The 72,089-nt window shown below is 37.3% G+C and overlaps 2 long non-coding RNA genes across 2 annotated transcripts; one reads left to right on the forward strand and one right to left on the reverse strand.

The window, feature by feature from the left end:
* Positions 1-2,737: 2,737 nt before the first annotated feature.
* On the forward strand, positions 2,738-28,666 carry LOC135778532 (uncharacterized). Its single transcript, XR_010544578.1, has 3 exons — positions 2,738-3,601; positions 6,582-6,652; positions 28,412-28,666. It is a non-coding gene; the product is annotated as an uncharacterized lncRNA (long non-coding RNA).
* Positions 28,667-45,110: 16,444 nt separating this feature from the next.
* Positions 45,111-47,689, reverse strand: LOC135778511 (uncharacterized). Its single transcript, XR_010544574.2, has 6 exons — positions 47,432-47,689; positions 46,585-46,730; positions 46,147-46,244; positions 45,921-46,006; positions 45,726-45,840; positions 45,111-45,588 (listed from the first exon to the last, which is right to left on the reverse strand). It is a non-coding gene; the product is annotated as an uncharacterized lncRNA (long non-coding RNA).
* Positions 47,690-72,089: the final 24,400 nt, after the last annotated feature.

The raw sequence follows: 72,089 nt of genomic DNA on the forward strand, positions 1-72,089 counted from the left end.
ACATGGAATATAAGCAGTTGCAATTTTTAAGTAAGTTTTTCATGGAATTTTAAGCAATTGCAATTTTTAAGTAAGTTTTTCATGGAATTTTAAGCAATTTAAGCAATTGCAATTTTTAAATACGTTTTTTTTTTAATTTTAAGCAGTTTAAGCAATTGCATTTTTTAAGTACGTTTTTCATGGAATTTTAAGGAATTTAAGCAATTGCAATTTTTTAAGTAAGTTTTACATGGAATATAAGCAGTTGCAATTTTTAAGTAAGTTTTTCATGGAATTTTAAGCAATTGCAATTTTTAAGTAAGTTTTTCATGGAATTTTAAGCAATTTAAGCAATTGCAATTTTTTAAGTAAGTTTTACATGGAATTTTAAGCAATTGCAATTTTTAAGTACGTTTTTCATGGAATTTTAAGCAATTAAATTGCATAAATTCCATGAGAAACTTTCTTAAAAAATTGCAAATGGTTAAAATTCCATGTAAAACTTATTTCAAAATTGCAATTGCTTCAAATTCTAAGTAAAACTAACTTAAAAATTGCAATTGCTTAAATTGCTTAAAATTCCATGAAAAAGTTACTTAAAAATTGCAATTGCTTAAATTTCCAAGTAAAACTACTTAAAAATGTTTAATTGCTTAAATTGCTTACAATTCCAGGTAAAACTACTTAAAAATTTTCAATTGCTTATATTGCTTAAAATTCCATGAAAAAATTACTTTAAAAAGTGGATGCAAAAATGATGCACTGTATTTAACTTTTTTTAGTAAATCCACAAAAATATTTTTTCAATGTATGCTTTATGATTTTTAACATGCTGCATTTGTATTTATTTGAATATTGTGGGGAGGATGTGAAATTTCCGTCAGTTTTCAGACAAAGCTTTTGAATGGCTTTGGAAAACTTGGAAGGTAGTGGATTAGTGATATGGGCTGTGTTTTTATATGCATCTGTCCCTAATTTTGTTTTCCACAAAAGAAGAAAGTCACTGTTCAGATCGGTATAATGTGGCTTGAATTTGTGGATGAACTTTGATTCCTTTGATTAATTGAAATCGTTTGGTACACTGTAAAAAATTTGCAATAATTATGCAGCTGGTTGCTAGTAACTTACTGTAAAGACTTAATGTTTCATGTTCAACTTTGAACAAACTGTTGCCAGTAAATAACATAAATGTAAAATCTATAGTAAGTTACTGGCAGCTAGTTGCCAGTAATACCCAGTAATACCGTAATTTCTACAGAATTTTTTTATAGTGTACAGCTAAAACAAACCTCCCCAAACCATTTCATTACGTCTTTGAACTAATACAGTCCACCGACCTGTGTGTGTTCTGCTGAGATATGACAACGCTTTTTTCTAGCAAACTCGCAGGTGTAAGCCACATTCAGAGGTATAGTATTTTATCTTTCTGTCTGTGTGGAGGTCAGTGTGTATTTGAGTAAGCACGCTTTGACTGAGTTGCACGTTGACATTTTCTCTCCCGCAGAACTGTTACAGCAGAGCTACAGTAGTCACTACATATAATCACCTGGAAAAAGAGAAAAGCATTGAGGATTTGAGACAACTGCAACAGCCCGCGGTGTATACTGTATATGTTTGTGTGTGTGTGTGTGTGTAAGAGAAACAGAGTTTAATTGTCCCGTGCTTGTCCTAATTTGACACATGCTGGCATGTGTGGGTGAGTTGTGCTTGCGATCGTGTGAGCGTGCGCTACAAGTTACCGTTCATTCTTGACTTCCCCGCAGTCTTCCCATAAGCCCCTGTGTATGTGAGTTGACTGACACACCTTACAGGCCTAATGGAGGGCTGGCAGAAGTAGATGGCAGTTCTCAGAGACTGCCAGGGGGATCTGCCGGAGGCAAACACAGCTTCATACGCCACCCTCTGAGAAAGCCAGAAAGATGGAAATAAATATATCAGCTACTACCGCTCCACGTAAACAGTCAAACAGCCAGTCACACTCCTTCACTGTTTTCTTCGCATACACACAAGTGCTGCTGTAGTGGCAATGTCTATGGAGAGAGAGAGAGAGAGAGAGAGAGAGAGAGAGAGAGAGAGAGAGAGAGGTACCACCCCATTGACAACTTTTGTACCTTTTTTCTGAGATTGTATTCAACGATTCCTAATTTTTAATTGGCTACTCGTATCTTAACGGTGTCAATCAATTAACTTTGTATGAACTTAAATGTTTTTTTACAATGTACAATAAAAGTAAAAAGAGGTTTGGTCATCATGTGCACGTTCAAATTTACTGCCACTGTGTGTTTGTCCCCGCGAGGGCTTTGTTTAATTGTAGCAGAGTCAGGTATATTAAAGAATAATAGGATGAGAGAATCGGCGTGTTTTTAGATTTGCCGACACCTCAGGACAGTCATGCACTAACTACACATCTCCTTTCTCTCTTGTTTCCCCTGCTCTGTATTGATTGGTCTGTCTGTTGTTAATGGTCCTGTTAAACACAGTCACCGGCCACTTTAGTGTGCTGTGGTCCACTTAGCAATAAAGCTCTCTTAGCTCTCTTTAAAACAGCCACCGAGACAGGAAAGTGGCTCAGGGTCACTCGAAAAGAGATGAACAGATTTTATTTCACACCTGTTTTCCAGGAGATGTGGACAGGTGTGGCAGGTTTGCTGATACTGACCCACTATGGCCACATCCATATGAATTCCCCTGTCTGATCTTTTTTCAAAAGTCTGTAAATACAGCGTCATCTCAAGAAATATCTCCGTATGTACGGAATCACTGAAACGGACTAAAATCAATGTAGTATACATGCCAGACCAGTATGTGGCACTGTAATTCTGCCACAGAGATACACTATAAATGGAGATGAAGATTTGGTGCATGCTTGTTGTGTTCTGGCTAGAGGGGATACAGCTACAGCCAAATCTCATGAGATGTTGGATTTAGGGTTAGGTTTGGAGGTAAGATTAGGATGTAAAACAGCGGTTCTGGCTAGGTATGATACAGCTAAGGCCTAAATCACGTGAGATTTTGGGTTTAGGGTTAGAGGGTAGGATTAGGAAAAACACCGCTCATTTTTGCCGTAGCTGTATCCCTTCTTCTAGAAGATTTTGCTTTAGTAAAGCTCATAGTCTCACCACCTTTTGCAGCACGAATGTAGTCCGCTCTTGATGTTGTTGTTGGGAGATGTGGGGTGATGACATAATCGTTTCACAAAGTATACAGATTGGCTGTACAGACGAAACCGCAAGAGTGTTGTTTCCGAAAAATTTCGGTTTCAGGCTCCCAAAACGCGGGTTTATCCGGACAAAATGCTGATATGATACAAAATTTGGATGGATATTACTAAACATATCCCCTTTGTGGACGGACTCTGAGAGTCTTGTAAGATTTTCTCAGTTTTCTGTTTAGCCTCTACAGAATGTCACTGTATGTGGATTTGGAGGATACATGAGGTTCTGTGAATGCCCCCTTGTTTTTATTCTATTGTGCGTTTTCTTACATTTTAGTGGAAAATCAATCAAAGCTGCTTTGGACTGACGTATTGATTGGTTTGCATCTCAGCTTTCGGTCTGTTTTGCTGTGTCCTTAGGTAAATTCTCTTGAATATTGAGGAGGGAGGTCAGGACCACCAGTTCAGGTAAATCCATGCTGAATCACTGAGACAGAACTGATCCATAGACTTACACAAAAAGCACCCTACTGCATTTCTACTGTAGGTGAAAATAAGCCAATATGAATCAGAAATGAGGCCTATCTCAATTGTTTCTTTCACAAAAGTTATAATATTAAATACATAGCAAATATAGACCTGATTTATTTGAATAGTCTCTTTGAGAGTTTCGTGTCTTTTAACAAAGGAAATTAAAAAGAGATTTACTGTAAATTTAATTTTAAATATTTCTCATAAAAATAGATAAAAAAAACAGTTGACTTTGCATGAATTTTTATCTCTTAAGGATTTCTTTTGAGGAAAAGATGATATGTAAAGGCCTAATACCGTGAACACATCAATAGCAGAGCACCGCGTTCCTCGCTCTAGATTACTTGCAGTTTTTAACATCATGTCACACAAATTTTCCACTTGAGTCGAATATTTTTAGCTTGTGCAAGATGCGTTTGAGGCAAAAAGCCCATGTTCGCGCCTATCATGCTGCCCAATTCATGTCATTCACATCACCCCATGCAAATTCATGTCTATTCTCATCTTTGCATTGACTTTGTATGTCATCTACTTGCGCAAATAGTTAAATTCGCTTTTGGTGTGTACGCAGCAGGCCTGAGCTAGAGCCAACGTTTGCTTGACGTCAAAATCAGACGTTGATCTGATGTCAAGACCCAACGTTGATCCAACGTCAAAATCCAACGTTGATTTGACCTCAGGATTCAACGTTGATCTAACGTCAAAATGTTGAATCCAACGTTAAACCGATGCCAGGATCCAACGTTGATCCGATGTCAAAATCCAACCTTGATTTGACGTCAGGATCCAATGTCAATCTGATGTCAAAATCCAACAAAAATGAATACAGCAGGCCTGAGCTAGAGCCAACGTTTGCTGGACGTCAAAATCAGACGTTGATCTGATGTCAAGACCCAATGTTGATCCAACGTCAAAATCCAACGTTGTTTTGACGTAAGGATTCAACGTTGATCTAAGGTCAAAATGTTGAATACAACATTAAACCGACACCAGGATCCAACGTTGATCCGATGTCAAAATCCAACCTTGATTTGACGTCAGGATCCAATGTCGATCTAATGTCAAAATCCAACAAAAATGAATACAGCAGGCCTGAGCTAGAGCCAACGTTTGCTGGACGTCAAAATCAGACGTTGATCTGAGGTCAAGACCCAACATTGATCCAACGTCAAAATCCAACGTTGATTTGACGTTAGGATTCAACGTTGATCTAACATCAAAATGTTGAATCCAACGTTGATCCGATGTCAAAATCCAACCTTGATTTGACATCAGGATCCTGCGTTGATTTAACGTCAGGATCCAACGTTGATCCGACGTCAAAATCCAACGTTTGCTGGACGTCCAACGTTGATCCGAGTTCATGATCCATATGATCAGGCTTCAACATCCAATGTTGATCGGACGTCAAAATCCAACGTTGATCGGACGTCAAAATCCAACAAAAGTGGATACAGCAATCTGACAACCTAAATGTTTTTGCAGTATAAATCTGTGGAAATTTATGATGAAATATTAGTTTACAACCTAAAGGGTTTCTGCAGATATTAAATAGTCTTAATTCATCTTGACATCTGCTCAAAACTGGGTATTGACGTCAAAATCAGACGTTGATCCGATGTCAAGACCCAACGTTGATTTGACGTCAGGATCCAACGTCAATCTGACGTCAAAATGTTGAATCCAACGTTGATCTGACGTCAAAATCCAATACAAAAGAATACAGCAAAACTGACAACATAAATGTTTTTGCAGTATAAGTCTGTGGACAATTATTATGAAATATTAGCTTACAACCTAAAGGGTTTCTGCAGGTCTTACGCAACATAAGACAGCGAATGTCTATTTAGCTATAAAAGACCAACCTTCACTTTTTAAGACTCTGCAAATCTCAGACTTTGCAAATCTGAACACAGTTTTTGACGTTGAGATTTTGTCTGAATCTCTAATAGAAAAATATGGGAGATTTCTGGGTCTTTTCTCAAGAGAAATGTCTAAGATACATGTAGGACAACTAGCAATAGTTTCTGTTTGCTCTCCTTTTCAATCACGCTGTTAATTGTAGAAACAACTGAAAAATTAAAAAGATCTTTGGGATATCCTGCCAAAATAGCAACCAGTACAAAACTCAGTTACAATACAACAGTTGCACGAGGTAATTCCACCATTATAAATACAGCGTTTCAAATGATCTCTTTCTCCAGAGCCAAATCTCCTCATCTACTGTAGGTCCAGTGCTCTTCAATTACATTTTATCTCAGCACCTCACTTTAAAGAGCGAACGAGTAAATCAGAAAGCGAGACTAAGACCGTGACTGCAACTTGCGCAAATAAGGGGAAATCGGGGAGAGAATCATGTTCTGAAGGCAAACAACTGTGTTTGCAGTACACTCAGAACGACGTTCTTATGGGACCCCGAGTCTTTAGTAAACCGAGTTGCCTTTTAATAGTTGAATGATATAAAACATGACAAAACAGCTACTAAGAGAGGATCTGCGATTCATACACTCCCACTGGGATTTCTATATAGGCCATGAGCTCTCCTCTCTCCCATTTAGTGAGAGAAATCCAACAAGAAAAGGGTTTGCAAAAAGAATAAAAGGGGAGAAGAATGCAAATAGAGAGAAAGCAAATGAACAAAAGGACGGATGAAAAATAAACAGAGGGAGAGAGAGAGATTGAAACAGATTTGATGGTACAAAGAATCAACAAGAGAGTCTGTGGGAGTCTTTAGGGGTGTCATGCGCTTACTTAGTTTAAGGGGGCGCTATTGGCAGTCCTGACTTGTGTGGTGAAGTGCGAGCCATGAAAATGCGCATGAGGTCTGTTAGTGCCATGTTGGTTTGGTGACAACTAGGCTTTAGCATGCATTTGTGTTATAGGAAACCACAATAATAACTCATTTTGTGTTTCATAGACAAAAAGTCAAGCAAGTTTGCGACGTACTCAAGTGGAAATCGCTAAAGCCGAATAGGATTCAATGCAGATGTGAGTGGAATACGTGTGCATGTTCACGTCTGTTTTTATATTTCATTTTGATTGGTACATTGCAAATGAAATGGCTTCGAATAAAAAAAGGAAGCTCACCTTCAGTAAATACTACTAATATTTACCTGTTTATAGACAAACAATGTCGATGGCTGAAGGTTTGCTGATATTGACTGATCTGGCAATATCTGTAAAAGTCATTGCAAAATACATCACATTGTGTCCTCTCACTTCGACTGTCTGTAACGATTGTGTTAACGCTGATGATAATAAAATCATGAGCAAGATGTTTGCTGACAATTTCTGAAATGAACAGTGTCGCTTTAATTATTAATTAAAGCAAGGCAGTGACTGTGTGTGTGTGCTATTGTTCCCAGCAGTATGACAGGATCAATAAGCTCTAGATAATGATGTTGTCAGTAAATGATCAGACCGTCTCCAGGGCACACACGGCAAACACTATTAGTCTGGCAACTACATCCTTTTCTATGTGTATGTATATATGTGTCTAATATTTCTTTGATTGAAGTCTTCCTGTAGCTCAGATGGTAAAGCAGTGTTAGCAGGGGAAAGGGTCATGGGTTTCATTCCCAGGGAAAACGCATACTGATAAAACGTATACGTTGGATGCACATAAATGCACAGACATTGACTGCTGTGTTTTAACACAGTTTATAATTAAACATTTGTTTGACAGTCAACTATTTCATTTACTGCCATACATTGTGTATAAGATATGTATCTCCATTCCGGAATGCTGATTGGTCAATACAAAGTCTTGTAGAGGCCAAATATTAGCTTTAATTTACTGTCAGGGACAACAGAGGAATAACACTTTGAAAATGATTCATTATTTATATGTGCAGCAACTTTTTCAAAGCATAAACTGGTTTTTAAAGGAAAACACCACAGTTTTTCAATATTTTACTATGTTTTTACCTCAACTTACAAAAAAGCATCAGCTAAATGAATAAGTAACTTAGACGAATTAATACATACTGTACCTCATTTTTCAATATGTGCACTTATTGTCCCTTTAATACAGTCACGGCAAAAGGATGTGACACACATCAAAATCATATTACTTTATTAAAGGAAAACACCACCTTTTTCAATATTTTACTATGTTCTTACCTCAACTTAGATGACTTAATGCATACCTATCTTTATTTAATGCTTGCACTTAATCTTTGTACAGCGTGTTGTGACTGTGTTAGCATTTAGCCTAGCCCCATTCATTCCTTAGGATCCAAACAGGAATGAATTTAGAAGCCACCAAACACTTTCATGTTTTCCCTATTTAAAGACTGTTTCATGAGTAGTTACACGGGTAAGTATGCTGGCAAAAATAACACGTGGTGATATTTTAAGCTGATAAAAATGAGGTCGTAGTGCTGCAAACTAAGTGCTCTTCCGCCATACAATATAGTTCTCATTTTTTTATCTGTTTAAAAATCGCCTCGTTTTATTTTGTGCAACCATACTTACTCGTGTAAATACTCATGTAACAGTCTTTAAATAGGGAAAACATGGAAGTGTTTGGTGGCTTCTAAATTCATCCTTGTTTGGATCCTAATGAATGAATGGGGCTAGGCTAAATGCTAACACATTCACGACGCGCTGTACAAAGATTAAGTGCAAGCATTAAATAAAGATAGGTATGTATTAATTCATCTAAGTTAAGGTAAGAACAAAGTAAAATATTGAAAAAGGTGGTGTTTTCCTTTAATAAAGTAATATGATTTTGATGTGTGTCACATCCTTTTGCCGTGACTGTATTAAAGGGACAATAAGTAGGATTTACCCCCATCTAGTGGTGAAATTGTATTTTGCATTCAAACGAGCTGTGCTCTCTAACGCCTCCCCTTTCCAGATGCGTGTTGCAACTACGGTAGCCGTTATGTACTCACTGATCTCCTTGTCCGTTTCATCTGGTTCACGTGTTCTGAATGAAAACACGTTGTGGAAACGCATTGGTAGGCTAGTGCTTTTTGTCCCTCTCTGCTATTATATTTTACGACATGGAAGCCTCCTTTGACTTACCCGTTAAATTTAATTAAAGAGAAGAAATTCTAAGCTTACAAAGAAAAGTCAGATCATTGGCAGAGGTCATTTGACACCAACGAGGACATATTTATGAATAAAGACATTTGATTATGATTAATAAAACACTTAAAACCCTACTTACTGTCCATTTAACAATATAGCATGGCCTAATATCTTATTGCTTATTGTGGAATAAGGAGCTTGGGATAAGACAAATAAAGTATTTAAAGATTCTCTTCAGGTATGCAATAATTCCAGTGGTTTGACTAATATAGCAATAAATAAATAAATAAACAAATGTAATATAATACAAAGTGGTGCAAGTGTGCATATGTATGCGTGTCTTCTCTCCATGCGCGCCGGCCCATGCCGAAATGTAGATATACACGTATGTCTCCCGCGCAGTGATGTATGTGTGTCTGCTGACAGTAGATTTCTGGGGTAGTAATAAAGGTAGCCTGATTCGCAGAATAATTACCGTATGCAAATGCCGCTGATTTCAGTGCCAGTCTTTTATAGATGGTTCAGTGGAGCCGTTCATCAGAGAGAGAGAGAGGAGGGAGGAGGTGGGTTTATTTAGTTTTTAAACCAGTTAGCAGTATAGTTTATTTTATACAAAAAAATGCAGTATTAAAAAGATTTATATTAGGTTTACAACCTGGTTTGGGTTATACCATTCAAACCCTATTACCCTATGTCAAACATTACAAAAAGTTAAAACAAAAAATGTGTCAAAATAAAGTATGAAAGTATACTACACACATATAAAGTATGTAGTTTGTTTTATGCAATTGAAAACATTTACTGTAGGCTTCAAACCTCTTTTTTTAATAAATTTTTACATTAAATGTTTTATTAAATTAATTAATTTTAGTTATTTATATTATTATTTATATTATTATTAAACATTATATATATATATATATATATAATGTTTAAATGTTAATTCAATTCAGCAATTTTAGTTATTTGTATTATTATTAAACAATATATATTAAAAAAATATTAAATATTATTAAAAAAAATGTTTTACAACACCCAACACTTTTACAAAATGTTTTAAAGCACTCAAATAAAAAGATAAAATAAAGTACTGTACATAATGGCACATTCCTAACACTCACCAACCTGATCACCCCCGCCAGTGAGTTTGGTTTTGTCCAGTCCTGTAGAGTGGTAAATGGTACGAGGGCTGTTTCAGTCCTCATCACTGAGCTGTTAATTAAAACTCCCTGATATACTGACCGACGCTCCACGTCTCCCTCCTGACAGCAGCACACCTCCCCCTCTCACAGTCATGATTTAGGAAAGATCATTTTTATTCATCTGTCCTATACGGGAACTACATGGAAGAGTAAATACATGGAATGGAAAGAAGGTGACAAGCTGTAAATGTATCCCAACACCAGTGGATGTTCTGATCTTTATTTTATTTTGAAGTGCCAATGCTCTTGGGCACACATAAATATTTACACTACATTACAATAAAAAATTATATCGAATGCAATTTGCAGATGCCATTTTTTAAAGCCACTTAGTTTTTGTGTTTTGTAGATTGTTTATTTCATTACCCAATTCTTTTTATAGTATAGAACAAAAGTAATTATTGGATAAAAAAAGGAAAAATTGATTTGGGACACCACTTGAACCTGCGTCCATATTATGTAGCCCTTTCACATCACGACAGTACCACACCTGTGAACTCCCTCCCTCGCTCTCAGAGTCTCTTTTTGTCTCGTACTCTCTGGAATGTGCGCGGTTATTGCAAACGTTGCCAGAGGTTGCGTGACAGATGCCAGTGTCGCCCGTCGTGACAAACATGTCACACTCCGAACGCCTTTTCCTGTCCCCTGATAGAGGAGCTTTCACCTCTCGCCGAGCCAGAATGCACGAACTCAATCACGCATCACGTTCTTCCTGTTCCCCTCATCATTCTCTCCTCCTTTCTGTCTATATCTCGTCCTCTTTTTATTTCTGTTACCTCTTCTATTTCTCTTCTTTAACTGCCCTCTAGACATGCTCCTGCTCAGATGAGGAAGATTTCTCATGAGGGACCTTATTAAAAAAGGCCTGGGTCTCTTTTGCTGAGAGGTTCAAGCGCAGCTAGCCAAGCATGCAAAGCCAATAGAGAAAAGCAGAAATGCCAGACAACATTTTGCAAATGATAGTCTGCAGTAATATAACAGCGAGCGCAAACAAAGAAACAATGAAAACAGGGAGATGTCAAAGACAGTCTATTGAGTCTTTCTTGTTTCGCTGCCATGTTCATCATAGAACTGTTTGTATCTTTTTGCACTTTATTTATCAAAGTATAGTTTTATTATTTATATATATATAGGCTGACTGACATTAGTAAACTTTGCATCACTTTAAATTTCTGTGGAAATTAAAGTATTACTGGGTATTACTGGCAACTAGCTGCCAGTAACTTACTGTAGATTTTACACTCATGTTATTTACTGGCAACAGTTTGTTCAAAGTTAAATAAACATGAAATTTTTCTCGGTCTTTATTTTCTACAGTAAGTTACTGGCAACCAGCTGCATAATTCCAGCTAATTTTTTTCAGTGCACTGTAATTCCGTAGAAATTACAGTGTTACTTGAAGCTGGTTGCAGGTAACTTACCGTAGATTTAAATTTATGTTTTTTACTGGCAAGAGTTTGTTCAAAGTTAAATACATTTTAAATATTAACAAGTCTTTATCTTTACAGAATAAAACTACGATAAAAGCCTCATGAAAAGCATTCTGGGAACCAAAAATCATCATCAAACTTTTTCTGTTTTTTGCTTCAGATTTTGTTTCCCAGAATGCTTTGCTGGATGCTGTTATTTTAGTTTTACTCTGTAAAGACAAAGACTTGTAAATGTTTAATGTTCATTTAACTTTGAACAAAATGTTGCCAGTAAATAACATCAATTAAAATTTACGGTAAGTTACCAGCAAACAGCTGCCAGTAACACTGTAATTTCTAGGGATTTTTTACAGTGTATGTTCACGGAAAACACAGAAAAACCTGTCAGTGTCGCGGAAAAGAATCACAAATTTATTTATTTATAAAAATTATTTGTTTATGTTTTTGGGACCCCCTTGAAAATGAGATGCTACATCTCAAGGGGCTATCCTTTCAATAAATTCAAATTTACGTGACTATAGGTTCGTAATTTCGTGATACTGGGTTGAAGAGGTAGCCTACCGTTTTTTGGTATAGGTTACAAATTTACTAGACTAAATCACTAATATAAACAAATGATGAATTCCTATTTTTTTCCATACGCTATGACGCACAAGCCTGCTAAAGTTAACCACCCTAGACTGTGAGTAGGAGTGAAGAGAAGAACAAAAGAGAGAGATTGAGATGGAGACAAAGATAGAAAAGTATGTGAAGTTTGCTCTTGAAGAGGACATGTCGCGTTTGACAGGCTGCCGCAGAGTACGCGAGCTCATCTCTCCTGACAGCCAGGCGTTCCCGTCCTCTTCCTCAGGTGCTACAGATGGAAAGCCTGAAAGAACGAAGACGACTTACAAGACAGTTTGGATGGGAGCATCAATTTTTCATCACAACTGCGTTTACACTCGCAAACAAACAAAAAAGATTTCGTCTGCAACTTTCCTGCGGCGCTCCCTCCTTTAGTCTTTTGTGAGCGTCTCTTTCTTGTCTGAGCATTTGCTTTCAGACAGGTATGGGATTGTGAAAAACTGATAACGGGTCATGTTTGTTGTTCTTTTGTTTCGTGTGAAGTTCGATCGAGAGTTGTAAAAGTGTGTCGTGAAGTAAAATAAATATACAATAGAGCTATAAAAATGTGGGATTTATAATCTTTATAAAGTGAGAGGATGTAATTCATGTTGCCAACAAATTTTGGAAATCTTGCAAACATTATTTTATTTTTCCATTTACAAAAGATAAAAACAGGCCCACAGAAATCCTTACAGTCTACCATGGTAACCATCAAATCTGCCAAAATACTTCTGATACTGCAATAAACTGTGTTAACTTAGTGTTAGCTGGCACACCAGTCTTTCAAAAATAAACCATGTAATAAAAATGTTTATTCAAAACACAATTTTAGTAGTGCAAAGGTCATGGATTCGATTCCAAAGAACACACAGATTAAATACACTTTAAATGCACTGTAAATCACTTTAAATAAAGTATCTGCCAAATACATAAATATAAACAAACAAATAAGCGAGAGAGTGTACATAAGACAACAAACGCAAGCAGTAGAGTCCCAGATGCATCTGAATTTCGGCTCAAAGCCTATTTTTGCTGCGCCAAATGCTTGAACTCAACAGAAACATGTTGAAGTCCCAGTGAACTGGAAGTTGCAATCGACTTTTCTAAGTAAACTGCAAAAAATGACTTTGTATTTTTGTCTTGTTTTCAGTAGAAATATCTAAACATTCTTAACTCTTTCCCCGCCAGCATTTTAAAAAAAAAGTTGCCAGCCAGCGCCAGCATTTTTCAGGATTTTCACAAAGTTTAATGCCTTCCAGAAAATGTTCTTCTTTAAATATATATAAACAAACAATATATCAGATGAAAGAACAGACCCTCTGCTTTCAAAAAAAAAAAAAAAAACGTTTCATCCTACCTTCATTAGTTCTCTTGTAATCACCTCTCAAACATGGGTAGGTTTCTTCAAAAACACCCAATTTTGAGCAAAAAGCTGAGATAATTCCATTTTTGCGAAGGACTTTTGATAGAGATTAGATGCAGAGCGATCTTTAAAACATACACAGAGTTCTTTCTCTTTCACGTGAGGCGCTACTTTTCGGGTTGTATAAGTTGCGGTGAAAGAGTTAAAACAAGATGCATTTTCTTGATGACCAAAATGACCTGTTTTATAGCACGATATTCACTACAGGAATAAAGTAAAACAGTAAATAAGTTAATACATCTTATCAATCAGTGCTTTAGTTATTCACTTTTTATGAGATCATAACCTAAATACAGAGGCCCAGAACCTTGACGCTTTTCTATTAGAAAAGACACGTCATCCAACAGCGAGTTAAATTAATATCCCCACTAACTTCTGAAGATATCATCCTTTTTTATGATAATCAAGCAAATACACATCTCTGCTCAAAAAGAGCAGCCAGGGTCTATCTGAGCCAGCACCGACTGAACAAACTCCCCGGCGACATATTGTCACGAACGTACGCTTTCCTTAAGTTGCACGAAATTTTTTATTGAATCCGTGTTTGTTTTGCTTTGAATTTGCTCTGCCGTTTATCAGAGCGATAGTTAAGGAGCGACGAGAAGAGACGGTGGAGTCTTTAAACCGTAACGTTGAAGCCATGATCCCCAACAGTCTGTTGCTGAAGAAAGACATTGAGGCCCGTCGGTGAGGAATTAGGAGAATGTATAAGCGAGTTGTTTGTTTTCTGTGTTTTGGAGTGCTCGGCTTCGCTTTGGTCGGAAAGCTTTGAAGGTGGTGAACATCTTTTTGAAGAGTGAAATCGAGAGTGTTTTACATTTAGTTGAGGTGTCTGAATCGCGTGGGCTTCAGATCGTTCTTGGTGTGTGTGTGAAGCAACAAAAATGTGCGCAGTCACACATTTCTCTTGCTTCAGTATAAATAAACCCTGTCTACATAAACCCTAATAAGATGCATACATAAACCCTAATAAAAGTGCATACCAGAATAAGGCCATGACTGCTCCGAGAGATTACATGAATTCATACGAATTAGCCACCTTGTTAGATAGTTCTGTATTTTGCCATTAAATTGTGATGGCATGACAGTTTCTTTTTTCAACAATAAGAATGGATAGTGATTTCTGGCAAGGATAAATGAAGAAAAAAAACTTTCCTTATCCTTGTATATCAAGCAGGACCACACATCACTCTGTAACACATGCATACAGTACATACACCTGCAGTACTGTGCCTGAATGCCAGGATCACAATCTTGCTGAGGTTGCAGATGCAAATGCAAAAACCATCAAGCGGCACGAAACTCACATGTACATCAACTCCATCTTTCAATCTTTAATTATCTTTCGTTCACACAGGCAGGCTCGCCTATCCTCTTACACAGTGCGTCCGATCATTATGTTGTGTCAGGGAGAAGACCAACATTTAAACTTCTGACCCTTGAAAGTCCTTCACCTATCAATCTGCACTCCACGTTATGCCTGTAGCTGTAGATATGTTTCCCACGGCCACACCTGACTTCCTGCTTCCTCTTGAGTGAAATCATGACAGGAAGTCAGGTGGGAATTTCCATCTCCGATACCTCAACACTCCGCTGGCGCTTTTCCAAAAATGCAAAATGATCGTTTTTGTCTTCGGACTCTCAAGCACACCTGATCAACAACGGTGGTGAAGAAAAAATTCTGCTTTCGATTTTATGAAGATCTGCGCTGATGACAAAAAAAAAGAGATCATATTAAGTGTTGGGATGGAGCCAAATAGCTACATCAAGCCGTTTAACAGCCATTCAGACTAAAGCCAAAGATGATCAAGAACATTAATCTGAACCGTGAAGGAGAAATAAAGGACCATTGCGTGCCGAAAAACGGCAGGCTATATATTTGTCATTTATCTTCTCGTTCCTTTCATCTCTGGCTTTAACACTTCATCGATGGCCACTTTGAAGGTTCTCCAACTCAGTGTCTCATCCAGAGAGTTCTCATCATCCCCACGTACAGTTAGTCTGTTCTCGCCATTCCCTTTCGTCTCATGTTTTTTTTTTATATAGTTTTTATCTGCTTTCTTTCTTGCAGTCACATCATTTCCCCATTTAGTGCGACTGCATGCTGGCCATCACTGACAACAGTGTGTGCGTTTGTGTGTGTGTGTATATGTGTGTGTATCTGTGTGTTGGCCAGGCAGCTGCAAAAGGCCTCAGCTCAGAGAGCTGACAAGATGTGACAGCTCTGGATATCTCTCACTGGCACTGACAGCTGACAGATGGATACCACTCACACACTGTAAGGAATAAAGAAGAGAGAGACAGACACAGAAAGAGAGAGAGAGAGAGAAGCCCTGAGGTTGATTCGCTAGCATTACTCTCTGTTCATAGGGCCAATGTTTGATTGAGTGCTGCAGAAAATAATAAACCTTCTCCAGCTAATACTGCGCCTGAGCTTCTGTTTTCTTCTGTATGCCCGCTCGCTCGCTCTTTCTCTCTTTTCTTTTTTTATTGCCAGAATAACGCATACATACTACAGAATATAAGAAACATTGCATTGAAGCATAAATCCATACAAAATGTATAGAGGTTTCAAAAATATATCAGTCAAGCCGCTTATACTGTATATACAAATATTAGCTTTTTATTTATTTTTTATTACTTAAAAAATTGAAGATTGAAAATGTTTTTAAACCATAAAAGGAAATTCTCAGGTAACGTCATGTCAAACATTGAAATCATAGGAGAGTAATGGCTAAAATCAAATTTCATACAAGACTATAGCCTGGATTTCCAACCCAGTATCACGAAATTACGTACCTATAGTCACGTAACTTTGTGAGTCTTTTTCGTGACACTGACACGTTTTTCCTCCTTTTTGCGTGAACATGACGCTTCGGTTTAGGGTTAGATTTACATAAAATGACATCCTTACCCAAACCCAACTCTAACCCTAATGCCAGGCGACAATGGTTTAAAAACAGCCCAGTCTCACGAAATTTGGTCATATAGTCAAAAAAAATTTTAATTCTTTTTTCGTGATATTATCACGAATTTCCGCGTTTTTTCGTGATCGTATAATGAATTCCTGTTTTCGTGTGATTATCACGTATTGGTTACTCAACTGTTTTATCCACTTTTCTTACCATTGTCGCTTCGGTTTAGGGTTAGATTTAAATAAAATGACATCCCTACCCAAACCCAACTCTAACCCTAACGCCAGGCGACATTAAAAAAATAAATCAGAAAAAATAGTATAAACCAATGTATAAAGTGACATTCTAATGCAAGCACCAAATCAAACCCTAAACCGAAGCGACAATGGTTTAAAAATAGAAAAAAGCAGTTGAGTAACCAATACGTGATAATCGGAAACAGGAATTCGTTATACGATCACGAAAAAATTCGGACATTTGTGATAATATCACGAAAAAAGAATAAAAAAAATACGTGACTATATCACGAAACCTTGTGAGACTGGGTAGTTTAAAAATCATAAAATATAAAAAATTTAATCATAAAAAAAAGGAATAAACTAATACTTAAAGTGACATCCTAATGTAAACACCAAGTCTAAACCGAAGCGTCAATGGTTTGAAAATAGGAGTAACAAATACGTGACAATGACACGTAAACAGAAATGTGTGACACGTAACAGGCGGAAAAACGTGTCAGTGTCACGTAAAAGACTCACAAATTTATGTCACTATTCATAGGCATGGTTACAAATAATGTATATTGTATAGTGTAATGTAAAAAATATATATTTGTTTTAATTGTTGTTCCTGAAGGTCTATTGTGACCATTTTTAAAGTATGGCCACAAAAATCTGTGATTTAATGTAAGATGAAAGGCAATATTCTGATTGGTTATTTCCTTTATAACAGCATATTTCATTGGCACACAACAGATGTCCTTATGGCAACATGATTGTATTCTCACATATGACATGAGTGACAAATTTTGGCTATGTGTGTGGTACGTTTGGCTCATCTGCTTGCACACATACTCACCCTCTCTCTCTCTCTCTCTCTCTCTCTCTCTCTCCCTCTCTCTCTCTCTCTCTCTCTCTGATTTAAATGAGGCACTGTTTCAATGTTAGCTTGAAGCCATTGAGCCAAAGACATATTGCCATCAAACGCTGCCATCACTGGCCTGTCACCCCCTGTCTGTCAACTGTTACTTAGCAACAGACGAGAGAGAGGCTAATTTCAGCCATCCTGAATCCATCTGCTTATGATTTCAGAAAAAAAAGATAAAAATACATTACTTCCACCCCAGTCAGTGGTCATGCTTAATGCAGAGAAGAGAGTTAACAGAGATGGGTTTGTAAGGCTGCGATGAAGACTAACAGCTTAACAAAGCATTAAAAGAGAAAGAGACAAATCGGAGACAGAGATGAGCGGATAAAGAGAACAAATGAGCGCAGGAAAGATGTTAGGCAAGATTAAAGAAGAAAACAAAAAAGGAACGGATGATAATTAGAGACAATTGATTTTGGAAATTGCTCCAATGAGGGAGATCCATCCATCTTATTACTTTGCAAAATAATGGCGCAAGCGTTTAAGGGAAAACGAGATAAGAACAAAACAACAAGAAAAAAAGGGGCTTTTCTGTTTTACCAAAGAGCTTGATATTCTTTCCTCCAGCATGCTCACAGTGTGGATGCCTGCCAGAGAATCTGCCCCATGGGCCTGGCAGTCTGTCGCTGTGCTCCAGATAGTGAGAGAAAGAAACCATGCTAAACTACACTGATCTACACCGCCCTACTCTGCTCTAAACAACTCCGCAACACCCTTCACTGCTTTACATCTTTCTGCGCTGCCGAACACCAATCACAAAGCCCCTTTATATCGCAGCGCTCGACATTTCTCCACACAGCTCTGTATTTCTCTCCTCACCTATATGCAACTCTAAATCACTCTACACAACTCTGTTATGCTACACTGTTTAAAAAAAGTTAAAAACTAGAGTTTAATTGCTGCTTTACAGTAAAATCAAAGTGCTGCCAGACTTGCAGCGATCACTTTTTAAAGTATTTTGTTGAAACAATTGAATAGAAATTATTGTGACATGTTAAATTACATGTTTTTGTTGTAACTCCAGTTTGTGTGGCTCTTCTGGTTGGACAGGACATTATTAAGATGTTGCTTTTACACTGTCAGAAAAAAATGGTCAAAATCTGTCACTAAACCCAACAAAATCTCATGGCAATTCGTACGTATTTTTTGATAATTTGTATGAATTAAACCAAATTCATATGTTTTTATTAGTGCTGGGCAAAGATTAATCGTGATTAATCGCATACAAAATAAAAATGATTTTTTGCATAATATATGTGCGTGTACTGTGTCTAATGTATATTTAACCACACACACATTCATATATTCATTTCAGAATTGTTTTATTTATATAGATTTTTATTTATTTATATTTAATATAGAATATATAAAAATATAAATAAATATATATAAACATGTAAATGTTTCTTAAATACATACATGAATGTGTGTGTGTGTGTGTGTGTGTGTGTGTGTGTGTGTGTGTGTGTGTGTGTGTGTGTGTGTGTGTGTATTTATTTATACATAATAATTACACGCAGCACAAACTCATATATTATGCCAAAAATCACTTTTATTTTGTATGCGATTAATCACGATTAATCTTTGCCCAGCACTAGTTTTTATATGATTTGCTTTCACCCTTTTAAATTTTTGGTTTAGGTGTGTAGTTGGGGTGGGATATCATGATTTTTTAATTATGCCCTTTTGTATGAATTCATACTAGCCATTCAAATTGTGAGATCGGGTTGATGATACACTGTTTCTGACAGATGTTAATGTGCGTTAGCAACTGCAATCGTTTATGTTAATGTTTGCTGTATTATAACTGTCTTTGTAAAGCGTCCTTAAGCATAGGAAAGGCGTTATAGAAATTAAACATATTATTATTATTATTAAAGGAACAGTATGTAAGAAATTTATATCAATTAATCATAAAATGTCCCTGATATGTCACTAGACAATCATTTTCATTTCAAATACTTATATCACTGACAACAGTAGTCTGGCCAGGATATTGTCATTTAAAAACTGATGTTTATATTGTCATGTTGTGTAGTGGCCACCAGTTGGGTGATTGCAGTACCAATTTTAGCCACAAGTTTTGTTATTGCAATACCAGTTTTGGCCACAATCCTACATACATTTGTTGGTTTAACTTAAAAAAGTAAGTGTTTGTGCTGCCTTAAAATATTGAATTAATTCAACTTAACAATATTAGTTGACTCAACATTTTTATGAATATTTTTAAGTTAAATTACCATGTTGGTTCAGCATAAAAAGTGTTTGCGCTGCTTTAAAAATTTTGTTAATTTAACTTAAAAATATTCATAAAAATGTTGAGTCAACTAATATTGTTAAGTTGAATTAATTCAATATTTTAAGGCAGCACAAACACTTACTTTTTTAAGTTAAACCAACAAATCCTTTTTTTTAAAACATAAGGTGCCTAAGGTGCTGATCACAAAGAGCGCATTTTTATTGCATTTATTTAATTGACCTTAGAAAAGAGCAGTGCGGTTTTTTATTGCTAGGCAAACACTGATGCAGCTGTCAATCAAATATTGAACATGAGCGCTTTTTTGCAGTTAATTTTCCATATTAGCAGAAACTTTAAAAAGAGGATGCTTGCTTTGACCTTGATCAAGCGTGAGAGGTTCACAAAAACGAAGGAGAACAGTAACTGTGTCCTAATTCAGGGCTGCACGTGATCTCAAAAGGCGAGCACTCTGTCTTTAAAGGTGGCAGCCTCCGAAGTCCACGAAGAGAACTGAAATGAAAGGGTCTAACCTTCGCGACATGTTTTCGGTTCAAGTCGCGTTGCTCTACCACATACGTCATCGAAGTTCTCACATTTCAGTTAAAATACATTTAAAAAATTAAGATTTATTTTTTAAGACATACAATCATTGTAGTTTCATTCTTACCTTGAAATGTAACGGTTGCTTTTCTGAAATTGAACCCGAATATTAAACCTTAATGTATGTGGTCGACCAGCGTGACTTCCGGAAAACGCACTCGAAAACATGCACGGGATGTGTCCGGTGGAACTGGCACGAATGGCCACCCTTACAGACACGCAATGAATCTTGGGATTGCCTAGGCTGTGAAGGATCTATTCTTTTATCCTCAACAGCATGGAAAAATAAGGATGCATTTTGGGGCTTAATTTTAAGCAACCTTCGAATTGGAACAGCCTTTTTTTTATTGGGACAGCCTTGCTAGCCTTAAGTCACTCAACTGTGATGCAATCGGTCTTACAATACGTCCTTAGAAGGTCGCAGCCTTAGAATTGGGACACAGCTATCGAGTATGTGCAGTCTCCGGTTGTTCCAAGCAACTATAAACTTCTGTTACCACACCGGAAGTACTCATTCGATTGGACAAATGACGTTGCCCACTTTTTTGATCACAGTTGGCTTTTTTTACTTCAGTCCCGCAGAGCGCTCCTGCAAAAATGCATGGCGCGACAGGTGGCAAAAACGTGTGCCATTCAGAGCGCATAAACAGCGCACATATCGCTCTCTCCCCATACACTCTTATAAAGGATTTACACATCTTTGTTAAGCTTTTAACACATAACAAAATAGTTCTGTTCATGGCGAATAACCTTTTCATCTTTATTTTTAAGAATAGTTTTTAAATTTGAGCCACACAGGACCAACTAAAGATAGTTTGCGTTGCTAAGCGATCAGGGAGTTTTGATGGGGGCGGGGTCCTCAGGAGGTGGCAGCACTGTTTGATAACTTCAGTCATTCTACTCAGCCTAAGGGCGACAAACAGTCGGAGATACAAATCGCTGAGCGCTGGGTTAATATCATGTCTGCTTTAGATTATAAAGACATCCAGAGGCAACAGAAGAAGAGGAAGGAAATTAGAGATTGACACATGACAATGACCTTACAGTCCCATTCTGAGATACCATCACTTCTTCAGTGGTTATGGTAGCGCATGGATTATGATTACGTCTGACAGAGTTTTCGATAAACTGTCTCTCAATATATATTCCTGTCCTCCTCTTCATTTCTGTCTCTCTTACTAATCACGCAGGTGACATGCTGATAAAATTCAGCTCACAGTGCTGTAGGCAACATTTCAACACATGTTCTCTCTCTAACACACGCACACGCCCGGGACTTTGTTTGTTCCGGGGGTAGATCTCACTGTTAAATACATTTCTTTGTTACCTCGTAAGTCAGCTCTCTTGTGATGTGCTGTAAGTTAATTAACATGGATGAACACATCAAGTATGCATATTCATAAACTCAATTATACAGCTAATACCCGTTTAAAAACAAAACCACAAATCAACTTAAGAAATGTTGTAGTACTGATTATAAAATGTTACTGAGGTTCAGTCTCACATGTTAAAGAGAAGAATCCGTAGCACTTTATTATATAGTCCACACGTCCATACTATGTACTCACTGTGTAACTGTAATTACTACCTGCCCTGAACCTAACCCACTTTAAGTACATATACCAGTATTTTGTAAGGAGGGTAAAATGCACTTCTTATGCTGCGTTCAGACCAGCCGCGGTAGAGGCGTCAAGCGTGAGTGATTTCAATGTTAAAGGGACTGTAAGTAGTATTTACCCCCATCTAGAGGTGAAATTGTATTTTGCATTCAAACGAACAGTGCTCTCTAGCGCCTCGCCTTTCCAATTGCGTGTTGCAACTATAGTAGCAGTTATGTAATCACTGATCTCCTTTGTCCATTGTAGCTGGTTCACGTGTTCTGAATGAAAACGCGTTGTGGAAACGCGTTGGTAGGCTAGTGCTTTTTGTCCCTCTCTGTTATTATAGTTTATCAATACGGCGAAACGACATGGAAGCCTCCTTGGACTTACCCGTTCAATGTAAGTAAAGAGGAGAAATTCTAAGCTTACAAAGAAAAGTCAGATCATTGGCAGAGGTCATTTGACACAAACGAGGACATATTTATGAATAAAGCCATTGATTTTGATTAATAAAACATTTAAAACCCTACTTACTATCCCTTTAAGTCAATGTGAAGACGGGTTTGATGGCGTTTAGCGCAGTGTGGTAGACGCAATTCCGACTCATTTGCACATCTAGTTCGCACGAATGCCGCAAATTGAGCGTTGCCGCAGGAAAATGTGAACTTTGGCGGAAAAATGGGCGCTTTAACCAATCAGGAGCTTGCTCTAGTAGTGTTGTGATTACAGAAAGTGAGCAGAGTCGCAGAAGCCCCTCCCATGACGCGAATTTCCGCGTGAATGTCTCAATGACAAGAATTTCACGTATGGTTTTCACTCGCGAATGAAGCGAGTTAACTCAAAGAGCCCTATCTTGCACCCAGCGCAATTGACTTTGTCAGTGACGCATGTATCATTCGTATTTTGCGCCGGCGCACAGCGGGGTTTTTCCCTCCACAGATGCACGTCAGCAAACTAGGGAATGAACTTGCGCTCCCTGGGCGGTTCAGCGCAAAAAGGAGGCGTGTTGCGGCGCAAACCATCTCTTATGCTATTTTGCAGTTTCAAAAAACAATTGCGCTACTAACCAAAAAAAACTAGTCTAAAGTCAGTGGCGCGTTGCGCGTGGTTCATTATGCTATTTTAAGGGCGCATGCTTGACCATAATGTATAGCGTGCACAACGCGCACACACTTTGCTTATCTAATCTACACAGATGCAACAGTTATTTTTGCAAATCATAAATTGTTACACTTAAAAATATTAATACAAGAGATAAGGGGAATCATTGTGGTGAGCATTGTGGTGATAGTTTTTATTTATTCTCATGCAAATAACGATTAAAATATTTTCATAACTTTGTTGTGTGGCTGTATTACGTTTATTTTATGTAAATAATAGTTAAAATGTTTTCATAAGAAACCTTAATGTATATGAACTTGATTTGTAAGAGTACTTTGGGGTTGGACCTTGCTTGCGTTTCTTGGGTCCGATTTCAAAGCCCCCAAACCCTTTCAGCGGTGAGGGTGGACGCAGCGATGTCCTCTGCTGGCGTCAAGTCCTGAGGCAGATCCACCTCCCGTTACACGGCGTGCCCGATTTATGCTGGCAAGCGTGGGATTCCCCCGTACAAGGACGTCGGTCTCCTCGGCTGTGAACCGCTCCTGGCGTGCGCCTGGTAAATCCGTCATAATAATAGCAACCCGCCATGGAACTTGCGCCCTTGCGTTTAAAGGGAATGTTGGCTAGCGTTCTGATTGGTTTATTTGACGTTACGCCCAAACCACACCTATGAATAATGAACCTACTTCAGACCAACCCCTTATTGATTTGCGCCCGGCGCAAGAGTTATTTCTCACGCCGGGAAAATAGCAACAGCGCCCAAGATCCGCCCACAAACTCACTTGCGCGTTGCGCTTCGCACTTGCGTTTCAGATCGTTAAAATAGAGCCCAAAATGTTCAAGCGGCAAACTAGATGCGGTAGACGGTAACTTGACACCTCAAACGCAGTTATGCAGGGTTCACAACCAGACAGGGTAGAGGCGGCAACTGCAAGTGATTTACATGTTAAGTTAATGCAAAGACGTGAATTGGCATCCTGCAGCGCAGTACACGCGGAAGGTGCAGCATGAATGACTCGGAACACGTGGAACACACGGAGCGGATGGCGTGTTTTGCGTTGCTGCGGGAAATGCACGAGTTGAAAAATCTGAACTTTGGCAGATTTCTATGCAGCGTTAACCAAATCAGGACCTTGCTGTAGTAGTGACGTAATTACAGGAAGCGAGCGGAGTCTCAGCGGAGTCGCAGATGCGCCTTTCCATGACGCGAATTTCTGCGTGAATGTCTCGAATTACTAAATTTTCATGCACGAATGCAGTGAGTAAACTCAAATTTTCAAGCATAGAAAAAAATAACAATGAGAAAACAATATATAAAATGAAACGAAAAAGAAAGTCGTGCCATGGACACGAGAAACTATTAATAGAAATTTGTGCGAGTGTCACGAAAAAGACATTCGTGCTCAAGATACGAAAAAAGCTGAATTTTGTGCCATGGACACAAATTAAGTAATTAAATGTTGTGTGACTATAACACGACTTTCCGTGAGATCAGTCTGCACTAATAATATTGTAAATAACGTTCCATTTCTTGCAAAAACTAATTGATTGGCTTCACGAGATGTCAATATGTTGTGGTGATTATTTTGTATCAGATATATCTGCTTTTGAAACTCTCAAAGTTGGGGAAACTTATATGAATCACAGAGCACTGTGGTTTCTGCTAAATATCTTCTTTATTGTTCTACTGAAAAAATGTCACCAAAAAATCGGATGGCCTGAGGGTGGATAAATAAACAACAAATTTAAATTTTTGGGTGAACTATCCCTTTAACATCTCAATACTTCTTCTAGACATCAATAGATTAAAATGAGACATTTCTCCAGAGAAAAAGACCCAAAAATGTCACAAACATCTCCATCAGAGATTTAGAAGATATTTCAACAATATCTCAAATCTGCCAACAAAAGTCAATAAATTTTCAATAACATTTCTCATCAGATTTATCCAAATTTTACCTATACATTCTACGTCAATTTGAACTTCGACATATAACAATTTTAAAACTTTAATACAGTGAAGCTTATACTTCACTGAAACACAACTGAGAACTTTATCAAATCTCCTGAGCTAAGAAACATCTGAGAAATCACATTTACCTTCAGGCATCTATATTTTTGGACAATGCAAAGCTCTGGGAAATTTTAGTATGCAATTAATACTTGCAAAACTAAAATCTTTTATTTGTTTTGTTTCTAACATCAAGATTTTGGTTTATGTAAAACGACCCTAGAACAAAATCTTATTTAAAAGTTATCTCTGTGCATCTACATGATAAACCAATGCACACTTGTATGAGGAACTTTATAGCTCACATAAATAAAAACTTGTGTCCGTAATTCGTAGTAAAAGCAACCCATTCAGTTTTTAATCTTTCCTTTAAATTCACGGTCTCATGATTATATGAGATAATAAAAAGTTGTGTGTTTGATCAAACGGTGAAAAAAATGACTAGTTGTCCGATAGAGCAATTTTTGATTCTGCACTATTGTGCTGATTTCAGATTGCAGGATTTAATTGTGTCTGTGGATCCATTTGATATCAAAGCTGCACCCTCAGGCATCCCATAGAGTCCAAATGTTTTCCTTTTATCCCACCCTATTTCCTATCACCTGAAATGGCTTCTTTCATGTGTGAAAACAGAGCGAGAGAGCAGGGTCTCCCGGGAGACCGAGCCATTGTGACATCACTGTCTCCAGGTATTGGCAACTGATGCGGTATCCATGTACAGCTGTCAATCAAAGAGAACGGGTGCATGTGGGTTGCACTAATGCAGAAACTCCATTCATACGGAAAAAGATCAGAGAGAAAGAGAGCGAGAGAGGTTTTTTACATATTTACTTACGAAAAGTAAAATTGGCAGAGCAGAGCGGTTGAGAAAAATAATCTTTGAAAACATAGCCAAGGGATGTTTATGTGGACAGTGATGTTTCGTAGACTCGATTAGCAAGGACGAACATAATTAAATCAAGACAAAAATAATGCATCTAACGTTTTAAGTGTGCGACAGAAGACATTGGCGATTTACCCTCTTGTCAGAACAGGGCACGTATATCCGCACATTGTCAGTTCTGCGTCTCATTTACTCAGTACAAATGACCGGAAGAGACGTTCAGGCGTTCCCAGAGGGATGCCAACATTATAAGTGGCATCTCTGGACGACCACACCTCACCGAGGAACTTCCTTTGTGCTGTCTGATAGGAGTTAAGGTGAAGCGTCACAGGGTCTGAGCGCACCTGGGGGCACGGACGCAGTGGCGGTGTGGGGGAAAAGCAGCCCTCATTATGCGGTGGCAAACGCGCTGTCACTCATCTGCTGTTCTCCACACGCTCAGCTGTTGCGCTTTACTTCTCCTTCACTACTTCTCGCTCGTCACTTGACCTTTAGAGTGCACACGAGGGAGAGAGAGAGCGCAGAAAAAGAGCGAAAGTGTTATACATAGAGGTTAAAGAGGGTTGACTTGTGTTAGCACCACTGCTTATTTAGTTGTGTTTTTTTACGGAGTTATCTGGTTTTGGAGCCAAACTCCAAATAGTACTTAATATAATCAAATGAATCTGACTAGATTAGAAGGAATTGTTTAGCTAAAATAATTTACTCGCCTTAATGTCATTCCAAACCAGTGAGAGTTTTATTCTGCAGACCACAAGAAGATATTTAAACATTTTTTAACATCATCAGCCCCCACTGACTCATTGTATGGACACAAAACCAGACATTACTGTTTTCCACAGAATAAAAAAATCATATTCAGATTTTGAAAAACAAAAGGGTGAATAAATGCTGATAGATTTTATATCTTTAGGTGAACTCTCTATTTTCCATTATTAGGGTCTTTGTAATTTTTTAATGGTGCAAAGGGCTCAGGACCACTGATCCTTACATTTCCATTGCACAAACTGGCACTCCTGATGAGATGAATGATGCCTCAAAGCATGTGACTTGTTGTGGAGAGGTGCACTATTACTTTTTTAAGCCATCAGACTTGCAATTTTTAGCTAGTGGGAAGTGAAAATGGCAAAGCATTTTCATAACCATATTTAAAAATTTGATTACTACAGAGATTTGGGGATGGGCCAGCCAACGAAAACCTGCTACTTCCAGTAAGCACCTGCTAAAAACAACCAAAAGAGCTTAGCAACCGAATCACCCTGACAACATGACGAGTCACATTTTCTTTAGAAATTGTTAAAGGGGACATTTCGCAAGATTTTATTAAGATTTATTTAGGTCTGTTGAATGCTTGAATCTGATTGGCTGATGAACGTTCTGAGGTGTGCAATTATTTTCTGGGAAACGCACAGCGAAGATAGTTTCAGGCAGCTCTCTTGACCGCATTACAGTTCCATATCACTTCGCATAGTTAACTAATAACAGACTAACATAAATGGTAATATTGTTGCTTTATCAGTATAACTCATTTAGTCTTTAATCTTTTTAAATAAATTATAAACGTAATTTGATGAAAACGCTATACAGAGGAAACAGACTTTGACTGAACACCGGACATCTTCTCTAATTATTTTCTATTCTAATTATTACAAAAATTTCAGATGATTTTATTACTACGGTCTGTCCGTTTAAGGGCTTATTGCAACCATAAACATTTACGTTTATCTTCAAATGGTGTCTTCAACGGTGGTATTCTATAAAAATGAAAAAAAAAAATTTGGTATTCCTATTTTGACACTCAACAGCATAACAAGGCATTTTCTAGTGAGTTATCTTGTTCGTTTCACTTCATTTCCACTGTTTTTCTGCCACCACATAACGCGCTCAGCTTGCAGTGACGTAACTGTGACGTCTACTCGCAAAAGGTCTATTAAGGACCACAAATAACAGTAGAATTACAATAAATAACTGTAACAGGGCATCTGAAAAAAACTATTAAGTGCTTACTATTTTTTCTGCCTACAACAATACTTATATTTTAGGCATTAGAATCACTACTTTGACTAAATAGCTTACACACTGTACTGATGGATTAAACATTACAGAAACACAAAAAAAATGATTTTGGTTGTCACCAATACTGTTAATTTAGTGCAGCTGTGGCACAAATCTTACAGTAGGTGGTGGTCTAATAATAAGCACTGTATGTATATAATTTAAATCTATTATAATCTATAATATTTCAAATCTATACTTTGAAAATAGTAAATGACCAAGACATGCAAACATTTGTTTTTTAACTACAGACCATTTTTGTATTACTGTACATTGTTCCCACTTGTTTTGTTTTCAGTTTGCATTTTTTATGCATGATGGCCATCATAGCTCAGTAGCTCCACCTTTGGTGTCCAGCAGAATTAACCTGTGGTTGATGCTCACTGCAAGTATTCATTTAAAGGCGAGCAAAAGCAAAAACACCCCTCCTTTCTCTTCACCCAAATCCTTTTCTCTCTTCTTCCTTCCACCTCCCCTCGCTCTCCACCTCCCACGTAGAGGAGGGCAGACCTGCAGGAACTCTCCCATCGCCTGCCTCTCTCGGCCATCTGCTGCAGTCTGTCCCACCTCATCCTGACAGCCATGACTGAGACAGAATCTTCGGCAGAACGTCCATCCATCAGGATCTGACCACACACACAGGTACAAACACAGGCATGCGAGCGTGATGGCAGGCAGGGGAAAAATCTGCCATGAAACTTAATCAGCGAGGGTCATGTCGGAGAGTGAGGAACAGATTCAATTAGCATAGTATTAGATATGGAAAATGATTTCTGTCAAAACCATCCTTACCACAATTATAATATGTTAATTACGTATTTCATTAAGGAGGTTGATTATGGCCCTCAGATGAAATCATGCGCATAGAGGCACCTGGAGGACAGCAAATCTCTCTCGTTTCATCTGTTCCTCCCATGCTGTTTTTTCTCCATCAGTTCTTCCCAATCCGTCTTTCTTTACACCTTTTAACCCATCGTCACTTTTTCATTTTATCCCCTGATTGTCATTTATTTATTCACTAATTATTTTATGAGGCTCGGTGACGGCACCAAGCCACACGTCCACGGTTAGAAACAAGGTGCTTAAGGTGACCGATCACAGTAACTGATTTAGATTAAATGAACAGCAAGTAATATATGATATATATTTATTTATTTATTGGGTAGTTTCGAGTTTCAACATAGTTTCTGCAAAATAAATGGACGGTAAAATGCCAAGCAAGAGTTTCTTCTGTAACACACACATACAGTATATACACACACACTGACGGGTTGCCTTTAGGTTAGCCTATATTGAGTGTAAGGCTCTGGTGTTCAGAGCCCCTGGTCTCTCCAAATCACACATCAAAGGCTGAATTTGTACAGCACAGTGCCGCTTGGGAGGGTTTAGGCTGGGCTGTTTTGACTCGGTGTTACCCAGCCTGTGTCTGTCTCTGGGGAGGCATTACCCTCTACATTATCCCGGTCTTGTTCCAGTACAGAATTACACAATGGTCCCAGAGACACACACACACACACACACACACAAATGCAGTTGAACATGCTCACACACTCCAAGAGAGAAAGACAGACAGACAGACAGATGGAGAGCAAAAACAAAAGTCAGGATGTATTGCTCTATAAAACAGCCTATGTAAGTAAGCAGACTAGGCAATTTGCAACTTTTCTCTTAAAATACCTGCAACATTGCATGTAGTTTTCTTTGAGGAGAAGGCAATCCCAGAATGCATTGCATTAAGTTCAGAGAAAAGCGTAAATTAAAGTTGGAGTATTAAGCTTGCAAATGTTGTTTATAAATAAACTCAATTTTTTTTCAATACAAAATTAATCGATGAAAAATAGTTCAGTATCATCAAAAATATTATTTTAGCCAATATATGTATGTGCTATTTTTATGCTTTGTGGAGAAGACAATCCCAGAATGCATTGCACTGAGAACATGTAAATCCGAGGTGGAGTATGTGGGTATCGAATGTTGTTTATAAATAATCTTTTTATTTTATTTAATAATAAATAAATCAATAACATTCTTATTTTAGACAATATATGTACTGTATGTGTTATTTTTATGCTTTGTGGAGAATAAAATCCCAGAATGGATTGCAGTGAGAACGTGTAAATCCGAGATGGAGTATGTGGCTAACAAATGCTGTTTATAAATAATCTTTTTCTTTTATTCAATCCTAAATAAATCAATAACATTCTTATTTTAGACAATATATACATGTGCTATTTTTATGTTTTGTGGAGAAGACAATCTCAGAATGCATTGCAGTGAGAACACTTAAAGTGCCCGTATTATGAAAAACTCACTTTTTCTGGGTTTTGGGGTGTTATTTTGTGTCTCTGATGCTCCCACACGCATACAAACTTGGAAAAAAATCCATCCATGCTGTTTTGAGTGAGATACAGGTTTCTGAATGTCCTCTGCCTTGAGTCTCAGATTGCGCGAGTTAAAACTCAGCTCCGTTGTGACGTAACAAAAAGTTTCGTCACATTCAGTTTGAATTTTCCCGCCCACCACCCCACTCGCAGGTCTTCACCCACCAGGTAGCTAGAGAGCATAGAGCAGTCACTTGAATGATACCCTCTGTGCTGTTATCATCTCTCACGGAAATAACAGCGCTATTTGGATATTATGGATTATACTCCCACCTACTTTTAAAAACAAAGTTTTAACGCGTAATTATTGGAACCCGGAGTATCTTATATACAGTGTGTTACGACGCAAACAGTCCTCAGATTGTAGGCGATAAGACCTTCATGGGAAATCTGATGTAAACAACAGACTATGTATCTATATTTCACGGATTATACGCATTTGTGGACAAAAATGGTCATTGGATGTATTTTATTGGACTTTCATGGATCATTCACACATCTGAAACAGACTGGATTCAATTCGCGATTGCGTTGTTTCATCACAAAAGGTAAGAAGTCACGTTGTATTTTGCATGTTGTCATCTTCTGTCACAAAATACTACATTTATGATGCTAGAGCTAAAAGCTTTTTGCCAAACTAACCGAGACCGTAGGCCCCGGCTTTTCTGACGAGGCGAGCCTCCAATAACTTTACGGTCTGCATAGATATATACACGGTCCGGACCTCCCGCTAGCTTCTAGCAATTAGCATGCGGTCCACAAGCAGTATACATCCCCCGCCGGGTCTTAATTTCTGTCATTTGCGAAAATAATGCGTTTGAAAATGTTTATAACGGGAATATGTTAGTATTGTCCAGGGAAAACGAGTGTATTGTTGAGACTGCTACATCACAATTTACGCTGGAATCTTTGTGTGTCATGATGAGTTTGACACACCGAGACCGGGCCTTACAGCCCCGGCTTTTCTGACGATGCTAACCCCCGAGCCTCTTATAACTTTACGGTCCCGACCTCCCGCTAGCTTCTAGCAATTAGCACGCGGTCCACAAGCAGTATACATCCCCCGCCGGGTCTTAATTTATGTAATTTGCGAAAATAATGTGTTTGAAAATGTTTTATAATGGGAATATGTTAGCATTGTCCAGGGAAAACGAGTTTGTTGTTGTGACTGCTAACGTAACATCACAATTTACTCAGGAATCATTGTGTGTCATGAGTTTCTTCTCCTGTAGTGTACTTATTAGTGATACTTTTCTGTATGATTTGTCTGTTGGCAACATAAACCGTTAATAATAATAATAATATATAAAATAATAACACAGTATGGTCTGTACTGCTCACGAGACCACTGAGCATGCGCACGGGCACATGACGTTAGTAGTGGGGCGTGATCAAAGGAGCAGCAGCTCATAAATATGTAATGACTAGCTCAAAACGGCACAATCTGAAATGCCCTGAAACAGAGGCTCCTAGAGATGGGTAACAATCTTTTCCTACAAGTTATTTCGAGCAAACAACTTTTGAAACATGCTTTATGGAACTCATACACCTATATAACTTGTGGAAAAGCAGTCATAAGATGGGCACTTTAAATCCGAGATGGAGTATGTGGCTAGCAAATGTTGATTATAAATAATCTTTTTATTTTATATTTATTTTAACATTTTTATTTTAGACAATGCATGTGCTATTTTTATTCTCTTTAAATATTTGATATTAAATTCAGGGCCTTAACCACAATAGAAATTGAGGGGGACATGTACCCCCAATAATCAGAAACTTTAATGCGTAACCCTGAATGTCTTGCTCCCCTACAATGTTCAAAATGTGTTTACGTACTTGATTTCTTTTCTTAATTTCTATTAAGTGCATACGTTTTTTGATAGTTAAGACGCTGCCTTCGAGCTCACAGTTTTTTAAGCTTTTGTATAGCAACAGGGCATACGAGTTGTTAAGAACAATTCAAGATCCAAATACTACATTCAACCGAACACGTGCTACAGAACTGATTACCTGTAAATATTCAGTTTTTTTAAACAAGATGTCATCTTAAAAGCATTGAAGAGCAGCTTGCGAGCTGAGTAAGATGGTGAAACATGGCGAGAATGCTTCTGAGGACATCCAACAGTAGAAACACTTTAAATAAAATGTGATTTACTCCCCTGCGTTGCAAACTACCATTGAGATGTTTGAAGTGTATTTACAAATAACAGGCATGCACATCAAGCTAGTTTAGAAATTCATGTCCTGAATCTCAATAACAGAGGCAGATCCTCACATCCACAGATATTCCACTGAGCAAAGCAGATCTGAGCCATTCATAGCACTTTGATGTACGCTCACAGATATGCTCGCCCTGAATGGGCGCACTTTATATATTTCAAAGTAGGGGTGGGCGATAAACCGGTAGACAAAATTAACCGGTAGAAATTTGTCAACCGGTAGAGATTTTGGACTATCGTTTCTATCGAGGTTACGTGCCCACGTCACGCTCCTGTGCGTGTGGTCGCGAAAACGTAACGTTTGTACACGTATTTAAGCACTGCAGTTTTAAAACAAGTTATTTTAAGCCATTGAAACACAGACAACAGATCTGTATGCGTGCGTTCTTTCTGTGTGTCAGGAGCGGACAAGTCGCGCAACCGCTGCTCTTTCTGTCTGTGAGGAGCGCGCAAGTCGCGCGACCTCTGCTTATTAAGCTCGTGAGCATTTTTCCCGCTTTATTGGCCTTAAATACACATATGCGTCAAAATTCCCGTCTTTGCAAGCATCATCATAAACACGACCAGTAAGGTCTTAAGAGAAAGTAAACAGCTAAAAGAGAAAGCGCATGTGTAACAGTGTATTGGATCCGGACTTTGGTCTTAAAGGGGAAGTTACCTAATTTTGCTCCTGTCTGTCACTCGTGTTAATCAAACAGCATTGAGAAAAAAATCTCTCACTGCTCCTGATTAAATCACTTTTCTACCTTAAATAAAAATATATATAGGCCTATACATACATGCATAATTATTTATTATCATTCTTATTGACTGTGTATCTTCAGAGAGCTTGAGTTTTGTTTGTTTTTATCTTCTTTCTATGCTTGTATATGTTTTTTGTGAGAATTATGAACATTTCTATGGTATTAAAGATTTAAACCTTATTAAAACATAAAAAACTCTACCGTGATACATATCGTTATCATGATATAAAATTAATCCTATCGTGATAGAAGATTTTGGTCATATCGCCCACCCCTATTTCAAAGCACAAGTCCTTCATGGCAAATATTTTGAGGAGGGAGAGAGATCACACCACAAGCCGTCTTAAGTTATCAGAAAGTGTTTGAATTAGCTTTGAATATATTTCATTAGGGCTTTTAAACAAACTGCTTAACTAACTACAGTAAGGAGCTTTTGATTGTAACTCCTGAAACTTATAAAGGATTTTGAACCTGAAAAGCTAATTAGTTACAATTCATTTCAAATACTATGGAAGTCTATGGGTCAACTGTGTGATTACCATCATTTAGCAAAATATCTTCTTTTGTGTGTTTAACAGAATAAAAAAAAACTCATACATCGAACAATATGAGGGTGAGCAAACCATGACAGAATTTTCATTTCAACTATCCCTTTAAAATGTTAATTTTAAACACCAAGTCACAAACCTTTGTGTTTTTCATAACAAACCCCTCACTGTTTATTATGTGACAGGACAGGCACTAAGCAGATTCTCACGAACTCTCCCGTGAGTCTTTCTACAGCTGCACATGTGGATGAACTCTAGGCTCTGAGTTCAAACTGCGGTCAGGGGTTATGAAGAGGTCTTCATGTGACCCTGAGCCAGCAGGACTTCTGTCTGGATGTTATGTGTGAAAGGAGAAACAGGTTGGACCCTGAAGCGCAGAGGTGCACAATTTATTATATAAACAACACAAGTGTGATATCAATACAGTATGTGTAATCTGGTGAAAGGCAATAAATAATGCAAAGAATAAATAAATCCAAAAGAATATGCTTGCTTTTATTGAATTTTAAAAGTGCGTTTCTTTTCCCAGGAAGTACAGAGGAGCACAACGTTGTGCATTATTTATATGTCACTGAACAAATGTGTAGCACTGACCCTGTTAAATCTTTCATACAAAAGGTCAGATTGACTTGTTTCCATTGAAGCACACAAGAGGGACATCATTGATCATCAGCTGTTCACAAACTTACAAAGTCCATGCCAGTATAAGCACACTGCCATTAAAGCAAATCTACTTACAGAAAAAACTGAAGAATGCTTTTAACAAAGCAAATCTTGGGCACAATTGACTTTTATACAATGCAAAAAATGTCTTTCTTTCCTAGTATTTTTGTCTTGTTTTAAGTACAATTACCTAAAAATTCTTAAATCAAGATGCAAAATAAATCTAGTTTTTAGACAAGAAAAAATATCAAATTTGTGCATATAAGCAAAAAAATCTGCCAATGGTGCAAGCTATTTTTCTTGAATTTTTCTTGAATTAAGTGTTTAAGAAAAAAGGTTCAAGATTTTATGCTTACTTGTATACCCCATTGTCAGATTTTTTGCTTTTTTTATGCACAAATCCACTTAAATTTGATATTTTTGTCTTTTTGACTTTTTTAGGTCATTTTTCTCAAAGAAAAAAAGCATATTAATTTACACTGTAAAAAATACTTTACTGCCTTACATTTTTTTGTTAAATCAACTTAGATTTACAAGTAATGTCAACTTCCCATTATTTATCTTGAAAAGAGATGAGTTGTTACAGTACAAGTTGACTTTTTTCAACTATATTTTATAAGTTATAACAACTCACCTGTAGTTATAACAACTCATATCTAGTCAAGATAAATAATAGTAATTTGAAATGACTTGTAAATCTAAGTTGTTTTAACAAAAAAATTTAAGGCAGCAAATTATTTTTTACAGTGTAGATATTTGTACTTAAAACAAGACAAAAATACTATGCAAGAAAGTCATTTTTTGCAGTGTACACTGCAAAAAAATGATTTTCAGGAAAAAAATCTAAGTGTTTTTTTTTTTAAGTAAAAATATTGAAAAAAATCTTAAATGAAGATGCTATTTCTTGATGAGCAAAACGACCCAAGAAAATAAGTCTAGTTTTTAATCCAAAAATATCAAATTTAAGTGATTTTGTGCATAAAAGAAGCAAAAAAATCTGCCAATGGGGTAAGCACATTTTTCTTGATTTTTTTCTTGAATTAAGTGTTTAAGAAAAAATTTTCATGATTTTTTGCTTACCCATTGGCAGATGATGGCGGCAAAAGAATGGTATAATACGGGAATCCTGAGAAAAACGGGAGGGTTGACGTATGGATTGCGTAATACGTACCGTCGCGCTTGGCATGTCACAGTTAGTGCAAGATGAGAAGTTTCGGTTTAAACAGTGGCGGCCGGTGACTTTTCCTCCGAAGTGTCATGTGTTGCATCATGTTAACCATGTGCATCATGCGTCATGTCAAAATACGTGCCTGCTGCACACGCGTCGAAATGGTTTATAATTAAAGAGACGCTCACGTTTACAACAAAATACTCCCAAGACACTAACTTTACACTAAACTCTGATTACAGATGAGATTAAGCAAGTATCTGGCAAACACCTTCGAACGTACATGTATTTTGACATGACACATGATGCACATATGCACAAAAGTTTACATGACACCGAACAAATCCTTTGACATGATGAGCCACACACTTGACAGGCTAAATACGTGTTGCGACAAGCTTCGCATCGTGCAACCCTCAAAAAAAAAAGGCACCGGCAACTGGGTTTAAAAGTACTTTTTTGGGGGTCGAAAATGATTATATTTTCTCTAGATAAGACCATTGCCTGGGTTGAGATTGTTTAGAGGCCTTTGAAGTTGCATTGAAACTGCAAACTGTTGAGGTCCACTAAAGTCCACTATATGGAGAAAAATCCTGGAATGTTTTCCAAAAAAAAAAAAAAAACAACTTAATTTCTTTTCAACTGAAGAAAGAAAGACATAAACATCTTGGATGACATGGGGGTGAGTAAATTATCTGGATTTTTTTTTTGAAAGTGGAGTAATCCTTTAAGCACAAATGATGTTGTTATCAAACTGAGCAGGACAGCGAGGCTTCATATAACAACACTGCACAGTTTAAGACAATGAACTGCGAAAAACGTGGGCGTAGACGTGTTTGTGTGGACAACACAATGCCTCAGCATGTGTTCTTGAGCTCGTGCATGACACTCAGTATGCATAAAGATAATCGAGGGGGTCGGAAAACAGATATTTTTTAATCACTGTTGTTTCTTGACGCAAATGTTGTAATCTGCACAATGATGGTGTAATCTGCACGCGTGTTTGCCGTTAAAACAGCTACGTGTGAGCCACAGGAGCTGTTGCCGAACATTTTTTTGTAACGCCACCTACTCAAATTATGGAGAGGGAACATATTTGCCAGAGCAAATGTGTTGGTGGGCTGGTGAGCTCAGTTTTGATTTCTCACAAATCTAAATTTATGCGCAGCGCAATTATGACGGCTACTACGTTTGCCAATACCAAATAAAGGAGTTTTGTTTTGTGACCCGTGCGTTTGTTTTAAGTCAGGCATAAAGCGAATCACCTTTCTCTGCTAATGGAGAAACACCGACATTCACGAAAGGACATCAATGAAGAAGCGCTTCCACATGACTTTATTTTACAGGAACATGAGCCAATTGTGTGGGAGTCAACACCATGGCCACCGTGTGTGTGTGTGTGTGTTTGTTTGTGTGAGTCAGGTGTGGTTCATGCTTGGTTGCTTCATGACCAGAGTGAGTGTGTGTGTGTGTGTAGGCTCGTGTAGGGTTTGTCAACGCTGGCAAACAGCTAAAGCTTCAGCAGAGAGAGCCATATGTGAACAGAACCAAGCCAAAGCGGGGAGCCATATGTACATCTACTGCTTTTTTTAGCTAATTATGCCAAAATGTCTGTTTTATAGAACAAATCAGCGAGTTATGCTGCGTTTACCACACAGCAAACACTCTCGTGGAGTATGCAAAAATATTCAAAACACCATAAAGAAAACGCTTACGGATGATTTTGGACATGTTTATGAGTCAGACACGCTTTTACTGATGTATATATTCATGGACGTGTAAATATTCAGCATTTACTCTTTATTCCTATGCTTATTTTTATAAATTGAAATCCAGTCCAAAACAGTTGTTATCACATATTTTAATACTTAAAAGTCTCAATGGCTATATGGAAAATAATCTCACTTGTAACATTTTTGTCCTAATGTGGCTCTATAGAGGCCAGACAGAGAACTGGATCAATGGTGTCACGGTCCCCCGTGTTCAGGCCCTCAGTTACAGAAACAGCAAAGATGGAGAGACCTTAAAGGCCTCTGATAAAGAAATGGGACAGTGTCTCTAACCTGCTCTTATGGCGCTTTTCCATTGCATAGTACCCCACGGTTTAGTTTAGTTTGGGTCGGGTCAGCTCACCTCACTTTGGTGTGGTTAGCTTTTCCATCGAGTTTAGTATCACTTCGGAGTGGGAGGGATTATAGGCGTGTCGTTATATTTACGCTGCCTACTGCTGTGACATCATACACGTGAGAGCGTTGTTGTACATTCCCATACATTCATTTATTTCTCAGTCTGCCACAAAATTAAAATCGGCCACCACATAGATGTTTGCACATCGCGTTTATAACTACCTCTGTCTCACATGACAGTTTCTGTTCAAACACCCGACCCGTGGCGTCAGTCGACGGCGCTCCGTTGAGCCTCATTCAAGTTGCATTTAAGCATAATAATGCGGACGTGCTCATCGCGAATGTGCCGCCACAAACTGCAAGTCTGGAAAAAACTGTTATGGTGTCCCGGATTCTCAACCTGTGGATGTTTTTCATCGCTAAAAGGGTGTTTGGAAACTTATAGCAGAACACAGATAACAACATGTTTGCTTGAGACAGCGCAAGCTAGCAGTAAGCTAAAGCTAATATTTACATTATAGCGATGACGCTTCTCTCAGACCAATCAGTGACCTACAGGGTTTTCGCGTCACGTTTGGTATCAGCTCGGGTCGCTTGGAACCCCAACCGAGGTGGTACGAAAAAAAGTATCGGGTACTACGTACTGCACCCAATGGAAAAGCTCCCAAAAGTAAGCTGACCCGACCCAAACTAAACTAAACCGTGGGGTACTATGCAATGGAAAAGCGCCATTAGTCTGTTTGTGTATGAGAGAGAGAGAGAGAGAGAGAGAGAGAGAGAGAGAGAGAGAGAGTGAGAGAGAGAGAGAGAGAGTGAGAGAGAGAGAGAGAGAGGGAGTGAGAGAGAGAGAGAGAGAGAGAGAGAGAGAGAGAGAGAGAGAGAGAGAGATGGCCTGCCACATGTGCTGTAGCACTGCAACACAACCACGCTGTGGACATGAGCCCCCTGGTGGAGCTCCGCCTGAGGCCCCACAGGTGGGTCAATCCATCAGCGGGTTGGAAGAGGAGGTGCTGCAGTGAGAGAAAGTTCAGTTACAGCCAATCAGAAACAGAGGCTTTTGGATCACCGCTATCCATTAAAGTGCATGCTGACCTTCTAGTCACTCCGCAACCTCAATGAGTGTGTGTGTGCGCGCGAATGTGTGTGTGTGCGTGAGAGGGAATAAATTCTGATATTTTAATTACGCTGTGTCCTCAGTTCAGACTCACCTACATATCAGATTTTAAGGGTGATTAAATCATTTCCATTTTTTTGTGCATGTTCAGGGTCTGTCGGAATTTTTCCTCACAAAGACTTCACAGTGTCATGCTGGTGTCCTTAACTCACCCATTACATTTTTGGAAACTGGCTTTTCCACATAGAGTTGACCTGAAATGCATTTAGATATTTAAAGGTAGGGTAACACATTTTGAAAAATGCTAACGGTAGCCGCCTAGCAATGAAATCCCGATCCCACCCTCAAGTCAAATCGCCATCCAAAGTCACGCCTCTTTCCAAACACACGACACGCACAGATCAGACGGTCACGTCTCATGTCTCATTCACCAGTACAAAGTGAATAACACTTCCAAAATAACCAACATAAACAACTGGTTTACATCAGAATTAGTTTAAGCACACGTTCGATTGTGTAGACGTAGTAACTATATCGTTATGCTAATCTGGAAAACGAACACAAATTTCATAAGCAACACAACGTTTCATCAAAGTAGAATATCTGAATCCATCTCAATACAAACATATCGTGTACCTACCTTACCAAAATAAACAGTGCAACGACCCTTTCAGACCCTTTGCCTCCTGCAGCTGCATCTCGCGGTAAAGCAGTAAAGTTACCGATGTTAATTTGGGTTTTTGCTCTTTGCTGATCCAGGCAGTTTTTGCTGTTGTTGTTGTTATAAAAGATGCATTTAGTTTTGTTGCTCCTGTGTAGGTTGTCAATTCAGCAGAAAAGTTTGGTGTTCTCGCTGTTTACAGACAGAGCGCACGTGAACGCGCCGATGACGTATGGTATCTGCGTGGACTCGCTGCGTGGTGGGAATTCAAATTACGCTTACGTATGAGGGACATAAAAGGAAACGTCCGTTCGGACCGAAATCTATGATTTGTTGGACATTTTTTTGGTCCTACGCCTTTCACAGATGACATAAATTTTTACAAATACATTTAAACAACTTAACACAGTGATTGCTATCAGAATGTGAGGAGACTTTTAACCAGCATAACTAAAAATGTTTCAGGAACAAATCTGTTACCCTACCTTTAAGTGCATTAATCTCAGAGCGTTACATATAATTTATTTACATTTATGCAATTGGTAGATGCTTTTCCCAAAGTGACTTACAGTGCATTCACTGTAAAAAAAACGCAGCTTTTGTCAAATCAAATTAAGTTAAAAAATTTCAACTTGTTTTTCCAAGTTAAAAAACATAAATTAGTAGATTGAATTGACTTGCAAAAGTTGTTTTAACTTTTTTACAATCTATACTTTTTTATCATATGTGTGTTCCAAGGCAATTGAATCCATGACTACTTTGCATTGCTAATGCAGTGCTCTAACAATTGAGCCACAGGAAAACACTACTATTACTGTGAACATGCTCCATAAAATTTAACAACCAACTTACAAATATTTAGATCTTAATACCTAAATTGACCAGTATATTTATCAATTTACACTTGAACTTAAAATGCTTTGCTCGAAAAGTGTTTAAAATGTAAATCTTAAAAGGGTTAGTTCATTACATTTATGCATTTGGCACACGCTTATCTAAAGCGACTTAGAGTATTACAAGGTATAATTATTTATCAACATGTGCGCTCCCTTCGTTTGAACCCATGAGTACGGTTTACTGGACAGGGATTAGACTAGTCCTAGACTAAAATTAATGTAAGAGCTGTCCAAACTGAAAACCACTTGCACTGACATATCTTAAAATACATCAGTGCCCTTTGTTTTGCCTCAAAATGCATCCCAGTAATTTTTTTAGTAAGGCATGTTTGTAAAAACTATATTTCCTAAACTAAGGCCTAGTCCTGGTTTAAGCTAATCCCTGTCTGGGAAACCACCCCGTCATGTTCTGCGCTGTTAATGCAATGCTCCACCACTGAGCTATATACTGTAAGAGCACACAAAAATAAAAACTAATTTACTTACTCTCTGCTAAATACAAAGGAAGATATTTTGAGCAATGCTTGTAACTAGGGATGCATAGATACCACTTTTTTGGAATACGAGTACGAGTACTTGCATTTCAGTACTTGCCAATACCGAGTACTTAATAAAAACATGATTTCAATTTACAGGTAACAGCTTTAGTCATATAATTTAACAAAAAAAACAAGGGACTAGTTTTCCAGTTTGTTGTAAACTCTGCCTCTTTGGACAACACAAGAGGCATTAACCCCTTACACGCCGCTCAAACATAGACATTTCTCAGACCGTGGTATCGATTCCAGGTAACGGGGGACTTTTAACGAGTACGAGTACTTTAGAAAATGTAGTATTGAGGCCGATACCAGTATCGGTATCGGTGCATCCCTAATTGTAACTAAATTGTTTTGGGGCACCATTTACTTCTATAGTATTTTTTTCCTACTATGGAAGTGAATATGGTGGTGCTCCTGCTTCCTTCTATATTACAATTATCTTTATAAGAAAATTATATAGGATTAAAACAACTTGAGGGGGAGTAAATAATGACAGAAATTTAATTTTTTGGGTGGAAAAAAGGCTAAATGAATAACATTTTAATGTAGTTTAATTATAACGATTTACAGATTATTATTTTGTTAATTTAAGCAATGGTCTTTGGACATTTTATGCTGAAGTTTTATAAGGCGTTTGTATTAATTCATTTTTTGAAGTCAGAACACGAATGACTTTATAATCTTGGTAACACTTTACAATGAGGTTCATTAGTTAACATAAGTTAACTACATTAGTTAACATGAACTTATAATGAACTGCACTTAAACAGCATTTTTTAAATCTTTTTTAATGTTAATTTTTAACAATTACTAATACTTTATTAAAATCTTGTTGGTTAATGCACTGTGAACTAACATGAACAAACAATGAACAGCTTTATTTCTATTAACTAACATGAACAAAGATTAATAAAGACTGTAACAAATGTATTGCTCATGTTTTGTTCATGTTAGTTAAGACATTAACTAATGTTAACTAATGAACCTCATTGTAAAGTGTTACTATAATCCTAAAGGTAAATTATGTGTAACAATATTTGCTAAATAAGTATTATTTATAAAGGTCTGTATCATGGGTCCTGCCCTGTCAATGTCTAACATTGACACTCTAAATAATAAAGGTTCATTCTATAAAGAACCTTCAACATTCACCAAAGCTTTCACAAAATGCACAAAATGTTTTTTTATTTTGGTAGTGAACAAAGATCCTAGACTATAAGAAATTGAAGAAAAATAAATGGTTCTTTTACAACCCTTTAACTGAAAGGTTCTTTGGGAAGCCAAACATGCACTGTAAAATATTTGCTGTAATTTTGCAGCTGGTTGCCAGTAACTTACTGTAGAAGATAAAGTCTGAAAATGTTTCATGTTCATTTAACTTTGAACAAAATGTTGCCAGTAAATAACATAAATGTAAAATCTACAGTAAGTTACTGGTTGCCAGTAATACCTAGTAATACTGTAATTTCTACATACATTTTTTACAGTGTGGTTCTTTTATGGCATTGTTTCGGAGAACTTTCTTTTTAAGAGTGGCAGATCTAATATGACTGAACCTTTGAAACAGCAGTTAAATTCATGCTGTAGTGTAGTACAGAATGCACTAGGGTTGCTGCGGTGACGTAATTTTCCCACCGGTTAATCGGCGCGTCACAAACTCGGTGATCCCGGTGTCACCGAGTGGGAGGGGCTTATAAATGCGCGTGCAGATGTGCACATTTTACTTTCACTTTTGAATTACGCAACTGTTTAAATGCAGCGCTTGCGTAAGCTGCGTTAAATTGCCTATGAATTTGCGTGCAATTCGAGTGCAACAGCTGGTTTACTTAAGTTCTTGAGTCAATGTGCGCAGGTAATTCTCAAAGAACCCGCCAGTCCCAAGCAGAGCAACCGGCTACTTCTCCATAAAAGCGCTGCTTGAATGATGGGTTTAATATTTTTCTTGATGAAAAACACAACAACAAAACGATCTCGCTTATATTAAACATCATATATGTATATTATAATAAAAACGAGTAAGCACGCAGCTTCTGTCATAATCTGGTCAGTCAGCTCACCTTGCAAACTCTGACAGAAATAAATGAAATCTGACACCTGCTGCTCTGTGACGCGACGTGCGTTCAGCTCCACTGAATTCAGACAACAAACACATTCAGTTGTAAGTGTTTGCTCTCTCTAACAAAACTAAATGATTTAATTACACGAAAATATCAAAACGACGGTGAAAGACGGTGTCGCGGTGGGCAAGTGATATAACCGGTGAGAGGCTAAAGCACCGGTTATCACCGTTTCACCGTCTATCGCGGCAAGCCTAGAATGCACACACACACACACGCACGCATGCACGTGATAATTACCCGGCCGCACACACACACACACACACACACACACACACACACACACACACACACACACACACACACACACACACACACGCACACACGCACGCACACAACACAACACAACAGTCATGTCTTTACCAATCTGAAGAAGTTTTTGGCAGCTGTAATTAAGCATGTTAAATAGAGGCACAGCAACAGCACAAAGAATAATATTTACTCTGACTGGATGTCCTATGACGTCTCGCCTAATCAGATCCAAGGGAGAACCTTTTTTTAATACAACCCTCACCCCCCATCCCACCCACATATTGTACATGACACCTTATAGCCACTGCGTGTATCTCGTATTTCTGTTGCAGTATATCAAGGCTTAAGGCGAGAGAGGATTAACAGTCTCTTGTGAAATAGTGAGGTGTCTCTGAGAGCCTGAATATCTAAGGAATAATTTCTTGCTTTTGTAAGCTGAACTTTACATCAAAGTGCTTGATTAATTACTGATAAGGGACTACTAAAATATTAATGCATTTTTGTTATTAATAGGACCTTAGAGCTTGCATTATACCATCCCAAGTCTTTTGTTTTTTCTATGTAAGTTATATTCCATTTTTGTTTTTGTATCACATGTTACGCCTCTCCATTTGTTCTTTTATACTGTATAAATGATTCATAATTAAACATTTATACATAGAGTGAATAAACATAGCAGAATGTATATTTCCCTGAAATAAAGACATTTGACATCTTGTTGTTGTTATTCACTTTGAGAGTCTCAAGTGTGAAGGGAGGGTCACTGTGTTTTTCTTTCATTTGGAGGGAGATCTGTACTAATGGAAATGATTTTATAAGCCAATGTACTGATGGCTGCCACTGGTAACCTCATTTAAAGTGTTGTCAATAATGTCCTTGCGCTTCATTAGGAGACCATGACAACCATCCTCTTTAGAAAGGATGATTCTGACTTTGAGAAACTGTGTCTCGATATGGGTTAGGCTTTAAATAGCAGACTAAAATCATCGCCCTACATGATGAATGTCATTTTGCGTTCCTAATGAAAACATTTTCTGTTTAGATGAAATATGGACAGCCGTGACTAAACTGAGTGAAGCTAAATCATCTTATCAGAATGACATTTATCAAAGGATTTTTCTCAAATCAAATAAATTTATATTTTCTTGGGGTTTTTACTTAAAGCCAATTTAATGACATAAATGTAATCCCTGTGTGTCAAATACTGTAAATAAATAATTAAATAAATAAATAAATAAATAAAACAAATAGTTCTGTACTAAAGTACTAAAGCAATGCAAACTCCTTTTTTCAATTTTATAATTTAATACATTATATACACAGCAAAATCACTGGTGTTAAAATAACACCCAGGGTGTCAAATGTAACACTTGAAAAGTGTGTATATGTGTCCACACTACACTGTGTTAATTTAGTCAAAAGTGTAGTGTTAATTTAACAACACTCATTATATGTTAATTTAACACTCAATATTGTTAAATTTTACACTTTGTTCAACACTATTCATTGTTGTTTCCACACTACACTGGTGTTGGCACAGAAATACAGTGTTAAAAATTAACACTCCTAATTTAAGGTCAACACCAGTGTAATGTGAATTCAACAATGTTAAGTGTTAAAATACTGATGAATAGCCACTTTTGTTGCTAATGGGTTGTTTCTATAAAAGACAAATGACAAGAAATATTGCAAAACCTCTTTTTATTAAAGTACATCACATTTAATATTTACATTGATACACACAACACTTTTCATTTAATACTGCTTATTTAAATACCTCAGCTACAATTAGAAACAGAATACAGTATGGAATAATGAAAGTTATCTTATACCACAGCGCAGGGACATGAAAACCACTTATTATAAGGTCTTTAATATATCAAATGAGTAAAAAAAAATTAGCCACCCTACTCAAAACTTGAACATTAAAATACACTGATATTACCTTACTGGCAGGCAGAAATGCTTATCCTTCACAATACTAAAGATTTTTCCATAACAAAACAGACATTTCAATTCAAAAGACGTTTCATTTTTCTTAAATACGTTCCAACCTGGTATTTAGTTCTGTAGTTGTTTTACTCATGATGTAGTGGAAGGCTGCATCAGTGGTCTTCATCATGGAGGGAATGGCTTTTTGGTCCAGAATGATGCAAAAATTCTGGATGCAACTTCTGTTCCCAACGCAGTGCAGGCAGGGCTGTGCTGATTCATCCACCTCAAAGCATGGATTGATGCTCATCACCTAAGTGTTTTAAAAGAGTGTATTTGATGAATGTATTTCATGTGTATTTATGAACTTGTATGCATTTACATGGGGTGAACAATGCAAGCAAACTAACTGCTGAATAAATAACTAGAACAAAATACTAAAAAACTTACACAGCACAATCAGTAGCTTCAGTTGCACATCGACCCTCTCCAGTCTTTCTTCCTTTCACAAATGAAGGCAAGAGGTGAATGAGCCAGGGAAGAGCTGCCACATCACTGTCCCGTCCTAGCAAAACAGAATTTAAACACCATGAGTATACAGTTAAACTTTAAAACCGTAAAAGTAGCAAACCCATGTACACTTACCATATTTAAATTCCTGTTGACCAGACAGAGGGTCATCCATATTGTTGTATGTTGGCTATTTTGCAATACATCACCTCAGCATATTTCTGCAGATTTTCAAAGACAAAAAGAGTCAAGAAAATACCAAAAAGGGTGCAGTTTTAACCATTATTTGAATCAAAATCATCTCAGTATAATAAATCATGTTAGAGACAGTGTACAGTACAAATGTACTGTGTGTACTCACATAACTAGTTGGTAAGCTCTTATCCTCCAAACTGGGTTAAGGAATAACAGTTCCAGAATTCATGGGTATGCCGTATTCAAATATAGTCTGGTAGGGTCCTATCACAAAAAAAATGACAATAAAGACTCTGAAAACTCAACATTCTTTTTATATTAAAAACAGCACTCAAGACAATATGAATCTTCATTTATACATTTTCAAAATAGTAATCAATTTGATTGCTATTTAATATGACATCAATAGCAAAACGATGTATGAGAAGATAATATATTTTTATTAAAGTTGGCAGCAGGTCATGTGAGTTTCTTTCCAGATTAATAATAATAATAATAATAATAATAATAATAATATGTACAAAACTACATATACTAAAAAGATTGGTTAACTGTTCAGTTATGTCAAATAAAATGATTTATATGTATAAATATATAAACTTACCTTCTGTAATGAATTTATATAAGTATTAGCAGTCGTTTCTCATTGGAAGTCATCCATGTCAGGTCTTCTTTAATAAACTGCCCTAAAAACAGCATCTCGTCTGAATGATTTGAAGCACTCAGTGTGAACTTTCACCAAACTAGCATCTATAATGACAGAAAAAAAACAAAAGTTCACGTTAGCCTTACACGTTTTACACTTTAGCCTATGTATTTGCCATTTGCATCTGTCTGACATCTAGCGCCACGAAAAGCTTACAACACACAATGCATCCAATCTGTGCATACAAATGATGATATATTGTGAGGTTTTGGTCAAATGAATTGTTGGTTTGGCGATATTTCCCCTGTTTGCATACATCTTAGAAAAACACATGACGGTGCGGTTGCGGTTTACTCCGTGTTTTTCAGTAATTTGAATAATTAACCGATATCCGTGCACTCACGTGCATGTAAACGACCTCGTTAACTCACGGTATCTAGCCTATATGATTACCTCATAACGAGCATCATATGGTGAATAAACGAGCTTTCATTTAACTTAATTTCATACCTTCAATTTGTAGTGCATGTCGCGTTTTATCATGGTTCAATTCTTTCGTTCATATCTCCTGTTAATATTCTTGGTTTTAAACTTTTAGCTAGCAGTTTAACTTTATACTAAACTAACAAGGGAACAACGTAACACAAGGTAGCTCTGATTAAACTGAACCAAATAACGAACAAAGGGGAAATAAAATGGGAAAAATATCTTATTTAGTTTTTTTGGCATATGGCTGCGTAGAGTCAGACAGAGAAATAACAGTTTAATTTAGCCAAACCATGTGAATATTATAAGACTGATTTACCTGATCTCTTCAGTCCTCCTGTGAAAGAAAATGGCGGTAAAATCCCTGACAGGATATGTTTAGTGGAGGCGTGGCTTGATTTACACCGCTCAGAGTGAAATCTGATAACACCCTTGTTTTACACTGACACTGTCGTGAATATAACACTGGCCTAGCAATGGCAGTGTTATTTTATTACCAGATAGTGTTAAAACAGCATCAACACTGTGTATTTAACACCATCCCTGAAAATTTAACACTGGTGATTTTGCTGTGTATTTTCCATCTATAAACCAAGTGAAAATATTTTAGTTTTCATTTTAAAACTGTCATGTAATATTTTCAAGCTCATATATTTATATTATATTAATTTAATTTTCCAAACTTTTTAATGTAATACATTCAAAATTCTCAAAGTTTCACCACACAATTTACTTTCACAGTTGGCTGTGAGTTAACTGAGAATGTTTAAAGCTCTAAGGTTGTATTTTTATCATTAGTTAATGCATTAGCTAACATAAACTAACAGTGCAATACTTCTACAGCATTTATTAATCTTAGTTCATGTTAATTTCAGCATTTACAATACAAATTTAAAATGTTTAACAATAGTTAATGCACAATGAACTAACATGAACAATTGCATTGGCATTAAATGTTGTACCTTTTAGGGTAAAATATTATACCCGAAGTATAAGATTTTGTAAATTTTAAGGGTACAAAACAGTTAACTGTAGCTTTAAAGGTACACAATAGATTCAGTGATGTACCTAAAAATTTACATCATTGTATCTGTAAAGGTACAAAACAGAACCTTAGGGTACCACCCCAGGGACAGAAAAGGTACAGTTTTAAACCTTTTTTTCCTGACAGTGTACCCAGCTGAATCTGGCTAACATTGGGCATTTCTGGCCTAAGTATGACTCTCTTTTGTTCACAACCTTATGTAAAACAGCATTCGGCTAAATTGTTGCGTGAGGCTATCCAACCAAAAGCAAAAGGCACCTTTTAGGCAGCACCCCTGGCTTGAGTTGGTCTGCAAGAAAATAAATATTTAGCTGAGACCTGGCTAAGTTTTGGTTGGCCGAAGAGTGAAAAAGCAACCAAAAAGGTTTTTGTCATGAAATTTTTTTAAAAGTCTAACTATTTTTTATGACAAAAACCATTTAAATATTTATTCAAAAAGCAGACACTTTTCAAAACCTATTTATATCCAGATTTACAAATGAAAAATAAAAAACATAAAACAAAACAATTAATCTTAAAGGCATACAGTAATACAGTGAAAAAATTATTAATTCAATTTACTCAATTATTTTAAGGTAAGTGGTTGCAATCAATTTATTTAAGCTACACAAAAAATAGAAAAAATAAATAAAATTAAAAACTTTTATTTAAATGTAATTTTCAGTGTAACTACTGTATATTAACTGGTGACACTTTACAATAAGGTTGTATGTTAACATTAGTAAATGCATTAGCTGACATAAACTACGACAATGAACAATACTACAGCATTTACTAATCTTAGTTCATGTTATTTTCAGCATTTACTAATACATCATTAAAATAACAATTGCATTGGCATTATTAACTAACATTAACAAAGATTAGTAAATGCTGAAATACTTTATTGCTCATTGTTAGAACATGTTAGCTATAAGGCATTTACTGATGTCAACAAATACAACCTTATTGTAAAGTGTAACCATTTAACTTGACAAAAATAAAGAAATAATATCACTATTATGGACAACTAATGCAAAGAAGACGTCAATGTGCAGTATACAAACAAAGTAATAAATAAATTCAGAATAAAGAAAAAGAAATAAATGATTAATTCTGCTGTAATGGGTCATTAGAGTTCATGGCTAACACAGATTAATAAATGCTAAAAGACTATGTTTATTCTAGGTTCATGTTAACTAACACATTTACTAATGTTAACAACTACAACCTTAGTCTGAAAAGAATCAAGGCTCTTATTGAGAACGATAAGGCCTTTTGCTGACCCCTTCTATGGCTACAGCATTACAACCACACTGTGTCTCTTTAATTGTAAATGTAAACACCAAGGGCTCTATCTTACACCCGGCGCAATGCAGCGCAATGCGCGACGCAAGTGTCTTTCGCTAGTTTCCACCCTAATTTTCACGTTTAGCGCCGCGTTGTTTAAATAGCAATTGCATTTGCGCCCCCTTTTGCGCCCATGGGCGTTCTGGTCTGAAAACGAGGTGTGTTCAGGCGCATTGTTGGCGCGTTGCTATTTTGAGGCAACTAAAATAGACTACGCCATTGACCAACAAAAACCTGGTCTAAAGTCTAAAGTCAATGGCGCAATGTGTTTTATGTTATTTAAAGAGCGCATTAGTAAAATGCGCCTAAACACGGGAGGACAACGCGGGTTTGCTTATCACAAGGTACATAATGCGCAGCAGCACAAAAATGCTTTTAAATATGAAAGATTAAAGGATTGAATGTAAAAGATTATTATTGAATCTCTTGGACATAAATGAGGACAGATTATGAGACGTTAGAAGGCGCAAAGAGCTGCTTCACCTGCAGCCTGCTAAGTAAATAAATGCTTTGCTTTAAACAAATGCGTCTGTTTTTAAATGTTTTTTTTTTAATGCTACCTCACGGATTTATTGTCTATGATGACTCTGTACCTGTGGATATGGTGAGATGAGAAACATTTTTAAGTAATGCTTAAAAAAACTCTTTGCTAAAAAAAAACGCTGTCCAAAGTGCTGAAACGTGAGGAGAGCCGTTTGTAAATTCGTTATCTCCTGTTTATTACAAATAAAGTATTTTTAGAGTACAAACCTTATCTTACATGCTTGTAAATAATTTTTTGATGATATTGGATAGCCATACATTAAAAGCAATTACAAGCCTGCTTTTTACTTCCATGACTAAGCGAAAACGGGTTTTAAAGGTTTTGATAAAAAAATAACAATTTCAATACAAGTGAAAAACAACACAATTATTTAACATTAATCTTAAACTGGGGATCTTCTTCCTCCGCTTATTTTTTCAGTTTACAAAGTCCGTCATCTAAATAGGGATTAGACATAACGCCAGCGCAACTAGCTTTTAAAGGGGATGAGAGCAGAGACTCTCATTGGTTTATTGCACGTTACGCCCAAAATACTCCCATTACAATAGGACCTACCCTTTTCGACCATGCGCTCGGCGCAAAATCCATTTTTCCCGTCGTTAAATTAGCAAAAGTGGATTCGGACACGCCCATTTAGATGTTGCGCTGTGCGCTATAGACAATGCGCTTAGATCGTTAAAATAGGGCCCCAAGAGTTCCTTGTTCTCAATCCTCAGAAATACATCACAAGCATTACCCGATAACACCACACATTTGTTTTGTTGACACAGAGCAATCTGCGAATATCAATATACACAAAACCCTGAATAAAAATGTGCGATATGGATCAATTTCGCCGAGATTAGAAATCTGAAATGTACAAGTGACAAATGACAGAGAGGAATATCGGAAGGGTGCGAAGCGGACGTGCTCACTGGAGTCTCTCTTCTGCTCTTATCTAGAACTGAGGGGTGTGTTTTAAGCATAGCCTCATTACTGTCTGATGGGTTCAGTGACGAAGCTAATACAAAGCTGTTTTATACACCCCGAAAGCATCCGTGTGAAATTAGGCCCTGGTGCAAATCGTGAATGTGTGTGTCGGAGACAGAGAGACAGAGAGATTGAGAACATGTGCACTTTTGTGAGTGTGTATCCCTGTGTGTGTGTATGCGTGTGTTGATGTGTGCATGTGCTGGTGTGTTGCAATATGATAAATGTGTTCCACCCCATAATCTATGTGTTTCAAAATATGATGTATGTGAGTATGAACTTTGAATTATTTCCTAAACAGAGGGCCATAAATCTTGTAACTTTGGTGAGGAGTGTGCATTCTCTCTCTCTCTCTCTCTCTCTCTCTCTCTCTTTATATGAATAATGCAGTCAAGACTGGCCAGCTGCTTGGAGTTACAGAGAAAGACTGACTGTTGATGGCTAACAAACGGCTCTTTCCTGCTCCGAAGGTGGAAAAAAGATACACGGTGTGGCAGATCAGACCGTCTGAGATGTTTTGCTTTCACCCGGCACCAAGGTCGCATCAGACAACGATCCTTTAATGCAATGAGTGTGTGTGTGCATGTGCATACGTGACCTTGAGACTGACACAAATGTATTTATGTGCGGTAACCTATCTGAATGACAGAGAGCCATGTAAGCAGGCCCGGCCCGAGTACACCTGCGATATCACGCAGCCCTATATGGGCCAAATTCTAAGACGTGCACCCGTTGCTGAGAAGACAATCCCATAATGCATTGTGACACGCTCTGTCTGAGATGGTGGATGAAGAGACGGAAATGTTTTTGGAAAATGAAAGTCACACTATAACTGTCATTCATTTTATTTAGCTGTCCAAGACCCGGACTTTCAAAATTTAGGAAGTTTTATATTTAAATATTATTTAGCAGGCGCTTTCATACAAAGCTTCTTGCCAATGAGAGAGCATTAAAAAAGTTTAATTAAAACTTTTAAATATTATAATTGTAAAAACCCAGCTAAAGTTATTTTTTGTCATGTACTGTTTTCTACATTCTGTAAAAATATAACCTTGATATCTTTAATAATGACTGAAGGTTGTGTCAAACATAAAAATCAATGTGAAATTAATGATTGAAATCAAATTTTCATGCTCTTAATTTTATAAGCCTAAATTTCACAGACGGGATCAGATTTCATCTAATCTAGGTATGAAGTTTTCTGGCATATATGGAGTTGTGCACATGACAGCTAAATATCCTGTATGTGATGATTCATTTTGATCTAAAATGAGTCCTCACAGTTCTGTTTGCGCAGGACAGCGTGATGTTTGTCAGCTGAGATAAATATTTAGGTTAGGCATATTTCAGATGAGCTAAAAAGGAGTCTAGTTTAAGATTTAGGCCAAATCCAGTAAAACAACTCATAGCCACTTTACCATAATGGGATGAGTTATGCAATACTAAATGAATGTGCGTGTTGACTCAAAGCGAATCTGGGAGTGAACGAGGGTGTGTGTGTGATCAAACCAGGACGCTCCTGGTTTTCGCCCTTGTCAACGCTGTCTCCTGTCCACCATCATTCAACCCCTCCCATTCTGAACCCAGAGAGACCAGAACAGGCCAGTGCAACTCAGCACATTCCACCCTCATGAATTTTAATTAAACACGCTGCCTTCCTTTCACTCACTACCCAAAATAAATGGTCGGAAAATATAAGACATCTGCCCGGGATATATCATTTACATTTCTCTGACGATAAATCACCGGCCGCTGTTTCAGATATCAATTAGATGAGTCGCATTGATTGAATAAATTCAAACTGTCTCGGCTGGCCAGGATGTATGAGGGAGGTCTGTGAGGGGTGTGGTTATCTTTCCATAGAGGGGAGGAAAACACTGTGTTTGATCTGATTAAATACTTTTAAATCACCCACATGCGCACACACACACAAACACACCGATATGTTTTGTTGGATCTCATTTTTTACCGTACTTGACAAATCACAGAAATTTTGTTGATGGTACTTTATAGCATCCTACTACAAGCCACTTACTGTATAATTTAAAGCATGCACATGTTTGATGCATTTGTTAGTATACATCAAGATAGTTTTGTTCAAGTTTAAAGTTTAGATTTAGTTATACTGCCAGTTTAAAGAAAGTTTTTTTTGTGATTAAAGCACATTTGCAGTATATTACTTACGTAAGGAATAATAGACGATGAGCCGTTGAATTATTTGAAAATAATGCACACCCAAGGTGGTAATGCGGCATGCCGTGAAGCGTCAAGCAATCAGAATAAAGCATTCAACGGGCCTGTGGTATAAAGCAGGTTAAAGAGCACCTATTGTCCAATTCACGTTTTAAAATTTCCTTTGGTGTCTAAGTGTGTATAAGTACATGTTAACGATATGCAAAAGGTACAAACCCCAAAGTAAACGATGACGGGAGTTATCGTCTCCAACTAGGGATGCTTAACGATTAGGGGTGTAACGATTCATTCGTTTTCTCGATGCATCGATTACAAATCCTGTCGATGCATATGCATCGATCTTGAAACCTGGATTTTTGAATCGTGAATCGTTTGTTTTTCGATTTTATATTTAAAAATCGAATGAATCGTGATTATATAACGAATACGATGGATAATAAGCCAACATGAGATCAAAGGTTTGGGATTACTTCAGTTTTCACGAAGTAAATTGAAAGATTGTCCGAAGTCCGTTGCAGTTTGCAGACATTGTAAATCTGAGTTAAAATACATTGGAAATACAACGAACCTTAGCAACCATCTCCGCAGATGCCATGCCATTAAGATAGACATACCTGCACTTAAAGCAGCTAGTATTTTAGGGTCAGACGTGAGAAGTGCTACTCCTTTACACACTTTGCTGTATTTCCTAAATGTTCAGGAAATGTATGCAATGTTTACAATAAAAGCTTATGGTGCATTGAATATGTAGAAGTAGTATTATTTTTCTTGGTTTACTTGCTTTAATGTATTTTGAGTCCTAAGAAGTTAAGCTATTAAACTAAAGTCCTGAATCTAGTTATTGAAAATCTATTAAATGGTCATGAATTTCCCAAATATTTCTTTTATTTGCTCAGATGCAGATACAAAAATTTATAGATCAGAATCGTTAATATTCGAATAAAATCAAATTTTATTGTTCATCGAATCGAATCGTTCTGGTTAGCAAAAATCGTTTTTGAATCGAATCGGAAACCTTTGAATCGTGAATCGAATCGATTCGCTGTCTACCCAAAGATTCACAGCCCTATTAACGATTAATCGCGATTAATCTATAGCAGAATAAAAGTTTTTGTTTACATCATATATGTGTGTGAACTGTGTATAATAACAACTTTGTATAAATAAATGCACACACATGCATGTATATATTTAAGAAATGTTTACATGTGTATAAATATTTGTACTAACTATAAATACTTAATATATAAAAATATTTTTTTCTTAAAACTATACATGCATGTGTGCATATTTATATGTGTGTAATAAATATGTGTATATATATATGATGTAAACAAAAACTCTTATTCTGCTACAGATTAATCGCGATTGATCATTAAGCATCCCTATCTCCAACCTAAATCTCTTTTCTTGGACTACAACAAACACATGGATTGGATTTACTTCCTGGGATTGGTGATGTAGACAATTATCCGACATTATCATAATTCCTCCCGCTTCGGACTCACAGCCTGTAAGTTAACGCCTGTTAGCATTGCATTGTGAGCGAATCTTTCAACCATGGTAAGGAGCGTCACCTTTCCAGCTGACGCCAGAGGTATTCAGGACAATCACAACGTTCAGATTAGCTAGCCAATCAGGGACACAGAGCTTTCAAGCTATCAGAACAAAGTATTCAACAGGCCTGTGGTATAAAGCAGGTTAACTATGTGTAAGTTTATACACTCACCTAAAGGATTATGAGGAACACCTGTTCAATTTCTCATTAATGCAATGGTGTAATGGTGTGGGGGATGTTTTCTTGGCACACTTTAGGCCCCTTAGTGCCAATTGGGCATCGTTTAAATACCACAGCCTACCTGAACATTGTTTCTGACCATGTCCATCCCTTTATGACCACCATGTACCCATCCTCTAATGGCTACTTCCAGCAGGATAATGCACAATGTCACAAAGCTCGAATCATTTCAAATTGGTTTCTTGAACATGACAATGAGTTCACTGTACTAAAATGGCCCCCACAGTACCAGATCTCAACCTAATAGAGCATCTTTGGGATGTGGTGGAACGGGAGCTTCATGCCCTGGATGTGCATCCGACAAATCTCCATCAACTACAAGATGCTATCCTATCAATATGGGCTAACATTTCTAAAGAATGCTTTCAGCACCTTGTTGAATCAATGCCATGTAAAATTAAGGCAGTTCTGAAGGCGAAAGGGGGTGAAACACAGTATTAGTATGGTGTTCCTAATAATCCTTTAGGTGAGTGTATATGATCCTGTAAGGCGCAACATTTCGTTCCTTTTGTATGTCTACACACATACTATAGCGCAATAACAATAAATCTTATTTAAACTGTAAAGCTTGTGGCAGCATAAAGGGTCATGGGTTCAATTCTTAGGGTACCTAATAACCTCCTGACCTTGGTAAGGCGCTTTAGATAAATGCATAAAGAAAAAGTTAAGGTAAAAAATTAAATAAACAAACATGAGGGTCACAAAGAGCAACAGATACATTTACACTAAATGCAATGACAAACCGAAGTATTTAACTATTTTGCATGCTTCAATAAAGAAGCTACCGCCTGATTTATTTTTGTATTTGTCTGGTTTATCCTGATTGCAAACCATTTGATGTTATCATGTCAGTGATGTTGTTGCAGTTCTTGCTTCACATCACATAGGTTGACAGCACTTACTACTTTATCTTGAGTTTGTTACTTTAAGCTGAACTGCTGTACTTTAAGCCCAGACAAAGGCAGATTAACAGAGACTTCATTAAAACTGAGAGAAAGAGGACAGCATGAATGAGATCCCTCAAGTGATTAACAAACAGGCCAATTCAGCACAACATGTGATGTCCAGCACAAATTAAATAGGACACAAGACAATTGTGAAGTTTAGGGCTTTGGTACAATAAATGTAATTTATATTTTCTCGTTTAAAGAAGATTTATGCTCAGCCATGTTTGCTAAGCAGATTTGATCACCATGTATCTCATAGGTCGCAGTGTGAAAAAATCTGACAAGTTTACCAGAACACAAGGATCTGAGTTTAGTTCCCTTTTATCGACCTGAAAGTTGGATAGATTTGGTTGTCATATCCTGGTCGGGTCTCGGGTATCACAGGCACCAGCTGAATGGAGACTCATCATGGACGCTCCAGACCCAGTAAGACCTAAACAGGTCAGTTTTCCCTTGACAGCCGTGTCCAGGCCTTTATTTAAAACGGTCACTTTAGGTGTGAACACATACTGACAGCGTCTGCTTAAACCCTGAGAGCAGCCGGCAGGAAAGCGTATAAACCTTTTCCCTTTAAAACGTAAACGCCATCGTGTCAGCCGAGGTTACGTGGTTTACCTCACAATAAAAAGTGATTTATTCAGTGTTGGGTGGCTGTCAGCGTGTTTCTCCAGGTCTTCGGCGACTCTAATTTATACTTAAATTGCCTCAGAGGAGATACGGCAGAACAAGCCGAGGGACTAAGGGGTGGCTGACTGCACCCCCAGTCACTCATCTGCCCGAGCCCCCAGCCACGCCTCTCCCATTTGCCCCTGCTCTTTTGCCTGTCTCGGAGGTGAAGAGCTGGAGGAAGGCGTCGTAATGGTCTCATCTCCTAATGCCATTACCATCACTCTGAGGTTAAAGAGATCACTCCCAGGATCAATGACGGGCAGGAGACACCAGTCATGGAGTGGCGAATTAATGCTTTGCCTCCTAATTGATCGAAAAGTGTTGCCAGAAGGTTCAAAGGTATTAAAAAATGACTGTTTTGCTAATTTACAGAGGCTGTCAACCGCGGAGATCGGACGGGAGCTGGATAGTGGTGTCTGGGTAATGGGCTAAGGGCAGGCTTACGTAGCATGCTAACAGCACACTGTTGACTAAATGGTTGGTTTCCTGTATACAGGTCATGAGTCCGTAATTTATGACTTCAATTTTAAAGGTTTCTTCTTTTCACTGGATATGTTTCTTCCTAATGACTCGGCAGAGGCCGCAGTGAAGCGAGTGAACTTTAACCCTACGGTTGTTTCCAAGCTAAAGCAGCTTGGAGAGGAGTCTGAAATGCATACAAGTCATTCAAGGGTCTTCCTAGTCTGTTCAGATGACATTTACAGTTTATGCATTTTGTTAGTGCTGGTCTGGTAAAGAAACAAGGAAAATAAAACACCTACCCACACATTGTATACGGTACATCCTGTATATACATACATATACTGTATATATAAAAGGGGTAACACTTTATTTTACAACCCGCGAAGTACCGCGTAATTAAACCGAATTTACAGAGTACCTCTACAGTACGTACTTGTAGTTATAAGGGAACAATATTTTAAGTTTGGGGTAATAAGGGGGTAAGAATATCTGGAAAATTATTCTCTAAGTATTTTATAACTACAGGGTACCTATTGTAATATTACGTGGTATGTATGACTTACGTCTATGGGTAATATGTGTAATATGTTTTTTCATTTCATATTTGCTACTTACCTGATGAAGTGTTTTGTAAAGCCTACAGTTGATGTCTACAAGCCACGTCGGCAAATAAAATATAACACACAATAAAAATAATAGCAACTTGTCCCTCTTTGATCTGTATATGTATACATGAGTTACCAGGTAACTCTTATATTTGCGGGCTGTAAATTGAAGTGGGGCTTATTCCCCGATTGTTCGGTGTATGTACCAGGTAACTCACATATTTGCGGGCTGTAAACTAAAGTGGTGCTTTGTTCACCTCTTGTTATAAATGTTATAGGGTAAATACCATAAACATACAGAATATTGTTATTTTTATTTTAAAACAACTTATTTCAAAACATCTTTAAAACACTATAATTAAGCCAACACTTAATGTTTATTATCACATAACTTTTATTTAAAATAAAAAGTCATGACAATTTTTCATTGTTTTTGCGGCTTGGCTTCCTCTGTCGGTGTTCTTGTCCACTCGGATGATGAGTTGATGTCGTCTCACAAATGCTGTTCTGCATTACATATAAAAAACATAAATGAAAGCCTTCAGTAAATGTTTCTTCACTGTGCCTTGACAGAAACAGAGTTGTCTGAGCCAGTTACGTTAATAACTTTAGGCTAACTTATGTGCTAGCTAACCTGCTACCGTTAGCTAGCAACTTTCTTGAAAAAACATTGTTTGAAATGCGTGAGTCATGTATTAACAAAACCAGTCACCTTACCCAGCATGCGGATCCTGCTGACATCACTCGCAGCTGTACTCCACAGTGTAGAACGTTTTTAAAACCTCTTAAAGAAATTTCACCTCAGGATCGCGTTCCAGCAAACCTCCTGCAGACGGCCGCGCGCTCTACACCTGCACAGTAACCTACGCATGTAGTCGTCTTTTGCTTTACCGGGAGCTGATATCTGCTGTTGTTTCATTCTGGTTTGCCATTTCATAAATTATATTTGGCTAAAATACTTGTGTTTACAGTAAATAAATTGCAAAGCACCACTTCAAATATGTCCGCAAATGTAGGAGTTTCCTGGTAAATAGGGAATAAGTTGCTATTTTTATTGTACTTACCTTAAAAAAAGATAACCACATTAAATCAGCTGGACTTTTGTTATTAAAAGCAAGTAATATAGGCTACTAAAATAAAAGTGATGTGCTGTTATATTTATTTGCCGATGTGGCTCGTAGACATTGACTGTATACAACATTCAGTAGTCAATATGAAAAATTCACAAAAAAAAATAAAATAAAACATAATTTCCCCATAGACTTGACTAAGTCATACATACCACGTAATATTACAATAGGTACCCTGTTGTTATAAAATACTTAGAGTATAAATAATTTATAATTCTTCATATTCTTTCCCCCTTATTACCCCAAACTTAAAATATTATTCCCTTATACCTACAAGTACGTACTGTAGAGGTACCCTGTTGTTACAAATAGGTACTCTGTAAATTCGGTTTAATTACGCGGTACTTTGCGGGTCGTAAAATAAAGTGTTACCATAAAAGGTTATTAGTCAGTAAATGAAATGCCTTATAGGATAGTGCCACAAATAGTCATTTTTTTGTATTTAACATATTTTTCATCATAAAATAAAATATTAAAGGAGACATTTCACAAGACCTTTTTAATGTGGTGTCTCCAGAGTACGTATGTGAAGTTTTAGCTTACAATATCATATAGATAATTTATTATAGCATGTTAAAATTGCCACTTTGTGAGCTAAAATGTGTCATATTGGGTGTGTCCTTTAAAATGCAAATGAGCTGATCTCTGCACTAAATGGCTGTGCCGTGGTTGGATAGTGCAGATTAAGTGGCTTTATTATCCCCTTCTGACATCACAGGGGGAGCCCAATTTCACATGCTTGCAGAGAATGGTTTACCAAAACTATGTTACTGGGTTGATCTTTTCACATTTTTTTAGGTTGATAGAAGCACTGGGGACACAATTATAGCACTTGAAAAAGTCAGAGTTTCATGATATGTCCCCTTTAAAAGCTATAAGGTTTACTAGTCAAAAGCCAAACCTGCACCAAAGCAGAATAAACCTGCCAGGAGCAGATTGGAAATCTGTATATTCTCTGCAGCCTCGGACTCGATCACTGTCATAAGGATCATGCAGATATACAAAGTTTCTTTTATACTTTCAGCTGTAAAGTCATATAGCATAACCAAAGCCCTGGGGTAGAGACAAACAAAGAAAGACAGATAGATTGGGGATGTTTCTGCTCTTTTCCATTAGCGCATGTTCTTATCCTGCTCCACAGCTGACTGATCAGCAATCAACACCAGTTTGTTTCAATCAGCCACTGCAGCCCTACCTGCTAATTTACTCGATGACCGGTTAGAGAAAATTTGTGTGCTTGTGAGTGTGACAGACGAGAGACAGCACGACAGTAGGATACAGGGATGATCTCTCATTAGTGGATTCATTACCTAAAAGGCACCTGGATTGGACCCAATTTGTGGGGTCCTAAATCTAAAAGAATGAGTTTTTCATTGTGTATTTCAAATATACTGGAAAAAACTTGGTGCAGTATTGGCGAGTGACTAATCTACATTTTCAGTTTTCAAAATAGCGTTTCATGAAAATCATGGACTTTTTTCATGTTTAAGTGCTATAATTGGGTCCCCAGTGCTTCTATCATCCTAGAAAATGTGAAAAAGAACAACACATTAACTTAGTTTTGGAAAACCATTCTTTGCAAGCATGTGAAAAAATAGGTCATTGAAATCTCGCTTTCCTTGTGATGTCAGAAGGGGATAATACCACCCCTTAATCTGCACTATCCAATCACGGCACTGCCATTTAGTGCAGAGATCAGCTTATTTGCATTTAAAAGAACACACCCAAAAACTTTACATAACGTACTCTGGAGACACACTCTGTAGATTTATTTGACAAAAAGTTATGTAAATGTCCCCTTTAAAGTATGCGTAAAGTCATTTCGGAGAATAGTTTCTACCAAAAATTTTACAAATGTATTGCTGAAACATGTAATAAGACTGTGAACTACGTAGAATTGTGGAGTAACACCGTTCACTCTATCCACGCCAGCGTTAAAAAAAGTTAACAGGCAGTGCCAGCATTTTTTATGATTTTCACAAAAGTTTAATGCCTTCCAGAAAATGTTCTTCTTAAAATATATAAACATGAAATATACTTTATATTAAAGAATTAAAGAACAGACCTTCTGCTTTAAAAAAAACTAAAAACATTTCATCCTATCTTTATTTGTTCTCTTATCATCTCTCAAATATGGGTAGGTTTCTTAAAAAATACAAAATTTTTAGCAAAAGCTGAGATATTTGCATTTTTGTAATAAACTTTTGTTAGAGATCAGATTCAGAGCGATGATCAAAACATACACAGACTTTTTACTGTTTGACCTAAGTGGATGCTTCAGTGTTTTATAAGATGGGTAAGGGCACCACCTGGTGGATAATAGCGGAAATATGGATTACCGTAAAAACTCGTCATTGGCAGGGAAGCGTTTTCTCTTAATTGACGAGTTAATTCATTAATGGCCGGGAAATAAATTAAATTGTTTTTTAACATTCAGGATTATTTGGGCAGGGCTAAAACGGTGGCTCGACAATGAACTGGAGCCTCCGAGCACGGCCCCGCTTCTAACACAATCATGAGCATCCATTCAGATTGTAGCGGTATTTGAAAGTTGACGAGTGGGTGTGGTTTCAGCGCCAACAGGAAACACGCCCCCACTGAGAGCAAATAATCCTGCCTATTTTTCCAAGATTTTGATAACTTATTTTATTTTCTTGACTTTTTTATCAATCAAATAGCCTATGGCTTGGTGATTAATAACACATTTTTCGGACAAACTGAAAACACATTTAATTTTAGACTTTACACTGAGTTTAAAAAACTACTTTACAGTTATAATTGATATGGTGTGACAAATCGCTGTTTTTGTCTCAGATGTTTTTGTCTGTATCATTATTGTAAATTAAGCTATAATGTCCTCACCCTAATGTAGTTGTTTTTGTGCTTGACATATACTCTTATTATGAATTAAAGAGTATCATTTAATAGTTTTTGGGGCGGTTTCCCGGACCAGGTTTAGCTTAATCCAGGACTAGGCCTTAGTTTAATTAGGAAATATAACTAGTTTTAAACAACATGCCTTACTAAAAACATTACCTGTGTGCATCTTGAAGTAAAACAAAGGGCCCTGATGTATTTTAAGATCTGTAAGTGAAAGTCTTTTTCAGTTTGGAGAGCTCTTAAAAGTGTTTAAGTCTAGGACTAGTCTAATCCCTGTCCGGGAAACCACCCCATTATGTTGTTAAATATATATCCCTTTAGATAGTTTCAGTATATTTGGCTTTATCTGCTTCAAATGCAGGTGTTCCTGTAGTTCAATTGAAGCATAAGCATTGCATGGGCAATAGGTTTAACCCCAGTGAAAACATACACTTTAAAGTTTGGTCTGCCAGATGTGTAAATGTAAGTAGCTATTAGCTTGGCAAGCTACATTTCACGGTAGCTTCCCTATCCCTGTTGCAGTGTTTAAAGCCATCTGCCTACCTTACGTTCCCTATTTAGTCAGATAATGTCATAGAAGAGACAGATGTGGAAGCAGTTTCCTTTTATTTAGCCATGCTCTTATGCAACCGCCGAATCCCGAGCCAAGATGGAGGATGTACAGCATATTCAGATACATTAACAACCTTGTTACCACTGATAAAGGCCTCACACGGCCCAGAATCTTCTCTCAGGCAAGACAAATCTATAAATAGAGTATACACTACATCTGAGAGTGAGAAAGATTAGCTTTCAACGCGCCTGATTTATACACAGCCCGGGCAATCCCTTACAGTGAGGGTATAGCAGTCATCTCTTGGTGTCTGTTATTCCCAGCAATGCCTGCGTGCGAATGCTTCTGATACTCCCGTAGCCCCAAGGTGTAATGTTTGATAATATAACTACTGCTTCTGTCAAAGCATTTTCTGCGCGAATACATTACAGGCGCCCGGGACTCTAAACATTTATATTAAAGAGCAGAGAATGAGGAAAGAGCAAAAAAAGATGAGAGAAAAAATATGCATTGATTAAAAGCCCGAGATAGTCCATCCAATACCGCCCAAAGAACATCAGTTATTTTGCATTCTGACAAGCCGATTGATAACTTATACGCGCCAAGCCGGAATGACAAATGCAGATGGAAAGTGGCTTTGACAAAAACGATAACAGCATCAGTCTCCGGGGGCCATGGAGGTACGCAAGCGAGCTGTTTAAAATATTTAATCATTTTATGAAGGCTGCAAGATGTTGTTTGACCCTGGAGGAGCATGAATGTCACATGGATCAGAAAATTGCAGAGACTTTGAAGTGAGACAAGTAAGGGAGCTGTTCCCGTAATGACTTCTACTTGATGTATTGTAATTTTCACATGTTATTCAGTCTGTATGTCTGGAGGATAAGTAGAATCATCTAATCCTGAACAAGATGGGAGAGAGAGAAAGAGAGAGAGAGAGAGAGAGAGAGACGTCGAGGCTGTTCGTGAGGGCTGAAACATTATCAGATATCAGCGTCAGGCTGACCGAACGTTTTGCTTGTCCCTTTGAAAAGCAATAAATGTTTTTATGTGTATGACACCTCAGGGCTGAGGCTATCTGTGTCAAAGAGTAAAGGATCAAGATGTTTAGCATGTCAACTTTCTGCGGTCATGTCTGTTCCTCTCAAACTGTTATTGATCCGTGCTATTGTCCTTTATGATTTTATGACTTTGTGCTTATCGTAATGGCCGCGAGTTCATTTAACGCAGCAATTTAAAGGAATAGTTTACACATGAAAGAAAATAATGTGATTATTTACTCACCCTCGTGTCGTTCCGGATCCATATGCTGCTGTGTAGTAAAACACAAAACAGAAATTTGAAGAATTGTTACACGACCGTTGCCATTAAACAGACGATGACCATGAGATGAAAAGCTCTAAAAAAAATAAAGAAAAACATCATAAAAGGACCATAAAAGTAAATTAACCCTGAAAATGTATTCAAGCATGATAGATTTTATGCATATATATATATATATATATATATATATATATATATATATATATATATATATATATATATATATATATATATATATATATATATATATATATATATATATATATATATATATATATATAAAAAACAGATCTAAAAAAATGTAATCTGTAAAATACAGAAATGTTTTATTATATACAGTACTGTGCAAAGTCTTAGGCCACCATCACCAGCTTTGTTGTTTAAGCAATGTTTTAATGTCCATCCATATTTATTTTTCAATCTACTTTATTAAGATACAAACAGAAAATACAGGAAACATGTAAAAAAAAAAAATTCAGAACTAAATGTCTTTAGGCATCGTATGTGTTCAGTGTGACCTCTCTTGGCACTATCTTGAACTTTAAACTTAGAAATTAGGGTTTAATTTTATTTAGGTTTAAGAGATCCTGCAGTTTCCTGCTATTGGTCAAGTGGAAGGGGAGTTTACCCTAAAAACTTCATCAGTTTACATTTTTATACAGTTTTTAATACTACATTTCTGTATTTTCTGGATGTATTCTATTAAAGAGACTGAGAAACAATTATATATGATCACTATAACATTGCAAAAACAACAAATCTAATTCTGGCATGGTGGCCTAAGACTTTTGCACAGTATGTATATATATTTTTTGTCATTTACATAAATGCATTTAGCAGATGCTGTTATCCAAAAGCCCTTGAAGTGCATTGAAGATCAGGACGTGCGTTTCCCATGACCTTGGTCAGTATACGTCCCTCAAAATATGCCACAATAAAAGCTTTCTTTAACATTCCACACCGAGTTTTCATAAAATGCTCATTTTGACTAATTTTGTCATTTAATATCATCATACTGTAATTTAGCAATTTTAATTCCAAAGCAAAATAAAAAAAAGCGTTTTCATTTTTTACTTTTTAATCGTGTTTTTTAATTGTGCGTTTCAATTAATATCAATCAAATTGCAGTTTTGTTTTGATTTAAGCCTGCTAAACTAAAAAAATACAGCTAAGTAGCACAATTAAACACAATAAAAACATGATAACATAATAATAAACACGTTATCTGACAGAGTTATCTCGTTTTGAAACCAAACTCTTCATTTGAACTCCTGTAAAAATTGCATTCCTTTATCCTCCTTAGAGAAAATCTGTAAGATCATCTTAACCATTTAGACATAAATAATCCATGACGGCAATTTTGCGGAGCAAATTTGTCTGGTTGAACATTAGCTAATTGGCTTGGCAACATAAACTATCGCACAGACGAATGGAAATTTCTAGTCTTTAAGTGAACACATGTTTGCTCCTTCTAGCTCTCGTACTCTAGACTTCTTCACAAGTAATTTCGCAAACACACATCAATGAAACATTAATTAGATTTGCGTGGTAAAACCCCGCAGGGCAGGTCTTCCAAAACGCACAAGCTCAGAGGAAATAAGTACTTTTCTTTACCCCTTAGCCATTCCTGGTCAGTGTGTTTTTTTTTTACAGTTGGTCCAAGAACTCAGCTGGTCTCTGTCCATATGGCTTTTCTACATTCCTGTCAGCAGGGTGCTGTACAAATCAAAGACTTTCAATCCCGTGTCCAGCCAGGACCCCCTGTCCTACTCTGATCATCAACTCTCAATATGCCGGCAAATTAGTCCAACATCGTCTATTGCAATCGGCTTAGGCTAAATCTGATGTCTGAGAACCGACTCTGACAATTAAGAGACATTTGTTAATGAAGAAGATTAAAGATTTTGAAAGTATAAAGAAACAAGTGATTCTCCCTAAAGAGCGAGAAGCATACCGCCTTTCTAGGGTCGAGCGTATTAGACGTACGTTCCGCTGAATACACAGTTTATGCAGCAAAATGACCTATAAGAGACAGACGACTGCAAATGAGAAGAGACTGGGGAAAGTTCGACATCAAAGCGATTTCCATTTTAATGTGTCGATGGTCGTGTCCCTAGAAGAACTAGAAGACACACCACGGGCTATTATTCAGGAACAATATCCTGCGCCACTATGCCATGTAAATCATTGCACAGGGCTTAAGGATATCTGCAAATAAAGGCTTTCAAAAGAGATTGATACCAGCGAACGTAGCCCTGCGGAACCAAGAGACAAGTCATAAGCTATATTTCTTAGCCTGAGGGCTGGACTATTATTGTACACCCGGTGCTGCGTATGGAAAAGACTCGATGCAATTCAACATCCACTTCATTCTTAGCGCCATGTGTTGGTCCAGGCTGTCATAATTGATGTACATTTTATATAAATGCCTTCGGACAGTACTAAGGGGATGGGGGGTGTCTTGGTTTTTGTAATGCTGAATAGCAATCCATTTCAAAAACATTACCGCATCGTGTTGGAAATATATTGATAAAGTCCGGATAGCATGTATGCCCAGCGACACCGCACATCCTCTTGAAATGGATAGCAGACATGCCCACATAATTAAACGCATCAGATAAGCTGCGCTATTATGGTAATTAGGAGATGTTAATACTGTGGATGTTGATATGAGATTTGCCTTTAGGACAGAGTTGCCACCTCCCCCCACAAACCCACCCAGGCCCCCAAATGTGATACACAGACCCACCCTCTGACCCAGTTTTAAACACTCAGCACCCTTAAACTGACAATAGTGTACATTCTGTCATGCAGATTTGAAACTGATATTGTTTTGATGCTTGATGATAGTACGTTACTTGGCACCATTTCCCTACATTCTATAAATATCTTGTACCATCTCTCCGCCAGTGTCCCTCCCCTTGTCGCTCGCAAAGGAAGTGCTGTTCTGTCCACCCAGCCTTGCACTGTGTGCCACTTTGCCTTTCCCTGTGAGTCCTGGCTGCTCTTTCCCTACACGCTGTGCCCTTGAAAATGCCAGCCCTCTATCACACCTGCAATACTGTAAGTCCAGGCAGACACTGCATGCCAACTTTGTGTGTGCGTTTTACTGTGAATGCTTCTAAATGTAAAATTGTATCAGTGTTTAAAAACACATTCTCAAATTAGAAATTAAACGACATTCCAATTTTACTGAATAATCAAACATATTTTCTGTAAGACTTTCTGAAGTGAGTGATTATTGACCCCAAGACAAAATTTTATTAAACCAAATCAGATATGAGGGATAAGTTATTCACAGTTAATGTGACGTTTAGGCTTACGACCAGGGTAAGGTGCTTCTATACCACTGTTATTTACCTATAATTTAGGGATAAGTTATGGATAGGATTTGGTTCAGGATTGGATTTTTCTACAGAAATGTTGTTTCAGGGTCAACAAATTATGCTGACCCAGTAACATGTCTCTAGCTCTTTTCACACAAGGATTTTGGAAAGATCCCATAATGAAGCGTAATGTGACATGTAACATAATTGTGATCGTGCACTTGGTGTATTTTCCCAGCAAAGTTTGCTTTTTATCTGCGATTTTCTTTTTTCCGAGAGACACCATAGTCGTGCATTTTATTGATTCGATCATAAACAAGCGCATCACTTACCAAACAATTAGGCTGGTGAAGTGAGAAACTCCCTGATATTTTTACTTCACATAAATTTTTTCCTGCATTGTAAAAAAAATTGCTGTAATTACGCAGCAGGTTGCCAGTAACTTACTGTAGAAGATAAAACCAAAAAAATTTCATGTTCATTAAACTTAAAAAAACTGTTGCCAGTAAATAACATAAATGTAAAATCTACAGTAAGTTAATGGTACACTGTAAAAAAATTCCGTAGAAATTACAATGTTATTGCAGCTGGGAATTTACCGTAGATTTACATTTATGTTATTTACTGGCATGAATTTGTTCAAAGTTAAATACATTTTTAATATTAACAAGTCTTTATCTTTACAGAATAAAACTATACAATTACAGCCTCATGCAAAGCATTCTGGGAACCAGAAATCATCAGCAACCTTTTTCTGTTTTTTGCTTCAGATTTTGTTTCCCAGAATGTTTTGCTTGATGCTGTTTTTTTAGTTTTACTCTGTAAAGACAAAGACTTGTAAATGTTTAATGTTCATTTAACTTTGAACAAACTCTTGCCAGTAAGTAACATAAATGTAAATCTACGGTAAATTACCGGCAACCCAGCTGCAATTTCTACGGAATTTTTTACAGTGTAGCTAGTTGCCAGTAATACTGTAATTTCTACAGAATTTTTTTACAGTGTAGGTGTCCATTCCGGGATCAATCCCTGAATCATTTCCAGGACATGACTGGAATTTTATGGCAATTAACAGGAATATTTAACGCTGTGTGTGAAGGGGGGTTCATTTGAAAAAGTCAGGTTGAATGATTTAATCCATTGAGAATTGAAAAGTGCACCAGAATAATTTGAGTAATGATTCCCGAGACATTTTTTCTTTGAGTTTAAAGTGCACCAATGTGCAAAGAAATTTTTTATTTCTTGTTGACTTTAAAACCCTCATGAATCAGAGAATCACAGTAACCCAGTAAAAGACAAATATTATAACTCCAGTGAATTTAAAAAGCACCTATTGTACGATTCACGTTTTTAAATTTTCTTTGCGGTGTAAGTGTGTACATGTTAACAATATGCAAAAGGTACAAACCCCAAAGTAAACGATGATGCGAGTTATCATCTCCAACGTAAATCTCTTTTCTTGGACTACAACAAACACACGGATTGTAGGCAAAAGTTTACTTCCTAGGATTGGTGATGTAGACAAGACCGACATTATCATAATTCCTCCCCCTTCGGATTCACAGCCTGTAAGTTAACTCCTGTTAGCAACCCAATCTTTCAAACATGGTAAGGAGCATCACATTTCCTGCTGACGTCAGAGGGATTCAGGCCAATCACAACGTACAAATTAAATGGCCAATCAGAGACACAGAGCTTATCAAATCGGTGTGTTTCAATAAGAGAATGAAATCTGGAGCTACAAAAATGTACAGTAGTGGAAAATAATGTGTTTATTTTTAATAAACCACAAAAACACATTGTATTATACCAAATACACAAAACAACGTTGTTTTTAAGCAATGAAATAGGTCCTCTTTAAAACATTTTAAAATGTAAAAAGTTATCTTTGAATGATTTTCCAAACCAAACATCCAAGAAAACGCTATAATGTTGAATGGCAAGTGGTACATGCATGTGACATTAGGAGACTATAAGCTTCTTATTGTTAATTCCAACCTAGGCTCTTATTGTTCATTATCATTATTCGACCAGCAGAGGAAATGACAGACAGTAAACACAGAGGGTTGAGGGGAAGACGCGATAGAAGTAAAGAAATATATATTAAAAGAGAAAAACAGGAGACATAAAGATATTACAGGGAACGAAGAAACAAGACAAAGCATGAATGGAAATTGATTTTTGAGTTTTGTTTGTTTCAATAAAGGCAGCGTTACCTCCTCAAAGCTCTGTCTTCAGAAAGACTTCTCAGAACAAAATATGCTATTAAGACAATAATAGGATTATTATTTCTGTTTGTTTGTTATGGTGGATCAACTAAATCAGGGTTAAAAGAGAGGAGATTAACTCAGCGTTGTTATCGGCGCTTCATGAAATTAGCACCAGATGCAAAACTCATCTGCATATTCATTCATTGTTGTGAGAATCTATCCCTTTAATTAGACATTGAGAAGAGATAGGCACTTGTTTGTGATAAACATGCAGTGACAAGCACGCTGCCGAGCCGACTCTTTATTTTTCGTATTCACTTATTGCATTAAAAAAACTTTTCACGGCACGTATATGAGGTCTGGTGAGAGAAACCAGTGGGAGGTGATTTCTTAAGTTAAGCAATAAAGTTGAAAAGCAGAAGGCATGTGAAGGAATGTATAACACAAGATGGGTGTGTGTTGTATGTGTGTGTGTGCGCGCATATGCTCTCTCATGCAAGAAAGATATTGTGTGTAAGCTTCTGTATTTACACTCCATTGTACGTACCTGTGTATATTTCTGCAAGGTTTGTTCAAAACGAGCAATTAAACATTCAAATTAAATTGTCATTTGATTTTAATTACCGTGTACAAACTGAGACAGCCCATGAAGTCAGCTGTGTTTCTTTCCATTTCTGATCATATGTTGTTCAATGTGAGAGGATAATAAGACAGGCTGTTAATTAAAATCCCTTGTTATTGTCAGACGGAGTGACTAAACATTGTCTATACCTTCACTGAGTAATGCTGTTGACACACAATATCACACAGACTAAATACATTAAATCACACCTGCGGTAATTAGAAGCAATCCACTTGTACGCAGCTTAATGCATCTGACCCGGGATCAGATTCCTGTTTTTCTGACGCTAATCAGGGCCACGCGGGTCATGCAGCGACGCTGTTTACAAAACAGATGATGCTGAGAATTAACCAAAACAAAAGGGGTTTCACGTTTAAGATGTTGAAACATCTGTTGTCCAGAAAGTCAGACATGGATTGATAAACTCTCATACAAAACACAACCATGGTTTTAGTATAATACAAGTGTAGCAGCCATTGGTTTTTAGTATATTGATTACTATTTTTCAATTTGCTATATGGTTACTATTTGCAACCTGTGCTGCATCCCAATGTCATATGCACTAAAAGCATGGGTGTAAATTTCCTACACTGTCAAAAATGGTCCCTAGCTGTCACTGGGACATTTCCCGTCAAAAAGGTCATAATATGTACTAGGGATTGACCGATACGGATTTTTTTTTAGTGCAGATGCCGATTTTTTGTTTCATCAGCCTTAGCCGATGACTGATACAGGCTGCCGATTTTCTTGAGCCGATATATGGAGCCGATACTGCTTTTGCTCACTCAATTTACATCATAAAAATGACACAATGATGATGCCAAATGTTACAAGTCTCAATTTAAAAAAGTAACATTTATTGAACTTAAAAAAAACCTATATTTAACAAATAGTAAAAAACAGGTGAGGGTGCTATGGAACCATGAACTGCACTCTCCACAATGACGAGGAACTATCAGCAAAGGATATTGATTTCTAGCACTTTACTATTACAAATATATATAGAGATGAGAAATAAAACCTGCTTTGTGCAGCTATGATCAGCTGTTAGGCCGAGCTTTCGATGTTGTCAAGGAAAGGTTGGTTGTTTTTGGTCACATGACCAGCAATCGCTTGCGGCTTCCAGCACTCTGTCTGTAAATAATGCCGAAAAAATTGGCGAACACAGCAGCCACATATCGGCCGATGCCGATACACATAAAACTCGAAAAAAATCGGCTGATATATTGGTCTATCACTAATATGTACTAATTAAACACACTCTAAAAACAAACGGTGCTATATAGCACCAAAAGTGGTTCTTTGCTCGTAATCATAGAAGAACCATTTTTAGTGCCATAAAGCACCGGTGAAGCACCTGTGTAGAACCATATAGTGCTATGTAGAACCATATGTGGTGCTATATGGCCCTATATATGGTTCTACACAGGTGCTATACAGGTGCTATACAGGTGCTTCACCGGTGCTATACAGGTGCTTCACCGGTGCTATATGGCACTAAAATGGTTCTTCTATGATTACGAGCAAAGAACCACTTTTGGTGCTATATAGCACCGTTTGTTTTTAGAGTGCAGATACAATATATATACACATTTGAGGTACTATATGCACTCTTTGGTACAAATACACTAAATGTACACTATATTGCCAAAAGTTTTGGGACCCTTCCTTTATTATCTGAATGACATCCCATTCTTAATCCATAGGGTTTTAACTCTTTCACCGCCAACGTTTTTTAAAAAAAAGTTGCCAGCCAGCGCCAGCGTTTTTCATGATTTTCACCGAAGTTTAATGCCTTCCAGAAAATGTTCTTCTTTAAATATATAAACATACAATATACCAAATGAAAGAACAGACCCTCTGCTTTCAAACAATAAAAACGTTTCTTTCTACCTTCAGTGGTTCTTTTGTAATCAGCTTTTGAATATGGGTAGGTTTCTGCAAAAACACCATATTTTGAGCAAAAAGCAGAGATAATTCCATTTTTGTGACGGACTTTTCATAGAGATCCCATTCAGAGCGATCTTTAAAACAGACACGGACATGCAGCCGCTTGCCATAGGGCAATACTTCCGGTTTTAAAAAGTTGCGGAAGGGCGCCACCTGGTGGATAATAGCGGTATTGCGGAAAGACGGAAAATCTCGTCATTGGCGGGGAAGCGTTTTCTCTTAATTGACGAGATATCTCGTCAATGGCGGGGAAGAGTTAATATGGAGTTGGCCCACCCTTTGCAGCTATAACAGCTTCAACTCTTCATGGGAGACTTTTTATCAGGGTTAAGGAGTGTTTATGGGAATTTTTCTCCACTCTAATTCAACCCAAAGATGTTCCATTTGGTTGAGGTCAGGACTCCATGCAGGCCAGTCAAGTT

Source organism: Paramisgurnus dabryanus, chromosome 19, assembly GCF_030506205.2.
Source record: "Paramisgurnus dabryanus chromosome 19, PD_genome_1.1, whole genome shotgun sequence".
Taxonomy (NCBI): domain Eukaryota; kingdom Metazoa; phylum Chordata; class Actinopteri; order Cypriniformes; family Cobitidae; genus Paramisgurnus; species Paramisgurnus dabryanus.